This window comes from Lolium rigidum, chromosome 2 (assembly GCF_022539505.1).
Source record: "Lolium rigidum isolate FL_2022 chromosome 2, APGP_CSIRO_Lrig_0.1, whole genome shotgun sequence".
NCBI classification, from domain to species: Eukaryota; Viridiplantae; Streptophyta; class Magnoliopsida; order Poales; family Poaceae; genus Lolium; species Lolium rigidum.
Genome location: NC_061509.1, coordinates 61,332,883 through 61,404,971, shown reverse-complemented (window position 1 = coordinate 61,404,971; position 72,089 = coordinate 61,332,883). Strand labels below are relative to the sequence as shown.

The 72,089-nt window shown below is 45.1% G+C and overlaps 2 protein-coding genes across 6 annotated transcripts; both read right to left on the bottom strand.

The window, feature by feature from the left end:
- Window positions 1-26,939: 26,939 nt before the first annotated feature.
- Window positions 26,940-30,582, bottom strand: LOC124691829 (thiol protease SEN102-like). The gene is made up of 5 exons (XM_047225104.1): window positions 30,503-30,582; window positions 28,314-28,344; window positions 28,119-28,211; window positions 27,787-28,049; window positions 26,940-27,578 (listed from the first exon to the last, which is right to left on the bottom strand). The coding sequence occupies exons 3-5, from the start codon at window positions 28,153-28,155 to the stop codon at window positions 27,225-27,227; spliced, it is 654 nt and encodes a 217-aa protein (XP_047081060.1). The 5' UTR covers window positions 28,156-28,211; window positions 28,314-28,344; window positions 30,503-30,582; the 3' UTR covers window positions 26,940-27,224.
- A 1,148-nt stretch (window positions 30,583-31,730) lies between these two features.
- On the bottom strand, window positions 31,731-37,023 carry LOC124691828. 5 transcript variants are annotated; one of them, XR_006999178.1, is made up of 4 exons: window positions 35,748-35,936; window positions 35,301-35,673; window positions 32,173-32,446; window positions 31,731-31,795 (listed from the first exon to the last, which is right to left on the bottom strand). XR_006999178.1 is itself a non-coding variant. In XM_047225102.1 (4 exons), the coding sequence occupies exons 1-4, from the start codon at window positions 36,956-36,958 to the stop codon at window positions 31,792-31,794; spliced, it is 522 nt and encodes a 173-aa protein (XP_047081058.1). In that variant the 5' UTR covers window positions 36,959-37,023; the 3' UTR covers window positions 31,731-31,791. The 5 variants fall into 5 exon arrangements, 2 of the variants coding, with proteins under 2 accessions (XP_047081058.1, XP_047081059.1); XM_047225102.1 differs by lacking the exon at window positions 35,748-35,936 and adding an exon at window positions 36,790-37,023 and having other exon boundaries at window positions 35,301-35,375; XR_006999177.1 differs by lacking the exon at window positions 32,173-32,446.
- Window positions 37,024-72,089: the final 35,066 nt, after the last annotated feature.

Genomic DNA, 72,089 nt, shown 5'->3' with positions numbered 1-72,089 from the left:
AAAGAGATGTCGGGTCTAGTCGCGCTCGCTAAGTACATGAGTGAGCCAACGATCTGAGAATATCTCAATTGATCTATGGCAATCCTCCGGTTCTTGCGTAGTGTCACGCTGGGATCATAAGGTGTTGAAGAAGGCTTGCTATCAATATAGCCGAACCGGCTCAAGATCTTCTCAACATAATGGGATTGCGTTAAAGTAATCCCACTCTCGTTCTTAATCAGCTTGATGTTCAGAATCACATCAGCTTCTCCCAGATCTTTCATATCAAAGCTCTTTGACAAGAAAGACTTGACCTCGTGTATTACTTTCATGTTTGTACCAAAGATCAGAATATCATCCACATACAAACATAGTATAAAACCTTCGCCCCCACCATGGCGATAGTAAACGCACTTATCAGCCTCATTGACAACAAAGCCTACAGAAGTCAAAGTTCTGTCAAACTTCTCATGCCATTGCTTAGGTGCTTGTTTCAGGCCATATAAAGATTTCAGCAACTTGCACACCTTTCTCTCTCGCACCTTTTACTACAAACCCATCGAGCTGATCCATATAGATTTCCTCTTCCAACTCTCCATTAAGGAAAGCTGTCTTTACGTCCATTTGATGAACGATAAGACCATAGGAGGCAGCCATGGATAGTAGTACTCGAATGGTGGTAAGTCTAGCGACATGTGAATAGGTGTCGAAGTAATCTTCGCCTTCTCTCTGTGTGTAGCCTTTCGCTACAAGCCGCGCCTTGTACTTTTCAATAGTACCATCAGGTCTTAGCTTCTTCTTGAACACCCATTTGCAGCCTACAGGCTTGCATCCGTGGGGTCGTTCTGACAACTCCCAAGTTCCATTAGAAAGAATCGAGTCCATCTCATTATGGACAGCTTCTTTCCGGTCATCTGCATCTGGAGATGCATATGCCTCTGCAATGGACGTGGGAGTATCATCCACAAGGTACACAATGAAATCATCACCAAAGGATTTTTCAATCCTCCGTCTCTTGCTCCGTTTAGGAGCTTCATTGTCATCCTTCTCAATAACAATCTCATGTGATTGTTCAAAATACTCATTAGATGTACTAGATTCAGGGACTATCTCAGTAGAAATTCTAGCAATGCTATGCATATCTTTCATAGGAAACATATTCTCAAAGAATGTTGCATCACGAGATTCCATAATAGTATCAACATGCATATCAGGTACTTCAGATTGAACTACTAAAAATCTATAGCCTACACTCCAGCAGAGCATAACCTAGAAAGATACAATCCACTTGTCTTTGGTCCGAGTTTGCGCTTCTTAGTAATTGGAATATTGACTTTCGCCAAACATCCCCATGTGCGCAAATACGAAAGTGATGGTTTTCTCCCAGTCCACTCCTCGTAAGGGGTTTTATCTTTATTCTTGTTAGGAACTCTATTCGGGACATGACATGTAGTCAGCAAAGCCTCCCCCCACCATGCCTTTGATAAACCAGCGGTGGCTAACATGGAATTCACCAAGTCGGTCGGCGTGCGGTTTTTCCTCTCGGCAACCCCGTTTGATTGGGGTGAATAGGGAGGCGTCCTCTCATGAATAATGCCATGTTCCTCACAGAATTCATCAAAGACTTTAGGAAAATATTCGCCACCACGATCCGACCTAAGACGCTTGATCTTTCTCTCTAGTTGATTTTCAACTTCGGCTTTATAAATTTTAAAGTAGTCTAAAGCTTCATCTTTAGTACGCAACAAATAAACATAGCAGAATCTAGTCGCATCATCAATCAATGTCATGAAATATCTCTTTCCACCTTTTGTCAACACACCATTCATCTCGCATAGATCAGAATGTATGAGTTCTAGAGGTGCCAAGTTTCTCTCCTCGGCCGCCTTGTGAGGCTTCCGAGGTTGCTTTGATTGCACACAACTATGGCACTTAGAACCTTTGGCAATGGTGAAATTCGGAATTAAACTTAAACCTGGATAGCCGAGACATTAAACCAAAATTAATGTGACATAAACGAGAATGCCAAACACTGGTATCATCACTAACATTGCCACAAATATGGTTCACGGACTTATTGCTGAAATCGAGAAGCGAAAAGCGGAACAAGCCTCCGCACTCATAGCCTTTACCAATAAATTGTCCAAACTTGGAAACAACTACTTTATTCGACTCTAAAACAACCTTAAACCCATCTCTCGCATAGAAGGGAGCCGCTAACGAGATTCTTGTTCATAGTAGGGACATGCTGCACGTTCTCGGCTGCACGATCTTCCCCGAAGTGAACTTCAGATCTACCGTGCCAACACCACGAACGAAGCATGTGACCCATTCCCCATCAAGACGGAAGAATCCCGGGCGACCTGGTAAGAAGTGAACATGGATATGTCAGCACACACATGAACATTAGCACCCGTATCAATCCACCAACATGGAGATTGAAATACCGAAAGAACAGAAAGAGATTACCGTACCGATCAGCATTGCTAGCGGTCACCGTGTTGACTTGCCTCCCCTTTTTCTTGCGGTCCGCCCTCTCTGGACAGTCCTTAGAAAAGTGGCCAGCCTCTCCACAGGTAAAGCAGCTCAGATCTGCTTTGTTTATCATCTTCTTCTTCTTGAAGGTTGTAGTCTTCATAGGCTTATTGAAGAAGGGCTTGTTATTCCCTTTGTTCTTGCTGTAGAGTTTCTTCTGCACCATGTTGGCGCTAGACTGACCCTCTCCTTTCTCAGTATTATCCTTAGCCCGAGCTTTCTCCTCAACATCAAGAGACGCTATCGGATTTTCAAGCGATATCTCCCTGTCTCTTGTGTTTGAGAGTTGTGGCAAAGTTCCTCCATGAAGGGGGCAACTTAGCGATGATGCATCCAGCCACAAACTTGTCAGGTAAGACACACTTAAGGAGTTCAAGCTCTTTCGCAATGCACTGTATCTCATGAGCTTGTTCGACTACAGAACGGTTGTTGACCATCCTGATGTCATGGAAGCTCTCCATGATGTACAGTTCATCGCTCGCATCGGTTGCACCGAACTTAGCATTCGGTGCATCCCGGAGCTCTTTACCATCCGTTATGTGCATGTACACATCACACGGACGATCGACAAGAATACTTAGAACGCATCCGACGAAGAGATTATTGTTTTCCTTGAACTTGTTCGATCTTGGTCGAATATAGTTCCTTCGGGGTAAACCATCAGTAACTTCGAACACTTTCAGATGAGTAAGCCAGAGCATGGCCTTATACTGCCATCTCTTAAAGTGCACACCGGTAAACTTATCCGGCCTCAGTGCATCAGCAAAACCAGCCATTGTTAACTCAGGAAATTGCCTACAATTAGGTTTTTGGATTGTTGGATAATTAGGCACAATTTCCATGATTAATTCCAGAATATAAAACATGACGAAAGTAACTACTAACATGTGAAACTCGAACATACTAGATGCGAGTGATCAACATGAACAGTAGCGAGCAAACGGTACAACATCCATCGCTAAACGGATCGAGATATGTCGCACGTACCGATCCGGTGGAGGTGGCGGTGGAGGTGTAGCGAGACGATGTCGCAGCGAGTAACGTTGTTGATGACAACGTTGTTGACGACGGGGACAACGGGTCGAAGTAGATGGCGTTGTAGACGACGGTAGGCAGCACCGCCCCGACTTGGACGGAAGACGACCCGTGATGAAGAGCTTGAGCGATCGCGCGCGAGCGCTTCCCAAAAACCCACTTCGCCCTCTCCCGTACAGGATCGCAAGGACGAGCGGTTCCGGAGACTCTGCTCTCCCGTTCGCCGATGCACGTCGGCGCGCGGGATGGAGTAGGCTACGATGGCGGCGCAAGCAGAGAGAGGTGGAAACCCTAACTCGTGTATTAGATATATTTCTGCGGTAGCCGGGCAAGAGATTATATAGGCTCGGGAAACCCTAGGCAACGTGGGCCACGCCCACGTCGCACGAACGTTTCGAGTCGGTTACAGATAGCCCACGATCCGGGAGCGACCCGAACCGACTAACGCGTGACGCGTCCGTCTAGGACTCGTTCGTTTTCCTGAGCTGCAAAAAGTAAGGAAAGTCTCGGCTCGAGGCTCAATCCACTCACCACGAGCGCGGCGCGCGTCGTGACGTGACGTGTCGTGTCGAGTCGAGACGAGCGAGCGAGGAGGAGGAGGAGCGCGCGTGTAGCACTCCTATTCTCACTCACTTACTAGTGGTGGAACAACCCACCTTATAAGGTGGTCTAACTTCCTCCCAACTTTCCATGTGGGACTAAACTTCCCACCTCTTGCCACTCCCTAGTGAGCTGCCACCAACTTGGGCTCAAACTCACAAGGCTGCCACTATGTGGGCTTTGAGATTTATAGGAAAAACTGAAATCTAATTTGGGCCACTAAGTGTAGGCCCAATATTTCAACATGTCTGCTATAAGAGAAAATGCTTAAACCAAGTAGAGATGATTCATACTAATTTTTTTGAGGGAGCATAGCCCCTCTTTCAATTGAACAATTGAAATGTAGTAGGATGGATGCAATTAAATTTCTCCACGTAAATTATTGCTTTCAACATATGCTAATTTGCATACCCATTACCATCAAGTTATATACCCATTGGCTATAGTTAAATGTTGCATTTTAGTCACTTCCTCCAAAGATCACGCACTTGATGTCGTAACCCCTATCCATCTCACTCGATTTGCTCCTACCTCCGACTTATACCGATCTAGACGGTCCACATGTGCTAAGTTGTATTTTTACCGACACTATTATTGGTTCCATAAATGAGCTAAGTTGTTTTTTAAACACGATAAATTATTCTCTCACACATTTGCTAAGTCGTGCTTGTACACCGTAAATTGTTGCTTCACACATGTGCTGAGTTGCATATTGATACGTTGCAAACGTATCTATAACTTTTGATGCTCCATGCTTGTTTTACACCAATTTCTATATATTTTGTTTACACTTCGTGGCACTTCTATATCTCGCACGGCGGCGGAAGGGAGCTTGTATCCCGGTCAGTGCCGGAGGCGACTTGTGGGAGCTTGCGGCCCCTCCAGTTGAGTTGGAGACCTGGCGAGGAGAGCCATAGCGGTGGTGCGGAGTCGTACCGGTGGAGTCACGCCGGTGGCCAGGAGCCGCGCTATCGGTGATGAATTTTGGCTATACCGACGATTTTGGGTCAAGTGCGATGGTTTTGATCCACTCGATTTGCAGACGAGACATGAGAAAGTTGTATTTTGTCTGCAATATATTTGGTTTCACAAATAAGCTAAGTTGTATCTTGCACATAATAAATTGTTCACTTCCATATTTTCTAAGTCGTGTTTGTAAACGGTATATTGTTGCTTCACATGTGTGCTAAGTTGCATACCTACTATTTCTAAGTTGTATACCCACTATGGTTAAGTTGCATACCGACAGTTCTTAAGTGGCATTCCCACGATGATTAAGTTGGATCCATTGTCTAATGTAGTTTCACCATTTCTAAGTTGTATATCACCATTACTAAGTTGGCTAGAAATATTATTATAAAACCACGTACCACCATCGTGAACTTGCATGTCCCTGCGTTTAAGTTGCATACCGTTAATACTAAGCCAACAACCATGATTTGTTCTGAATTAGCGCACCATTGCCGTGAAGTTGGTTACTGGTGCATCTAAGTTGCGTATTGTTTAGTATATATGAAACTGTATATTGTTGGTACTAATTTGGCTACCTCGAAAACCAACTTGCCAACGATAATATTGGTATTGTGAAGTTTTGGACTATTATTGTTGAGTTGAGTATCTCGAAAATTAACTTGCCTATAAAATATAGAAATATAGTTAGCTTGCCTATCAACGTGCCTAAGTCGTATATTGGTAGTACTAAGTCGGCTGGCATCACTCTTGTATGGTTGCGTACTTTCTTTGTGGAGTTGCATATAGCCGCCCTAAGTTGTTTACTATTTTGCTATTAAGTTGTATTTTCATTCCTACTAAGTTGTTTGGTTACCAATGCTACTAGAAACTATGGTGGGCAAGTAGTAGTTTAATGTTGCAGGTCTCAATAATATGAAGTTGATGGATGTTAAGTTAGTTTTCTGGAAACTAAACTGGCTACAAAGTATACAAAAATTAATGTAAGCAACTTTGTACAAAGAGTTGCTTTGTCACAACACTAAGTTGCTTTCAAAATAAAAATTTGTTGAAATATATACAAATGTGATCTAGTTTTGAAGATCTCGTCGCGAGAACCCCAACGGTGAAAACGGATCGCAATTTTGATAAAGGGTGTGAAAGTTATGACTTTTTTTTAAAAAAAATCACATGACATTAAATGCACGTGGGGCTAAACTTTCAATTTTCAAGGTGAGTGCTTGAGTGGACTAACTAGCACCCGAGTGCTCCCTAGCAGTGTCCTTCTATTTATCTCCTAGTTGGTGAGATACGCACGTTAGTTCACTTGCTACATACACTGTGTTGTTATCATGTAGATCGACAATTCAGCAGCTGACATGAAGCGACCAAAAAAGAAACATAGGAAGAGCAAGTCCATTGGCTGACTAACCTAACCTGGGGAGGAGGCTCATTTCCTCGTCGCCAGAGGAGGCCAGCCCTGTTTAGCTTCATGCACTAGCCACTTGAACCAAAAGTCCGAACTGATGGAAAGGGCTAGGCAATCCACATATACACTTCACAACACCCCCACTCGCGTGTGACGAGAGAAGAGAAAGTCAACACGTGAAAGAAGAAGAGCACACCGCAACGAGTGCATCAGCGGTGGCTAAAGAGGGGGCAACAGCAATTTTTAGGCTTAATTGCGAAAACCGAGGGGCAACAACAATTTTTAGGCTTAACACCCGAGTGCTCCCTAGCGATGTCCTTCTATTTATCTCCTAGTTGGTGAGATACGCACGTTAGTTCACTTGCTACATACACTGTGTTGTTATCATGTAGATCGACAATTCAGCAGCTGACATGAAGCGACCAAAAAAGAAACATAGGAAGAGCAAGTCCATTGGCTGACTAACCTAACCTGGGGAGGAGGCTCATTTCCTCGTCGCCAGAGGAGGCCAGCCCTGTTTAGCTTCATGCACTAGCCACTTGAACCAAAAGTCCGAACTGATGGAAAGGGCTAGGCAATCCACATATACACTTCACAACACCCCCACTCGCGTGTGACGAGAGAAGAGAAAGTCAACACGTGAAAGAAGAAGAGCACACCGCAACAGTGCATCAGCGGTGGCTAAAGAGGGGGGCAACAGCAATTTTTAGGCTTAATTGCGAAAACCAGGGGGCAACAACAATTTTTAGGCTTAACACCCGAGTGCTCCCTAGCAGTGTCCTTCTATTTATCTCCTAGTTGGTGAGATACGCACGTTAGTTCACTTGCTACATACACTGTGTTGTTATCATGTAGATCGACAATTCAGCAGCTGACATGAAGCGACCAAAAAAGAAACATAGGAAGAGCAAGTCCATTGGCTGACTAACCTAACACCGGGAGGAGGCTCATTTCCTCGTCGCCGCAGGAGGCCAGCCCTGTTTAGCTTCATGCACTAGCCACTTGAACCAAAAGTCCGAACTGATGGAAAGGGCTAGGCAATCCACATATACACTTCACAACACCCCCACTCGCGTGTGACGAGAGAAGAGAAAGTCAACACGTGAAAGAAGAAGAGCACACCGTAACAGTGCATCAGCGGTGGCTAAAGAGGGGGGCAACAGTAATTTTTAGGCTTAATTGCGAAAACCAGGGGGCAACAACAATTTTTAGGCTTAATTGCGAAAACCATGTGAAAGCCAAGATTTGAACTAGAGACCTGGGGCTTTGATACCATGTTAAGCTTCATGCACTAGCCACTTGAACCAAAAGTCCAAACTGATGGAAAGGGCTAGGCAATCCACATATACACTTCACAACAAGCCCGAGGGCCTCGCTGCCCACCTCAGTGCTGCCTGTCCTCGGCTCCTTGCTGCTGTGATGCATAGCTCACTCCACGGCCCCCACCCCACCTCGAGGAGCCTCCAAGCCCCATCCTGACCCCGCGCCGCCTCGATGATAAATCTTTTTTTAGGTATAATTGTACAACGTACCTGAGCCGGTGTATCTTGTCAGTTCCATGAAGTACAAACTGATGCAGAATCTACTACACACGTGAATGTACATCTGGAAAATGGATTCGTGACACCACAAAAATGGCCAACCGTACCAATATGTGTAGTACATAGTAGCAACTTGTTTTTCGATTTATGTTGATTTCATTGTCATATGTTACCTATCAGAATGTGACGGTTGTTTCTGTCGATAACGAAGTGTTTGTGGAATTGTGGTGACTTCATCAATCTCAAAACCCATCAGATCAAGTGTCTTAGACTCAAGTCTCTCAGATATGCTTTAGAGACAAGATGTACCTGCGTTTATAAGAGTAAGTGTATGCATATGTGCATATTTATAAACATCGTACCGTGATTTATAAAAAAAGAAAATATAACACTTGTTTTGTTTGATCCATGGTGCATATTGTAGGACTCATTGCTACACACCATAATGGGACGCTTCGATAACACCCTCCACCGGGGTGCATTTTGCTGGCATATGCGCACCATGTGTGAGTTTTCGGTTCGTTTGGCCACACAAGTCGACCAATAGTGTGACAAGTCACACAAGCAGATCCATTACTTGGACTTTATCCTGCATGCAGTAAAAGTACAATTGATTTCTGAATTCCTGTGAAGATGGCTGCTACATGTGACAATCTAATCTTTAGCACTTCTCTTAGCCAAAAGATCTTAGTTACTAGGAACTCCTTAGCCATGTCAAATGTTGTTCTAATGTACTGCAATGTTGATTTAGTTGACTGGTTCGGTGACTGGGAATTCTGTTTGGCCAGTTTGTATTGCGGATCTACACTTGCCAGCCAACTCATTTGTATATGTCGTTTGCATCAACTCATTCCTGTTACACTCTGCTGTTTTGGTGCTATCGTTGATGTATCATTTTCTTTTGTCAAACAACAACCTTTGTATATGTTATTTGCATCAAGTCGTTCCTGTTACATCTCTTCTGTTTTGGTGCTATCATTGATGGGTTGTGCTACACAGCGGCGCCGCATATTTTCCGTGGTGTGCGGCGGCAGCTGGCAGGCCGCTAGCGTCTACTCCCTCCGTTCTTTTTTAATTGACTCGAATTTAGTACAACTTTGTACTAAATTTGAGTCAATTAAAAAGGACCAAAGGGAGTAGGATTTTGCTGCAAAGTCGTCCCATCCGTTGACTCGACAGCTCACACAAGTGGAGACGCGCGCAACTTGACCCACGTGTAAAAAATATTGCTATGTCGTTGTGCTACTGCTAGACCGGTGCTAAGCTTCTGACGAGCACGTACAGCACAAAAAGCTGCCTTTAACTTCGTTGAACATCATCAGTTCATCACATGCTTAGCAATCAGGTAAGATGCAGTTGTTGCAGCTTGCAGGGAACGAGGGGGTTGCTATGTAAAGACCCAGGAGAAACACGAGTAACCTTTTGACCAAAAATTTAGAACCGAGATTATCAGATTCTTAATGTAGCTATCAGATTAATTTAATGAGCTCTTTTACAGTGATTGGTACGGAACTTAGGTTCCGTGTTGGTTTCGTCTAATCAGATAAATTCGTGACCGTTGATTAAAACGAGAGATAACTTGTATCATACTTTGACCACGAAAATGCACACGCAGCGGTTGACTATAATTTTCTCCCAGTCAAAATAAATATCCTCTCACCTTATACGTAGTACTAAAAAAAGAGGGAAAACATCTTCTGCCTACCCTGACGAGAGGACAAGCGATCGGGCGCCGCCGCTGCATCAACCCTCCACCGCCGGCGTCCTTCACCCGCACCTCTGCCGCCGGCACCCTTCTCCCGCACGTCCACCGCCACATCATACCTCCAGCACCGGCCATCCTCCTCTGCCGCCCTTCTCCATCCACCCACCCGCCCAACCACCGCAGTCCTCCATCCACCCGCCGCAGCCTGGTCCGACGCCGCCCTCTCCTCATCTGCAGGATTCCGGCCGCCGCCTTTCTTTTCACCGGTGGGATCAGAGCCGCCAGCCAGAGGATAAGTGTCGGAGTCGTCGGCCGCCGCACTACTCACCGTCGGGATCGGTCGAGGCTGCTACAACTGTCAAGGTCAGGTTTTTATCTGAACTATGTTACAATCTACAGACTATACTAATCATATATACCATGAGCATAACCAGATTTTCTCATCATTTAATTATCATTACTGTTGTCATTGTGAACTGTGAATGTTTCTCCGAAAGCACTTGCATTCACATGAGAATTTGAGTAAATCAACTGCAGTTTGAACTTCATACAAAGAGAACCTAATCGAATTTGGAAGCCATAGAGCTTTTTATCTTTACTTCTTTGTAAATTATGAGAAGCCATAAAGCTATTTATTTTGTTTGCACCCTGCATGTAATCTCTTTACTTCTTTGTAAATGATGAGAAGATATTGGTTGTTGAGAAGGGTGTTTCATTGAATGATTCCATCTAGTTCCTTGAGGTGAATGAAAACTGCTAGCATAGAGATGCTTGGGGGGGTATCTTAATTTCTCTACACCAAAGTGTATCATAGAGTTGATTCAGGTATGGCCAACTTCGTTACAATAGCTTATTTGAACATTATTTTTAATAAAAGTAGTGTTAAGTAAATTTGAAACAAAAAGGTCCTGTGATTAGTTAAATTTGAAATGCAGGTTCATGCTGCTTGATCTAGCTTCTCTTTTTTCCATACGAGCCTCAGTTCATACAACAGTAAGCTTGTGGTTATCATATAAGTTGTATTGACTCTTGTTATAATGCTTTGGCTATCAATTATTTCAGTGAATAAAATAGGTTATTTTTTGTAGCTAAGATCTTCAACACAACTGTTTTACGCTCTGGTTTTCTGTAACTAGAGATTTTTTTTTACTTGACAGAGATTAAAAGGTGAACTGGACAAACTCCTCCAGAGAAAGATTAAGGAACCGGCAATAGACATCTTTTCAGAAGGGAAAGGGGTTGTGGCTGCTTCCATAGAACTGTTCTAGTAGTACTTTCAATACATTTTGCTTGCATTGAAGCTGGAGTAGCAATTTCGTCTTCACCCATCTGTCTTTCCCTTTCCTACTAGTTGAATGTATCATTTTGTTGTGTGAATCTTGTGGAGTACCTCGCAGTATAGCTGAGATTTCGTATTGCATTTTATTTTATTTGGAAATAAAATGTACAACCTCCGTTCCAAAAGGGAAAGCTGCATGTCTTTTTCTTTCCTGCTAGAATATACACCCACCGCTCTGTTCCTAAATATAACACATTTTGGGAGTTCATTCTGTTGTGTAATAGTATTGTGGAGCAACAAATAATATTGTCTAAATTCAGTGATGAAACAAAGCAATGGAATTGAGATTCCGCATTGCATTTCATTGTTTGAGAAACTGGGAAAGCTGCATTGGACAAATTATAAATGATAACATAAAAAGGCTTTAAATCGTTCAATATTTTTTTATAACTAAAAAGTGAAGTAAATGTCACTAAGAACACACTTCATCCCTCCGTTTGGACGGATCGTGGCGAAAAGCATAGAAAGGTATATACTCCCTCCGTTCCATGGAACATGAGCATGTGGTCATTGTATTTTTTTTACAGAAAACTCCCTAGAAACTCAATTCTTCTCTGTTTTGACCCTTCAGATCTGGAATCCAAATTATATTCTTCTCCTCCAAGCCATCCTCGCCGTTCGTCGCATCTGGCCCCATCTCCGACGCCGGCCTGTCCCTAGCGGAGGGCACGGGTACTCTGCCGTTGTGTAGTGACTGGAGCCACAACAAGAAGAACAGTTCTCACATGAGATACATTGGCACTGGAACTTTTTGAGGAAGCACTGGCCTTTGATGGTTTTGTGGAAGATGGTGTCTCCTGCTTGGTGCATGATTCTTCGGTGTCCTATGCAAAGAACAATCATTTTAATACTAATCTAAAGAAGATCATACATGTCCATGGAAATAAAGGTTTGGCATCAGCACCGGTGCTCATGTGCCAAACACACTTTTCGTTTTATACCTTGCAAATATAGGAGCACGGTCATGGGTAACAAGGAGAAGTACCTGCGTGGTATTTGTGTGCTCGTTAAAAGATCAGTGCCCATGTGGAGATGCATCAAGCAGAAAATCACAGGTACGAAGAACTTGCAAATATACTAGGGTTTGGACAGAATCAAATCAGAGATTGAGTTCAGTGCCCCTATGGTGGAGATGAATAATGCCACTAAGTCAAGAGAAATGGCATGATGTTCTGGTACCTAGCAAATCAAGCATCTACATGTCGAATTGGAAGCATTGCTAAGAAACAGATAACCAAATAGATGTTCTGCAAAACATTCAGAAGTTGACAGCTGAAAAATACTAGGTTGAATGTTAGGCTATACCGGTGTAAAACCAGAACACCGCCTCAGCCTAAGTAAGTACAGGCATTCTGTGTAATAAGCTCGGATTACTGCCAGATTATTGAAAAAAATTACTAAAAGGAACACTCCATAAAAAAATAGAACATTCAGAGAAAAACAGACCTGGGCATGTTACAGAACTCTATTTTTCGGGTAAAATTCCTACCAAGTGGAGATAAAAATACGATGCGGACAGCAACCTGGGCATCATTACAAGATCAAGAAGTGCTAAGAAAGGAAGCTCACATGCTGCAAACAAGAAGACTGCACCCCTTTTACAGACAACTCTTGATAAGGCTATCTAATCTTTGAACTCCCTATAAAATAATATGCTACTAATAAGGACAACTCTTGTTTTCTTAACAGTAAACAAAATAGATTCTCGGAATTCAGTGTGATGGATCTCACGCGCACAAAAGATGCTTGTTCATAATGCCAACACAATCCAAGTTTTAAAACAAACATGACGGCATTATGCCCTGTTTATCCTGCACTTCGTTAAACAAAATTCATGAACAAATCTCAACTTCAGAAAAGATTAACTTATAGTAACATCACGATCATGCCACACCAATCATATATACCTTTGGCCTGGACTCAAGAAAAGGGGAAAGAACTAATTGATCGATTGGGTGATAAATCTGACCCTGTGCACGGAATGTATAAACTCCAGATCTATTGTTGCAGAATCGTTGATCCAAGACAACCCCAAGAGAGGTAAAGGAGAAGTGAGAATTGAAGTAACCTATGTTATCCCGGAAGTACTTTGCATCTGGATCTTGGCTTGTGTACAGTCGACGTAATTCATCGGTATTGATGGAGTTACTATTTTAACTTTTCCACCCATGCAACAAAATGTTGGTCTCTCATACTGGAACCTTTTTGCATTGCAATGTCGACAATTAGGAACCTGATCTAAAAAATGATAATCGGTGGGTAAATTTTGATATATACGATCATATGGATCCATCTGTATGCAACTTGGGATAATATTTCTTTCTAGATATGATTGGAACTCAAAACCTGCAGAGTTTTATTTGAAAATATTAGAAATACAAGTCAGACCTGGAAGTATTATTGTAAAAATAAGTCAAGTAAATACATACCTTGTCCGCTAAACATATAACTTTCATCATGATGGTTATCATATTCAAGCACCTCTCTATTGTCCCCAATATTATCTGTCGTTTGTGAATCATAAAAATCAGGTGACATAATATTTTTTCTGAGCATAATAAGTAAAATCAGTGCAAGGTGGTACTGAAATTACCTCGAATGATGACAGGAAAAGAATCCCTTGGCACGTAGATAAGATCTTCATGTTCAAGGTTGGTATAATCTTGTAGCTGCACAGGAGTCGTCCAGTTGTACGTTCATTGCTAATAATTACTCCATCATGTGTATGGTGTGCACCATTCGAACTTACTTCTTGAGACTTTCTTCTTCGATCTCTTGTACTCACGGCTTGTTTGCAAGTATGTCTCTCCTTGTTCAGGTGTCAACTGGGAATGGCAGCTAGTGGTGCATCGGATCTTACGTCCACCATGGCCACTAATTCTGTTATATATTTGTGCATCGGCTGCAGCTTGATTTTCTGAAGAAATAGAAGATATATATATACTCCAGATGGACTGATTTTCATTCGAGTACCATTATTCGGGCGGCACATATTTGGCTGAAGAAGGATGTGTTGTTCAGATGCTGACACATCGAAACTACCAACTGCGGTAACTGTTTGTCACATGGCAAAAAAATTTAGATTGTAATGTTAGTAAATATACAATACATTAGAACTAAATTAATATATTTTTACCAACCTCGTTTCCTCTTTGCTGAACACCTTGGTTGATGGATCATTGAACTGTGTATATTAGAGCTTGAAGATGGAAAATCTTCTTCTTGTAACAGAGTGACTGCTATTTCTTTACCTGGCACACAAATACATATTAGTATCATCACATAATCAAGTACAGCGAAGATGATATTTTTCCTACCACAGGGTATGGTACCTTCTGTCATTCTAGAAGATTCAGTTGGCAAGTGGATGTTGCCATGGGTATTCATACTGGTGTCCCCTGTTACGCATTGTGCATTGCTACTACTTGCACTGGCAACTCGCTTCACTCGTTTGTGCTCCCGATTCCTCTGCAAATACATTTCTCTCTGATCCGATGCCATCTGCATGTACCTAACCCGGTCACGGTATCGTTTACGTTGAGAAGCATCCATTGATATTGCACCGCTTGGTTGAACCATATGATGATTTCGAGCTGGAGACATCTGAGACACAGGAAGAATAGGGACGGAACTAATTGCTTATGTGTAGTAGAAAAACATAACCAGATTGACGTACATAATACTTTCCTTTTAATAAAAAACAAAAAATGGAAACAATATGGAAACTGAAAAGGCAGTTGCAATCAGTTAATGTGGCAAAAATATTGAGCATAACTTAAAGTTTAACAACAACGTGAAATCTAATTCTTGCTGGGGCACTCCCTTGTCTTAGCCGGTGCTCCCTCATCTCATCCGTTCCTTTCTCATCGTATGGTCCCGAAAAGAGCCACCACTTCCCGACAAAATAGGTGTCGGTTCCTGTTCGAACTCCACCTCGTTGCTCTCGTTTCATCCCCAACCTCTCGCCCTCCCGTTCTCCTCCTCGCCTCCCTCCACCGCCGATTCGTGGTCTTCCGGCGATTTCCCTCCAGCGGGGAACCACGACCGAATCGTCGATCCGCAACGCGGCGCCGCGGCGCCGACGAGCGGAGCCACGCCGACGAGCGGAGCCACGCCGACGAGCGGAACCGCGCTGATTTTGCGGCGGGGGTTCTCGTTGCTCGGAGGTTTTATCAGCGCTGCGGTTCCCCGAATCGAAGATTCCGAGGCCGCCGAACGTCGTCGTCGAGTAGCCGACCGCGAATCGACGATTTCCGAGGCTGTGTGTGTTGTCGGCAGAGCATTCGGGGAAGGAGAGCACCGTCTTCGTAGCTGTGGTAAGCACTTCTACATCGATTTGTTCTTACTTTTGTGGTTGCGCCGCTTCTGCTCGGACCTCGGAATCGACGAACGAGAAGCAACCCATCGCGCTCCTCCCCATCTCCCGCCTGCAGGGTCCGCCGATTCGCTCCGTCACCTACTAGCCGACTCGAATCCTGCGGTGCTTTTGCTGCCTGTATGCGGCTGCCTCTCGGCGGCGCGGCGAGGCGTTGATTTGCGTAGGCCGCGTGCGATTGGTTGCTTCGATTTGCTTTTTTCGTATAGTCCGGTGCTTTTGATTTCCTGTTCATATGACTATTCTCGGCTAGTTAGACACGCGGATTTTACTTCTCTGTGCACCATTGCTCCTGTTCTCGTCTTCCTAGGTCATGGAAGTGTTCGTGGTTCGTATATGTGTGATTTTAGTAGTCATTTCTTCGTTATTTTGTGAAGCTACTACACCCCCGACCATAGTGTTCATGTGTTTGCTGTGTGTTCATCCTCGTATGGATGCAGTGATGATTACATGTATGAAAATGGTGATTTATACATCCTATTTGCATTTTTATACATTTGCAATACACAAACTAAGCATTGCTAGTAAGAATTTGTTCAAGGCTTGTAAGAAAATGGTGATTTATACATCCTACTGCATCTTTGTACATTCACTTGGATGTAATAAATTGTCAGTATATACATCCTTTGGGTATCAAAAATTGTCAGGACATACATTCTTTTGGTTTTGGGTGTCAAAAATTGTCAGTATATCCATCATGTCATCATCCCACTTATATGGGATGTAATTTTTGTTCCCATACTTTATAAAGGGATGTAAAAAATTATCATTACTTACATCCTATGGCTATTTTAACACTTCATATGGCTCTTTAAATTTTGATCATAGACAAGTGTGGATGATTTCGTGGAGGATGTATAATTTGCATAATTAATACATCATTTTTATATATAGCATGTAATTTTTGGATCACTTTTATTTTTACATGTGTTAAATTTTTATTGCTCAAGCACATGTGTTAACTCAGCCATGTTGATTGTGTTTGTTTTCAGGTCCTGTACTTTTGTACAAGCTTGCTTCTCTAACAGCATTTTCAAGTTCATGATGGTACTGCAGATGGTTTTCATTTTGCTTTTTTTTTCATGACTATATGTTCCTGTTCTTTTCAGCTAAAAGGAGTTTTTTATGTTGTGCTTGTTGTGCTGCAGGAATCCTCACGGAAAAAACTGACCAATGCGAGGCCAGTCTAAATTCACTAAGATGAAAGCAAAGTTGCAGCTCCGAAGCATAAAGTCGGTCGCTGGTGGAACCCACCAAGATCATCAAACTGCATCCGAGTTACCGGAAATCAAGGAAGTTCCGAGTTGTAGATGAGAAAGTTCCTGATGTAGATGAACATGTGGGGAGTGCGGTACTGACGATATTGGCGATGCCCGAGCAGTATCAAAAAGAAGAACCAGGTTTGTATATATTCTCATGTTTTTGTTGAGTTTCTTTTAATTTGGATTACATTTTTTTACATCGAACTATGCTTTTTTGATTTGTATGGCTGATAGTAGTTTCCTCTCATGCGTTTGGCAGAGCAATCTCTTTAATCGATCATCTCCCATGAAGATTGTACGGCTCTGTAAGGACTTGACTGAAGATCAACTAGCTTTGTTGGTTACTTCTGGTTTTGGAGAGATTGCCAAGATGAAGTGTTCGAAACTCAATCCTGCGCTTTGCCATTTCTTGATGGATCATTTTGATCCACATGGGTGCGCTCTGGATTTCGGTGAAAGGGGTAGAATTCCTGTTACTCCGGATTCTGTTGTTAAGGTTCTTGGTGTTCCCATGGGAAATACTGATGTCCCTTATACACTGGATGTCGACGCCACGAGCCTGATATTGGAGATGCTTGGGATTAAGGATGGTGTCCAACCTAATGTCACTTTCATTGAGAAGCAATTAGGACCATCATTTCTGCGACACACGCATATATTCGGAAGTTTGTGATTTATGTTATCAGCTCTGTTTTTGCGCCAACAACTGGAATAAAGGTCAGCCCAAAGTGCTATCCTCCCGTGATCAATACAGAGGCTATTAAAACATTGAATTGGGCCAAGTTCGTTATTGACATACTGGTTCAGACTGCAAATGCAAAGATCAGTAAGAATTGGTTCAAGGCTTGCATGCCATACATCATGGTTAGTTTCTAAAAGTAGCCAAATTTTTTGTTTATTCCTTTTTTACATGCAGAGAGAAGTTTGTGTACAAGTTGTAATGTGCATAATGTGTTGCTGCAGATATTGTATCTTGATTCACTGGAAATAACTTCAGTAGATGTGCCGGAGGATGGTACTAGATGTTGTGTCTGGACAACTCAGATGGTCAGGCTTGTTTCGATTTGGACACTGAGACAAGCAATGGTAACTTTGGTGCATTACGGGTTTGTCCTCTTTCATTTTACAAGTTTTTATGTTTTGTTTTTGGTAGTTTGTATTCTCAACGGGCTTTTGTATGTTTATTCCCCTTTCTCGCTGATTTTATTTTATGCCGCATATACAGACTCAAGCCTTGTTTCGGGGTTAAAAATTCCCTGTTCACAACAGAACCTACCCGAGTGGACAAGTTTATAAGACGTTTTTTGCCATCTAATAACTCCAATTTGGTATGTACTAACTTTCAACCCTGCAATATTATACATTGACATATACATGACTATATTCTGATCATACATCCTTCAATTTTTTGTTTTTATTTTAGGATGTCGAAAAGTACAGGCCGGCTGTTATTAATATGTGCACAATTTTCGAAGAAGGCCTGGCATCATTCATCAAATCTTTGGGTGCCACAGATGAGAAAGGCAACACAAGCAACAGTGGTCAACCGATTTTTGTCCAACCAATAGTGGTCCCAACCGAGGCTAACCCCAAGAGGAGAAGAATTACACGTCGGAAAAAAGATGATTGTCAAGGAAGTAAACAGAATCAAAAAGACGTGGAAGTGCCTGCGAAGTTGTCCCCGATCCTCGCTTACACATCGGTTGTCCACGATCCTGCGAAGTTGTCCCTACTCTGCTGAAGTTATCCCCGATCCTGCTGAAGTTGTCCCCGAAGAACAAATGGATGTAAATTCAAAGTTGCCACATGTTGTGTCCATTTGCAATTCAAAGAAGAGGAAAGCTGATGACGAGTTGCATGCCTGATGACAAAGCTGGCAGGAGTAAGCTGCAACATACCCAAGCAGAGTGTGTTGGTGATGTGCAAACTCACACACCTGATGATGCACTGAAGAAGCTGCAGATTTATGGTTCGGTGTCTAGTTCTAAAGCAGAAGGCCATTCATCAGATAAGGGGGAATCATTTCCACCTTCATCGTTGACAACAGTACCTACTGACATCATAGGAAATCAAGATGATGAGAAACACAAGCTTGATGGAGCTGCAGCTACTATTGTTGGTACACCTCCGGAAAAAGAATGCACTCCAACGGGGGTAGGAGGCCAGCGACTAGGTCAATGTCTCCGGTGATTGCGCATGTCAGTTCAGAATTTAGTCCCAAGAATAGGAGACAAAGAAATGCTGTTGCAAAGATGGTGGCCGATAGTCCAAGGAGATTAACAAGATTTGCTACAGCTCAAGCAAAGGCAAATGATGTACATGCGGGGATTCCTGGGAAGCTCATGTTGATCCGCACAATAGCATGAATAGGAATTTGGACCACCGGTTCGGCACCTCGGAAACAAACTCGGAGAGGAAACAACGAGAGCTAATTGAGGATTGCCCCTCTTTTGATCCGGGATTTGAAACCCAAGGAAATGAAGGTGCATCTCGCAGTTGAAACAGAGGGAGCACTCAAAGAATCTCAAGAAATGGTTATTATTTCAAGCAATGAGGACAAGTGGTGACTCTCTAGACAAGATTTACGCAAATGTTGAAATGCCGGTCGGGACACCAAATGCGATAGCCAAGTCTGCTGCCGAGCATGTGCTTGTTGAATCTGTTGGACCAAATAGCTCCACACCCATCCCTCAAGCACATAAGAAGAGGATTGTTAAGCCTGCCCAAAACCAGAAGTCACCATATGTGGAGTGTAGCAAGAAGGAGATTGCAACTAAGTATACAAATGAGGTCTACAACAGAGTTTGTGCTTATGGTGGTGATACCAAAGATGACCTTAACAAAAACCACATCATTGACAATGGTAGTTTCTACGTCCATCTGAGAGATCTTGCCGATTCTGTTAGGCCAGGAGCTTTGTTGAGCAACTCCACATGTGAAATGGCACTTCGAGTAATTGCTCCCGAGATGGCTGCCAAGAAGAAGCACGTGATGCCATTATGGGTAGCGGTAAGTTTCCAAACGAGCATTTTACATATCTGTTTTACATTTATTTTTCTCCGCATTATAGAACCATTTTTGGGTTTCTTACTTTCTGTTTGTTCTCGCTCATTATTGTTGTGCATGTAACACCGAATTACCGAAGACTAAGCTCAGGGGTGTCATGTGCATTCATGAAAGAAGTGTTAAGAAAATATTCAAATGTACGAGATGAAAATCGTTTGGATCATAAAGAGCGAGTTAGAATGTAACATTCTTCTCCATTTTAATTCTATTTCGTAACACAATTTTCCTTCTCCCCGCACTTACTATATGTACTTTCTACTTGATGTATGCAGGTCATGTTTCCGGCTTTGCAAGACCTCACCCCCGATATAAAACTGTTCAATGGTCACTACTACTCGATTGTGTTGAATCGAAGGCTGAAAGGTTTGAGGTGTTCGATTCAATTAGGGCTAAAGGTAACCGTGGATTACAGAAAGATTATCGGGCTATTATTGGTTCAATAAAGTACATGTGGGCTGAAAACTACATCGAGTCCAAGATTAAAATTGACAAATGGCCTACAGTGCACATCGATACTCCAATGCAGAAGACAACGTAAGTTCAACTCACTGGCCATCATTTTTTTGTTTTACCAATGTTTCAGTATCACAAGTACTTACATCCTAAATAAGTATGTGAAGAAACTACATCCCGACCATAGTGTTCATGTGTTTGCTGCATGTTCCATCCTCGTATGGATGTGGTAGTGATTACATGTATGAAAATGGTGATTTATACATCCTATTGCATTCTTGGACATTTGCAATACACAAACTAAGCAACGTTACTGCTGCATGTTGACTTTTTACTTGGATGTAAAAAATTGTCAGTATATACATCCTTTGGGTATCAAAATTTGTCACTATATACATCATGTTTAGCATATTCATCATCCCAGTTATACATCCTAAATTCACTTTTTGTATGATGTGTCTAGGTATGATTGCGGGTACTTCATGCTCAAGTTCATTGAGCTGTGGAATGGCAGGAAAATGCTTGCTGCAATCAACCCATTGGAGATGCCTATCATCAGGAAGCAAGTACACCCTAAAGTGGCTTGAATGGAGCGAAACAGCAGTACCATGGGCAGAACTTACGTTCTAAATTCACCTACAAGTAAGAAACTTCACAACATACATGCACAAACCTCATTGTGTATTACATTCTTGTTTCTCAAGAACATACGTGCTCAAATCTCTTTCTCTGCTAGGGGGTGTGAAACATTTTATAAGTCTGCATCTCATAGTTTCACCTGTGTAATAGTTTTATTTAAATGAAACCACTTAAATAGTAGGTCACATAATATATTTTCCAAGTAGAATGCAAACCATACATTTGCCACCAAGTCTCACATAAACAAAATTAAATGTACTAAATTACAAGACGCATTATTTTTATTACATAGGAATCTTGCACCAACTATATCATATCCTTGAAGAAGTTGATCTCTTTTTGTTCCGAACGATGCTCGATCTTTGATGGGCATTCAGCGGTGTTGTGTTGTGCGGAACTACAAGCTTTGCATTTGACAGGTTTTGAAGCCTTTAGATGCAGCCCTGACTTCTTCCGTTTTTCTTCAGGACGCCCTTTAGTGGTAGTCATAATAGGATCCCTTACATGTTGGTACTGGGTGTTGCTCCCTTGGCCATCATCACCTACATTTTCAGCACCCGACGGCTCCCCTTGCTTTTTAGCTTGTTTTTTCTTTTCATTTCTCTTGGAGGCTGCACTAATTTTCATTGCAGACAATTCTTTACCCAACTCACGCATGTACTTATCAGCCTAAAGCTGTAGCTTTTTCCGATTCAGCCGCTATTTTTGCATAATCTCGTCCGAGTTGTTACAAAGTGTTCCGTACGCTGCGAAGTTTGCGTTCTTTATTCGTCAACTTTTTGTCAAGCGGAACATGAGGCAACTCCACCTTCTCTGGCACAATATCATCTGGGGGCATTGTCCATCTAGGTATGATGTAGTGGTCTGGAATTTTTTGAACAGCACCTAATTGAGCCATTACTCTCAACACATGACAGCACAATATACCATCCCTTTTGATTTTTTCACATTCACAATTGTAAATGCCTTCACTCAAGTTTGCTTCCACTCTGTAGCTTCTTTTCCCATATCCATAAACATAGCCTGTAACTGGCACAACATTGAACTGTTGCCCATCTAAAAGGTTTACATTATAACATGTTACTTTGCGAATCTCAGCCCGGAACGCAAGTATATAGGCATCGTGTACACATTAAAGGCGTGCTCTTCTAGAGGCCATTCTCCCCACATCCTTAGGATCTTGTCCTCATCCTTGAATTCATTTGAATCTCTTGCCACATCAATGCTCTCCCGAAGCTTCATGTACTTGCTCAAAAAAGTGGAACGGATCGTTGTGCGGGCTGGCATACCTTTTTAGCACCGCATTAAAGCCCTCGCTACGCGCTGTAGTTTGTAGGAATGGGAAAAACCTGTTCTTGAAGTATGCAGGCACAAAAGATGCTCTGATGTCATAAAGATCTTGCAAATGTTTATTGTCACTCACATTGTACTTCAATACCATCTCTGCCCACCTATTTTCAAACTCATCAGGTGTCATGCTGTGATCAATGGTATCATTCAACTCTACTCGTAGAGGTTCATTTTTTGACATTTCATTACCTAACACTTGGCTGGGCATTTTGCATGATGTGCCATCTACAATTTCGATGACATGAATCCGGAAATATAGACGAATGGCACTTCTCATCGCAGCATCCTGATCGGTTATAATGTTAGCCGGTTGGATACCATCCATAGCTTCAAGAAAGGACTCAAATAGCCAAATATAATCTGCTTCTTGCTCATTACGTAGGAATCCACAACCAAGCTGAATAGATTGGCAATATCTATTGATTCCTATGAAAGGAGCGAAAGGCATTTTATAACAATTGGTCATATAAGTTGCATCAAACGAAAGGCAATCATTGTATGTCTTGTATGCTGCCCTCGCTGGTCCATCAGCCCAGAAAATCCTTCTAACCCGATCATCGTGATCAACATCTATCTTAACAAAGAAATCTGGATCTTCCTGTTTTATCTTAGCAAAGTGGGAAAGCAACTTTGACATATCATTTTGTGTTTGTGCGGCTGTATCTATTGTTGCCATGTAGTTACTTACATCCTTTCTTCCGTAAGGAACATTTGACAGACTTGCCGTATAGTTCTGCCATTATTGACATCACCCTTCCAGCAGAAAGATTAACCTGGTGTAGTAGCTTGACAAACTCCCTTTCTTCTTTCGGAATCCCTTTATGTGAACGCAAGAATCTTTTCAACGAGAACTTCTTTAGACATGGATGATTGTGCTCCTCAATGAACATTGTTACATGCCATTTCGACCCCTCCTCTTAACTCGAAGACGCGCTTTGCAGTCAGTCTTCTTTGTTATGGTGCGGTTCCGCTGGCGCACTGGTGGTACTTCCTGCTTGTTAATGTCTTTATTTTTGCCACTTTTGTTACATACAAACAGACACTTGTCCTTCGACAGGTCAACGAGTAGAGTTTACGGATGTGCTAGACTTTATCGAAAACCCTACATGCTTTGCATATCTGTTGTAACACATCTTTGCTTGTTCCCAACTATCGAACATCATATCTCGGATACGGCTTTTCAACGGGAGTTAGGCTAGGTGTCGGTCGAACTTCATCTTCTTCACCGAATCATCCGTTGAAATAGTGTCCCCTGTGTCGACCATCCACGAGTACGCAGATGCACTGCAGGTGTTCCCGAAGCATGGTCATTGCCTCTAACTTGCTCACCCCTATTTGCATGCTCCTCGGATTGTTGCTCGATCATGTTCTTCTTCTTGTACTTGGATTATTTAGGTCAATACCGACATTACCAAACCGAATGCCATCTAATTGCCCTCGCAAACATTACATGCCATGTCGGTTCAAGTTCGGTTTTTACTGCAGGTTTACTCTTTAGTTCGGTTCGGTTTACTACATATTACATGCCATGTCAGTTCAAGTTTTCATACATATTACTACAAGCAACAAAATCAACTAACAACTTTTTCTATTATTTCTATGTAGTTTTCAAGTTTCGAGCATGACAGCAGTTCTCGCTGCTCCGGGAGAAGTAATGGAAGAGGTTCTCTGGCAAAGTTATTATACATCCTGTTCTACTACTAGAGGTTCCAATGCAAGGAAAAGGTTCCATTTTTTTGCAATAGAATGTTTGATGTGGACATGGTCATACTTCTCTGAAGATTGCTGTCCTGGAAGGTTTGATGTGGACATGATCATACATGTAGTATATCTTAAGGGGAAGTTTCTAGACAACCTGGATTACATGCACTTTTGTCTGTTTTCCTTGGATTTCATGCATGCTATGAACAGATCTGGAGGTGTAAGAACCAAAAAACTTGCCTGTAACTTTTCTGACCTTATCAGGATGTTCTTGCACTGCCCCTGGTGGTGGATCTTCGTTGCCTTCTACCTTTTCTGTTTGTGTTTTGTTTCGAATTTCTTGCATGTAATTTTCCCTTTAAGCCTTCTTGCCGTCCATGGTGGTTTCTGGTAGCAATGGCGGCTGGGAGGAAGAAGGGGTAGGGGATGGAGAAAAGGATGTGCCGGGAGCAGGTAGGGTTTCTTCTCTCCTTTTCGTTACAGCATATCTGGACAAAACAGCTGTCAAATCTGGTGGACCCCGTACCAGGGAAGGGATCTTTCCTTTTCTGTTACATGTCGCTGTCAAGGGTGGGGCCCGCATTCTATTTTGGGAAAGTTCCGGGTTCCGACAGGGGGGGCACCCTGTAGGACTAAACAGTCACCGCGCACTGTGTAGCCACACCCTAACAACAATCACTTTTTTATTAACAGTGAAAAATACGATTTCATTGGTGTAGAAAAGAATCAAATCGCTTGCCTTACACTGGACTGAACAAAAACCAAACACTTGGTGTGCGAAAAAAATAAGAGTGATAACACACAAATAATAGCCAAATAATTTTAGTGTCATGACTATCAAGAAGCACCACATGTGCAGCAATCTGACGCAGATGAATTGTGAAAAATCATAACCATCATAAAAAAATTAACAAAGGAGAGCGACTCACATGTGGTTTCCTCCTGTAGTGTTGGCTTTCCACACCAGTAACGTGCCTTGTGCAGGGTGGGCTTGGGTGTATACGGATCGTATATGTACGTACGTACACGACAGCGCCGCCGGAAAGAGCCAAGTCAAGAGGAGCCAATCTGGATATGCAACCAAGCTGGTAATACTTCAGCAAGGCGATGGAAGTAGAGCTTTAGTCGGATGTGAGCGTCGAGATGCAGGCGACGGAAGGCCGGAAGCACCAGCAGAGTCAAAGAGTGGATGCGTTGGTGTGATGTGCGCGGGAAGAACGAATTGAGCATATCGCGGGCGCGGCCGGCAATCGTTTTGAGAATAAAATGTGATAAGCAAGGGTGTGGAGCTAACGGCATCTCCAACCGGGCGACCCATCCCGCGCCCGCGCGTCCGAATGAGTCGAGGCGGATAAAATCCCGGCCCAACGCGGGGACGCACCGTAAAAACGGACGGCCGCGGCGTCCGAAACGACGCAAACCTGACCCAAATCTGGGCTAGGTTTGCGTGGCCGCGGATGGCACGCGGCGTCCGCTCACGTCCGGGCGCTTGTCGTCTCGGCTCCCCTGGGACCGCCTGTCGGTGACCCGGAAGCCTATTAAATGGGGACTGGAGGGGATCTGGCCCTCCACTCCAGTCCCCACTCCACTCCCGTAGCGAAACCGCCGCCATGGCCCCGAAGCGAGTCTTCGCTCCCGGAGCCAACGACGACGAGGCGAGCAGCAGCCGGCGTCCGCCGCCGGCGCTGCGGGCCGGCGGGAACCACGGCGGCCTCCACATCGGAGAGGCCGCCCGCGGCGGCGCGGCATTGCCGCAACCGCCGCCGCTGCTGCTCGAGCCCAAGCCCGAGTCGTCGGAGGAGGACCCCGACTACCGCGCCGCGCTGCTCATCTCGGCGGCGAAGGAGGACGAGAAATGGCCGCACCTCCAGGCGGCCATTCGAACCTCCCAGCTGGAGGAAGCGGCCCGGCAGGCGGTGGAGGAAGCCGAGGCCTGGGAGCTGTACGCCCAGGCCCGCCAGGCGCGACGGGAGGAGGAGGAAGCGGCGCGGCGGGAGGAGGCCAGGCGCCGCGCGGAGGAGCAGCGGCGGCACGAGTCTAGGCGCCGCGCGGAGGAGGAGCGGCGCCAGAAGGCCGGGCGCCGCGCCGCGGCAGAGAGAGAGCGGCGCCTGAGGGAGGAGGCGGCTCGCTCCGTGCGCCGCCGCTACCTCGGGTGGCTCCGGACCCCCGCTCGGCTCGGGAGGAGGCCCCGTGGTCTCCGTGGCCGGAGTCCCCGACGCGGTCGAGCCACAACGAGTGCCTCGCCACCCGGGGACGTCGTCGACGCCGACGATGCCCACACGGCCTAGGCGGCGCACCGGCGGCCACCGCGGCGACCAAACCCTAGCTTAGGGTTTTTAAATTTAAAGCCCATATAGGGCTTCTTTTGTTAGTTATTTGCCCAAAATAGGGCATATGTTTAATCAAATATAGTTTAAATTTTCATTTTCATTTTGTTTTTATTTTTTTTCGATTTTGCGGTGCGTCCGCGCGTTGGACGCAGCGTGCGACCCAAACGGACACACGGACGCGGGCCGCTGTTCGGGTGTCCGTTCGGCCACCCAAACGGCCCAAAACGGACGGCCCAACGCATCCGTTTGGATCGCCCGGTTGGAGATGCCCTAAGGGCTGAGGGGCTTCCAGGTTCCAGCGCGGGAGGAGCGGGAGAACAGTAGGAGCGAATCCGGTGGATTACAGCCGTTCGGTTTTGCACAACACATGATGATGAGGTTGAATTGCATGATGATGTACGGTGGATAGCAACACATGCCTTGAAATCAATGGTCAAAAGTGGTTCTTCATTGCATGGCGGGAACATGAGACGGGATTGAAAATGCACACGCAGGAAGCAGGCGTTTCTTTGCAAAATGCATAAAACATATGGATAACTGATCTAGACCATACATTTGCAATCCAACAGCACATATTTCAATCTCCACTGAAAGTGAGAACTTGAGAACTTAAGTAGGTGCCAGTTCATCACATAATCGAGACCACATGAACTAGACAAAGGAATGCACATATAATTAAATGTGTGTCATATGTTATGCAAAAATTACACTGAACTGAGACAACTGCCAGTGTGTGTCAGATAATGATGATTCCTTAATCATTATTCCACTAACACATCTATTAGAGTTGTCAAAAAAGAACTGATGCAAGTTGCTGTCAACCAAAGAGGGGTATTACATAACAGAGTGATCCTTCTTAACAAGAAAGCGCCCACATGAACCATATCTCCATTGTTAAGGTGAGATCGATTTAGAACATGTTACAGTACCAGATATTCTATAAACTAGGGCAGTAAAGATGCTTGAGGCAATCACATGCTATTCTGCCAAACCCATCTTTTCCCCATAATGGACCATATGAATTTTGAAAGATATAATAGGAGAGGCCTTCAGGTGTCACGCCATAGCCTAGAATCACCACACAATGTGAACACACCTGTCCCATGATATTTGTTTCATAGACTGCATCTTTTGGAATATTATATATATCATCAGGACCAAGCCTGTAGTAGTCTGTGGTGATTCTGAAATTCCCGATCAGTGCTGTCCCTTGCGTGATTTTCTCCTTGACCTCTATAGTGTTAGCCTTACTAAGGTCCTCAAATCCTTTTATGCGGTATCGTTGGAAACTCTGAAACCAAAACAGCCATTAGAATGATTAATTATGCACCAACAACCAACAAATACTAATGTTACTCTCAGGTAGCATAGTAGCTTCCAATCTTTGGCAATGCATTTGGGTGTACGAATGACATGTATCAACAACTATTTCAGAGATTAACTCAAAATTAAAACTAGTTCAGAGGCATATTGAGTGCAAAAGGTAACATTAATCATACGTCAAAGTTCTCTTTTGCGCCATCATATGCTTCTTCGGTTACGATGCCCTGCGCCTGCATTCTTTCTAGACAGTAGTCAAGCGTATTGCAACCTTTCCTTGAATTTGTCTTGCGAAATGCCGTGACTAGATCTTCAAGATGATCAGGTGAGAGTTTTAGAGTAAACTCCTCTGCTTCATTACTTCCACTTCGAGCGAAAACCGCATATTCTCTCTTATATTGGGATTCAGTACAGGACACCGTTGATACATATGCACATTGCCCTGTAAATTGTCAAGTTTCAACACTAACAACCACAGAGTGGAAGACAGAGAACAAGTCTATACACTTACCTCTTCCCTGTGTCCTAATTGATGGTGAAATGTTCATATTATTAAATTCTCTAATTCTCCAACTGATGTCAGAGGGACCTGCTACTTTGAACACTGTCATATGAAACAAATTGATTAAAATTCATGAGAAGCTCGCACAAGTAAAAAGTCATTCCTAAACTATATTGGTGTATATGGTGAAAGAACGATACTGACCATAAAGTTCTTTGTCAGGTAGTAGCACATCCTGAAAATATGTCCAGTTTAATGATTAGTTCATTATATCTTAAGTCCTAGGTCCAATGTAAATCAGAAATACACTATAAAACTATAAAAGGCTATCTTAACTCCCATTTAAGCTAAATATTTAGCATTTATTCAGACTGTCATTCAATTAATACATTAAATAAACTACTCAATATAATTAGCTAGTAAAGAAATGTAGCGGAGGTGTCAAAAAAAAAATGTAGCGGGAAAAAACTGGGACATGGATACTGCAGAGGGAGTTATCTTATCTAGCATAAGGACATGATTGCGGTTCAGACCTGCTGCACTTGGCAGGCATCTATACAAAACATATAAATTCAATATACCTAAAGTCCTAGGTCCAATTTAAATCAGAAATACACTAATACTACAAAAGTATATCCTAATTCTCATTTAAGCTACTGCATTGAAGGAAAAATATTTTTTCATTATTCAGACTATCATTAATACATTATTAAATAAAAATACACAATATGATTAGCTAGTAAAGAGATGTGGCAGAAAAAACAGGGACATGGATACTGCAAGGGGAGGAAATCCCTCCGGTGACCAAGAAATGTGGTAAACTAGAATATGAGTGCCAGCTCAAACAATATAGCTACTCAATGAAAAGTTTCTTGCAGCAAAGTACAACTCAAGACATAAGGGAAGATAATGCAACAAAAAAGTACATTTGTATGATAACCAGACTCACATTAACCATTATGTCCCAAACCAAATAAAGTTAGTGTATTTGTCTGTCAGATAACATCAAACAATCAAGTTTAAGGTAGTCTAACTGAGTGAAATGGCTGGCATGTGTCACATTTCTTGCAGACATGTTCTTTAGAGAAATATTTTGCCAATAAACTACCATATCATTCCACTACAATAGTTTAAACCTATGGATGTGGTCAAATATGACAATCAGCAGATAGACAATATAATCTCGTGGGGGGCCATTTTGGCCAACAGACAACGGTAAATTCTTATATTCCGCGTATATCTATGACATTTTACACTCTTCAGATGTGGAATGGACTGAATCACTTTAAACTGAAAAATTTGCAATGAGATCTTATTAATTCATCATTGACCCGAAGGATGAACATTATCCACCATTTACATATGTTCACAGACATATTAATAAAACAAGATAAAAAATGGTACAATGAAACAAAACGAAATGCCACAAACATGGCAACAAGGAAAAAATGAGATCTTATTTATAATGAAGATGGCACAAATCTAAACACACAGGGCACAAGGTAAAATAGCAGAGCTCAGCAGAATCTAGGATCATTTGAATGTCAAGAGAGTTAGTAATGAGCTTTTCATGCTACATTATCTAAAAATAGCCTTAAAGGGGAATTTTCCACACTTATGAAAGTAGAAATGATGTGAAACCCTTATGATTTAAGTTAGGAGATTTTTCCGTAACACTACCAAACATCCATATGTTTGAAACACCCACCCCATAACCTAGTAAGACTGACCACAAAAATTATAACTAGGATAAGTCCTTTCAGTGACAAAAACACACTACTACTCAGTTGAATTTGCCAGAAGTATATTTAAGGAAATTTAAGAAGCAAGGGGGTTCAGACATAGTCTAGTTTTCTGACAAGGACTGTCAACACTAAAAAGGCAGTACATGATGCTGTAGCTGCTCTGAAACGATGCCTAGGGTATACCCTTTTTCATTGTAATTGTGATTCTAGTCTACTGGAGTATATGGACCAGTCTGCAACATCGGGATAGCCCTTACCATCATCTCCCTAACCCGTCAGCAAATATGTTTTTAATGGATAGTCAAGCAAGCGCCAGCAATAGGTCCTCGACTCATAAACTTTGCCAAGAGCATTTCAGGCCTATGAAAATAGAGATAATGCTCCAGTTTACTGTCATTTATTCTCTGTAACACAATTAAATTTGGCACATCTATCACACAAAGTTTAAAGGTAACAGGATCTTCTTCTTAAATACTTGGATCATATAGACTTCTAACAATTCTGGACATTTTTCTCTACAGAGACTACAAAATTCTTGGTTGAAATAACAGGGGTGAGGCTACGTATACAATCATGTTTTGAGGCAACAAAACCCATGCATTACTGATAACTACAGAAACCAGAAAACAATCAGAAATTGGAACATACCTTTGTAAGGCGGCTGAACTTTTCATCATACAATTCCCTAGCCTTGTTGACTTCTAGATGAAGTTCATTCAAAGATTTCTCCAGCTGAAAATAGTAGATGTTAGTGCTGAAAGATTCTAAATAAATTTCAGTAACAATAGGAAATTCTACGAAATTCCAGCACGCACACCTTCGGGATTTTCTGCTTCACAAGTTTCTCACATCCAATAAATCCCACAGAAATAATTTGTTTTTCCTGATAAATACTTGAGACATTCTTACAATGGGAAGAAAGTTCAGCCACAGCTTGCATGACGGCAATAGAACTCCTTGACATCAATTCAGTGGCCTCCAAAGTCCTCAATAAATTGTGCAGATTGCAGAACTGTGACCTGAAATCCTGAGAAGTATCTTTGCAACATACAAGATCATCCATAACTTGACTCTTCTGGAACAGAGACTCTTGCAGATCAAGTATTGTTTGCAAACTGATAGTCAATTGTTCAGAACACATTTCAAGAGTTTTTGGAAACTCAGATATCCATAATAACTCAGCATTGATACGGCTGTTATAACGGGAGAACTGATTAGAAATCTCTAATGCATTCTTAGAGACTTCCTTACTTCTCTTGTTAAGAGTTTGCACCGCTGACAATAGTGGGTCACTGTGATCAAAATAAAGATGCAATCCGGTCTCAAGATCTTTCAGGATTTTATGATTTGTTCGACACATCTGTTCTAGTGATGTAATTGTAGGGCCTGTAAAACAGATGACATACTGTCAAAGAGCATTGTACGCAGTTTTCAGTAAAAGGCATGCGTTTTGTGTTCTTACCAAATTCCTCAACAAACCAAATAGGCTGACATCCAAAGAAATCAGCTGGGTTTTGTTTCCCCACTAGTTCAGCAATAGTAGGCTTGTCTGCATTATCAATGAAAATTTCAGTTAAGTTCTTCAATTGCACTAAATGTCAACTATAACAATTCATTCTAATGTACCTTTCAAAACAATATATGCTGAACCTTCCAAGTCCTGAATCACTGACTCAATGCGTCGTTTGAGATCTTGTAAAACTTGAAAATTAAGTACATTGTTATGTATCTTGTTGACCTTTCGTGTAAGTTTCTAATAACAAGGACAAGGTAAAATTAGTTAGAACGTACATGGTTAAGCATGGCAGTGTTCCTTTATAAAATAAATATATCACAACATTCACTATTAACAAATCATTGGCTTACATCTTGTTCTGTCAAGCGGGTAGTATACTTAAGAAACTTCCTTAACTGTGAGTCTACATAATGTGTCGTCGTCACCTACAAACCACCACTGAATGTTAGCTCATACGTGTAGCAGCTTCAAATAGATGTAAAGGGCTGAGCTGATGTTTAATAGCTAGTTCTCTGATGTAAAACCTAGGCTCCCAGCAATTGTATTGTACTAAATCATATGGCTTCATCCTATATATCCCTCCACCCACCCCCTTTCTACACAACTTGCATTTGACTCTGTAAATTTAAGGATGAATCAAGACTACAAAACCCCACCCCATGTCATGTGAAATTTTCAGAACTTGCTGTGCTAGGAAAAAGAAAAGGCTTAGATCTCTACGAAATACGTATATATATTGCATAAATACAAGTATCAGCACGCAGAGAAGTGAGGAGGAGCAGAGCATGCATAAGAAAAGCACCTTGTGGCTAGGGGAGGCCATGGAAGAGCAACGGTAGAGGCAACGTCTGGGTCCAGCAGCGTGGAAGGGGGGAGACGCACCACGACTTGGGGAGGTGGCAGAGACAGGAGCGCGCCTGGGAGCGCGAGCGGCAGATCGGGTGGGGGCGCAGCCGGGAAGGACGGCAGACAGAGCAGCAGGTGGGCTATCTTGCCCGCCGCCGGCAGGATCGAGCGGGGTATGGGAGCAGGATGAACGGGATCACGCCCAAATTTCAACCCTAACACCGTCGGCCCTGTCCATTCGAGGGCTTCCTTAGTTGTGTTGTTTCCTAGATCTGCCTCTTTGGTAGGGTTTTTTATATGAATTTTAGACCTTAAGAATTTTTCCCCCAAAGTCAATGATTCGGTGAATTGATTCCTACAGATTTTTTTTCCGAACGATTCAGGTGTACTGCATTTTATAAGAAATTATTATAAGCCGTCACTAAAATCTCTTACTCCCTCCATCCTGAAAAGGAAGTCGCAGATTTATCGAAATTCAAATGTACTTAGTATTCTTTTCAGAAAGGATCAAATGTACTGCATTTTTAGTATTTTTCTTTTCTTGTGATGCAATAAAGCAAACCGTAGTTATGAGTATATTCAAGTTTGACTCCACATTTGACACCATAGTGTGTTAAAAAAAAACATTTGACACTATAGTTTTTTTTTTACCTGGTTTGACACTATAGTGATGCAAACCATAGCATGGCTTTGTTCCTAAATATAACACGTTTAGGAACGAAGGGAGTAAGTATTTATGGTCGGTTGGCCGGTGATCCGTGATTAATTAGTTAATTGGCTTATCCGTCACCCACCAAGTTTGGCTCGCTGAATTGATGGTTTTTTTTATAACACCATTATGTTTATTTCTAATGCATACAACTCAACAATGTTCAGCCATAAATTTAAGGGCAACAATTCAAATTCAAAGTTTTGAACATTGAAAAGACTAGCACGTAGTTGCAGAAGTTGAATGCTGGTAGCAATAAAGTTCCTTTTTATTGCATAAGTTGTTCTCTTATGCCATCCTAATGCCCATATAAATAAACTGTATCAACATACATATCAAACAAATAAACTACTGAAAATATCAACACATATGTCTATGTATGATAATTGCTGCAACAAGTGGTGGAGCCAACGGGAAGGAAGGGTGGGGCTAAGATTTGTCACAACCCATGTGTCTTCCATAGAAAATAAGAAGAAAAAAATGAAAAAGACCTAGCCCAAGTCAGGTATGCCCCACCCTATCAAAGTGGCCTGGATTCACGGCAATCGATTTCTTGGAAACTTAAGAGGTGATTTTTGAGCGTGAGCAAACCGTAAACAATAGTTTTTATAAGAGTAAGATACTAGCAAATGTTCATCAAACCACATAGATCAGACAAAAACACGACATGGTTGGAACTAAATGCAACAAATAAGATGTCCCAACATACTCGACACAGTTCACACTAAATGCAAGATCAGACTCCACCACTTCAACTACCACTTCCGGCGCCTCATCAAAAACCTTTGCTTACCGAAGCAGGGGGTGACGTGAGCCACGCAGCAGTGGTAGGGGGTCATCAGCGGAGGAGGATGTGACCGAGCCAGGTAAGGAGAAAGGGGCACACCATCGAGCTCAGGGGCCAAGCAAAGGCGGGCTGTGGCTTCGTGCCGAGGCAGGCAGCAGCTCCCCCCCAAGAGGAGAGAGGGGGTGGAAATGCGACGACGAGCGGCAGAAGGCAACTGATGATGCGGGTGATAATGGTAAATGGTCTAGCGCTGACTAGGTAAGGCGTTGCTTATCTAATTCAGGGCTCCTTTGATTCATAGGATTTGTAAAGGAATTGTGTAGGATTTTAATCCTATGAGAAATTTTCCTACACAAGTAGTTTGATTCATAGGAACACATCCTATAGAAACTAATCCTATAGGAATCTTACATTGTAAATCCTATAGGAAAACAAACATTAAGTCATACCTCATGAAAAAATTTCTTTGCTACAATCAAACACACTCCATCTTCACATAGAATTCACATAGGCATGACATCTCAATCCTATGCTTTTCCTATTTATATGCTTTTTCTATCCCATGAATCAAAGGAGCCCTAATTTGTGATTCGGGATGCAATCTCAACTCGACCACCAAAAAGGTAGAGTTCCAATGTTTGGGAAGTGAATTCTCTAAGTGGAGCTATCCTGAACACCCTCTAAGTAATGTTACATATTTCTTACAGGTGGAGTACAAACCGAGTAGGATAACTAATGAATAAAATATTAAAAAACGTTGACCAACGGGGGAATGATCCCTCCCTTGGCTATACGTTGTTAGGTAGAAATGAGACTCTCCCCGCGGATGGACGCTAGGATGATAACCCGATTAAAGTTCGCCCCTCCCGCGAAATTACCGCGTGATGGGGATTCGAACCCGGGTGGGCTGGCTGCGCACTCGCCTTGTCTTGCCACTGAGCTGGAACTCAGTTCTCAAAAAAAACGTTGACCAACGGGGGAATGATCCCTCCCTTGGCTATACGTTGTTAGGTAGGATGAGACTCTCCCCGCGGATGGACGCGGATGGATGATAACCCGGTTTATTTGCCCCTCCTGCGAAATTACCGCGGATGGGGATTCGAACCCGGGTGGGCTGGCTGCGCACTCGCTTCTTGCCACTGAGCTAGAACCCAGTTCTCAATGAATAAAATATTGGATAAGAGTAGACATATCATCAACCTGATCGTCTAATTTGTTTCCCCTATAAGTTTACACTCGAAGCATTATGGGAATGACCGAATGGGGCCGAATGAACTACAATTATCTGTAGTACTTCCTAAAGAAGTGTAGTGGTTTCACGTGGACACTTTTGAACTAAAACCATTACTTCCTGCGAGTAAAAGAGTCATGTTTGACGAATCATTATGAGTATGTTCGTCTATATTTAAAAGGAAGAAATAGTGCAACTAAAAATATATAGTTGAAAGGTGTATAAACAAATAATAGCCCGGGTCTACATGTGTGCGTATATGTGCCATATATTATAGGAATTTTCAAGTCACGCTGATGACGGGCATGGCATGGTATTGCAATTTCTTATAGGAAGATCAAGCGTGCAGTTTTGTACCTGAAACATTAGAAGTGCGATCACCTGTTTCACCTACAGCGATCCAGCCCGTCCTGATGTACTGACTTGCACTTTCTGTAAGAAACGAAGGGGAAATTAAGGAGTCTTTGTCAGTAGAACATCTGATCAATGGAGACAGCACGTAAGAACAGAAGATCCATCGAAGGACATATGGAATTAATCATGAAGTGCCATCTATCCACCGATCCACCGATGCCTAACTTCACAATATGCAGATCGATTCAAGATTTGCTTCTTCTTGTGCCGTTGCGCTGGGCCCTCGATCGGGCCAGAAGATGCGATGGCCGATACCCACCGCGATGTATCTGCACGCGTTAGGTCGCCCGCCGGCGGCCACCGGCTCGGCGCCCATCTGTGAAAGGAGGACATATTTAGGGTTTCGAGGTACGAAAACTGTTTTTTTTAGATAATGAAGGCGAGCCTTACTCGTTAGAGTTTCGGCTTGTTTTCCTCGGGTCCACCTAAAGCCCTTGTTGTAATTGGGCAAGGCAGGCAAAGGCGAAAAACAAGCGGGGCACGGGGAAATAATAGGCAGGCCAGCCCGTGATTAGGCATAGTACTGCCAGTCGATTGGCCATTGACTAGTATTTCTGCTTAACACTTTGCACATAGATAATTCTTTTTTTTAGGAAATTAAAGTTGCATATATATCTTCTGGAGACGAAAGTGGTGATGAACAAATTTGGTTTGAGGCAAAATAATGTCTCGTCGGTGTAGGAGTTGGTACGAACAGAACAAGTGCATCACGACTGTTTTTGGATGATGTGTTTCTTCATATGCAATGGCAAGACCCTTAGGTGGAGCTGAACTCCTACATGTACATAAACGTCAGGGTCCGTAAACTTAACACATACTACTACACACAAGGTCATTAGTTCATCGATATGCATGGTACTTGGGGACTGGGAAAGTGTCTGCATCTGAATTTGTGCTGTCGCACTCGCACGGAGGAACTCAGTGGGCTGGTACAGCCCCTTCCTTCTGAAAAAATAAGAAAAAACTCCAATTCCCCCTCCTCTCTCTCTCTCTCTCTCTCTCTCTCTCTCTCTCTCTCTCTCTCTCTCTCTGGGTCTGTCGCCCTCAGTTCGATTCCTCTAGCTAGCTAGGGTAAACAGGAACAAGCATGGCAAACAGTCAATGACTGATCTGGCTCTCATATCCATCTCTCTATCTTTTCTGTGAACGTTGTAGATCGAGCTGCTCATGCTAGAGATCGATTTGGGGATGTGCTCTCGAACAAGTCAATCCATCAGCAAGCACCTGCATGGTAGAATTAGGATCCAGTCCACTGATTCCCACTCGAAGGAGCTGAGCCGAGCTAGATTCACGCGAGAGATGTGGACTCGCAACCTCGATCCGCAGCTCCCATGTCGATACATGAACCATGTGCTGGATCCACGCGCGCGAGCACAGCACAGTCAGCCAAAAAAATCAAAGGCAAAGCAGTCTCATGGAGGAGCATACGTACCCGGCCGCCGGTCGTGCCTCCTCTTCCTCTCCTTACCATCTGCTGGCCGGCCAGCGGCGCATCTTGAATTGTCTGAGCTGATTATGCGGCCGGACACACGGGACGAGAGTTTCATCCGTAGACTCTCTCGCGCGTGGAGCCCGTCCCTCTCTCCCGATTTCTCCCCCATCGCCGACGAAGGGAGCGGGCGACCGGGGAAGAAGCATTTGGGAAGAAGAGGGACAAGAAGATACCGTGCCCATCTAGTCGCCAGGTCCCGGTTTACTCTACTCCACACTGGTCTACCCTACCGGTGCAGTATAATGGGCCCACATGCAGACTCACGTACAGGCAGAGTATGTTTGCCTCGTCCATCCACAATAATTTCCGTGCAGGACGTGACAGGTTTCCTTGCAGCCGTGGGGAACAGCCCCCAACTCTGTTTCACCATTTGAGAAGGTGAGCTGATTAAATTGATTTCCTCCATTGGATGAAAATGCCCTATTTTTTGTGGTTTACTTAGGTCATCTCCAGCGGCGCGACGCATTTCGGACGCCCAAAAGTGGCCGCGAGCGTCCGTTTGCGTCGCCCCGCGGACATATTTTGTCCGCTCGTCCGTTTGCGTCTGGGTGTGCTCCCACCGGGGCGATCCATTTTTTGAATTGCAACATAGTAAAAACATTGAAAGTAGTACATAAAAATGCATAAAAACTATACAAAGTAGATCTATAGGCCTAGACTACTTGCTTCCTGACGGGCCGGCACCGTCGTTGCGTCGCTTCGTCGCTTGCTTCTCCGCCGCCTCCCGCGCGGCCGCTATGGCTCGGTGCGCCGCCGCGTCCTCTTGCAGGCACTGCTCCAGCCTCGCGTTGGCGGCTTCGTCTTTGAGCGTCTCGAAAGACTCGACGAGGGCCCGCTGCTCCGCCGCCTTCTCCTCCGGCGTCGGCGCATCAGGGTCATCGGAGGACCAAGATATCTCCAAGTCGGAGTCCTCGGCTGCAGCGGCGGCCGCCGCCCGCGGCCGTTCCAGCCTCGGCGTCCAACGCCGCGTGGCCCGCCGGCTCCTCCTCTCGCTTCTCGCGCCGCGAGTGCCGTGGCCGCGGCGTCCCCGACCGGGTGGAGGAGGTCGGTGTCGTCTTCGCAGTCGAACTCGTCGTCGGAGCTCGAGGCCGGGGAGGTGGAGTGGGAGGTGAAGGTGGAGGTGGAGGCGCGGCAGCCTGGCCGCGTCCGGCGCTGCTCATGGCGGATCTGCTAGGGCTGAGCGGAAGCGGCGCTACGGCACCGGCGGCTAGGGTTTAGTGGGGAGGAGATGAGATGCTCGCGCCCCTATTTATATAGGTCGGAGACAGGGCGACGGCCGCGCCACGCGGGGCGTCGCCATTACTACGCGCGGCACGCGAGGCTTCGCCATTAACGCGGCCGCAGACTGCCAACGCGACGCATCGGTGCCAGTACTGGCGGAGAAGACGCATCGACACTACGCACGCTCGCGGAAGCCGAGGCACGCCATTAACGCGGCCCTGCAAAGGCTGCAGCGCGCCGCCCGGAAGTAATGCCGCGGAAGACGAGCAGCTGTGCCGCCGCCGAGCGGGCCCGTGCGAAGACCGAGCGGACATTTTCCGCGACCGCCGAGCGTCCGCCGAGACGCAAACCTGGCGCATATTTGGGCCAGGTTTGCGTCTCCGCGGACGGCCCGGTCACTTTGCGTAGCGCCGCTGGAGGTGGTACACGACGCATTTTCGGTCATGGCGGACACAAACGGTCGGTCAGCGTCCGTTTGCGTCGCGCCGCTGGAGATGCCCTTATGCAAGGTTTGTGCATACTGCTCTTCAGCTCTAGATTGTTGTTTGATAGAGCTCTGAATTTGTTTAGGCATATAATTCTGTGTGCACCTTTTTCTGTCAGTTGAGTTCTTGAAATGAATGGGGAGGTCGGTTTAGAGTTGCATCCTTCATGTTTTTTGTCAACAGGAGAACCCTAGGATTATAAGCTAATTTATGATGTTTGCATTTTCGTTCAGGTATGTAATCATCAGTTAATATGATTAGTTGGTACTACGACGACAACCAAGGAAAATTAAGGAAGTTTGAGATATGCGATATGGGTCTTGAATTTGGGAATAATCTTACTGGTTCGTTCCTATGCCACTCTCTTTTGTTTCAGGTATGTCATCATCAAATAATTTCTGTGAGCTGACATTTAAGAAAAAAGATATGTTGTCATCACGTAAGAGTTTCTATTGAAGAATTCTAAAAACTTCTTTTTGCTTAAGGCAGTGAAGGGAATGATGTGCTTTCACCCTCACATTTGCTATAAAATTTTGTTCAAGGAACTAAGCGTTTAGAGAAGGTGTGTTCTGTGCCAATTAACAATTTTAAATAATTGTTGTTTCAACAGTTTCGAGGAATGGGAGTTCTGTGGACATCTCACCAATTGGTAAAATTATTAATCCGTGATTTCACTTACTTGGTAAACTTGCAGGGCCAAAGTTTGGACTCTTTAGTCAAAGATTACTTGTTTATCCCTCATTGGAAAGTTTCATGGCTTAATATATCTGCTTTTAATAGCTGTTATCCTTACCATCACTCAATTTTTCGTTTGTTTTTTCAGTTGAGCTCCTGTAGTTAGTATTTCCTAAATGCTGCCATTTTCTTAATATGACAGGCAAAGATGAAGCAGACATGTATTTGCCCAAGGTAAGAAATACTTTTTCTCAATTGCTACATATAAATCCATAGTGTTCTAGATTATAGTAAATCCAACTATAGTATGAATTACTATTAACGAGTTACTAAATCATTAGCATTTAGCAACATAGTTAGTTTTTCTGTTGTTATTAGTGAGTACGCTAATTCTCTTCGTTTGGCTTTATATTGTTTTACCTGCATCACCATTTCTAGCTTTCTACATGTAGAGTGGAGCTTATGTGATGCATGTTTTAAACATGCAACTCATTGTGTTGTTGCTCTGTAATAGTTCAGTTATTAAGCATTGCTAATATTTTTACTTCTTCATTCCCATGGTTCAGACTTCAGATATGGAAGAGTGATGCTGGTCGTCACTTATTAAGTCATCTTTGGGAAATTAATATGGACATGAAAAGTAAGTTCAACAATATGACACACTAAGCTGTAATTAGGTCGTCACTTATTAAGACGTCTTTGTTCTCTACTCCTTGGTTATACAAATAGGATTTATGATTTATTTTTTGTCAATGTTTAAAGTTGCTTCGTCTGCACTTGCTTATTCATCTATGCACTGAGATTACCTTGCAGAAACTGTATTATCACTTTTTTAGAGACGGAGGCCACAAAAACTGTTAGGCAGGTTGCTGTTTTTGTCGATAGATTCAACAAGAGAAAACTTGGGTAAATAGTAGTGTCTGAAAACTGGTAGGTTGTTGTGTGTTGACAGTTCTGAATCGCTTAATGTAATACGTTTTACTGAATATTTGTAGTACCTGATAGGTGCTAGGCTGATGTACTGAATATTTGTAGCACCTGACAAGTGCTGGGCTGTAGTCTGTTGACAGTTCTGAATCATTTGATGCAATATCGTTTCCTGACTATTTGTTACTACAAACAAATCGGCAAAGCACAAGTAAGTTGTAATACTAGCATACCTCCCATTTGTAAAGCATAATTTTGTGGTACTACTAGCATACCTAAAATTCATACAATCTTTTTAAGCCGATGAATGTAACAATCACAAATGCCGTTGAGACAAATGAATTGGTGCATTTTTAAACTTCGTTTCATGATTTTTGGCCAAATGTGGCTGACACAGCTTACCCTACTCAAAATACCCTTGCAAGCTAGATATGTCATATATTCTCATAGGCCCTTCATCCAGACACCTCTATCCCTACTGTGCACAGTGTGGCCTTTGGCTATTATGTTCAAATCAATTATCAAAACAAGTGTAAACTATCAGTAGTTTGGATTGTTCATTCTTTCTGGACATAAGTAGGTGGATATTTTGGTTCTAGGTTCAACCACTAGTGCCAGTGGGAAAACACCACACAATTTCTATTTGTTGATTTATTTCAAAACTTCTCTATGCTAGAAATCCATACACCTCTATACAATGTTGAATGGCTTGCAAAGTGTTTCCGTGTAGCACTAGATGAATGTTTCAACATTCTTTTCTTGAAAGTGTAAACTTCTGTATGATTTCTTGCTGTGATGGTATTTGTCGTAGCAAGCGGAAAATAAATTTGGTCTTCACTCGCCGATATGTCGGTGAATTTGTTTTTCTACGCCCGTAAATTTGATTTCTTTCTTTGAGGGTGGCATGCAACCGGTAGCCAAGTCTTTGTTCGGTAAAGTTGGTCTCCACAGCAAGAACCAGTCGCAATAAATTTAACTGGTAACCAAGTTTTTTTTCCTTTATGCCATATATTCGAAGGTAGTAATCCCAACTTCCTGCTTAAACTGTTACAGCTTCATTCCCCTATAACAAATGAAATTGTTGAAGGAGAGATCTGTCCATGGTTGCAACTGCTACACCAGCAAAGGCCGTCAGCTCCTATTAATAGAAGACATCCTATTTCAACGAACTACTATCCTGTATGTAGTCTTTAGTTCTTATAAGGAGTTAAGGTCTGCCACCAACACTTCTTATGGCCTACTTTAATCCTGGAGCTCCAATCCTCCATACTGTCTTGATTAAAGGTCGATATAGTTATTACATATTTATATCTACGAGTCACCGGTCAGGTAGTGCATCCAACTGAATTGCTACATTTCACCCCAATTTCTTGACATGGCAGCATTGACAAGTATTCTTCAGCAGTAATCTTGCACTCTTAAGTCTCGATACCTACTTTGCATCCCTCCCACAGGCATGTGTGTTTATTGAAGAAAATATGCATGTTCTGTCCATGTATGGTTCAAGCTGTTAAATAGCAGAGCCTTCGTTGTGTACATCACCAAGAACTATCCATATATGTTCCTTTACAAACTATTATCTATTTCCTTTAAATGGTGAATTTGCAGTGAGGGAGTAGGAACTGTTACAGTGGACACCCACTGGTTCCTTTTGCTTTGCTCAAGACACACATTACAACAACCGCTCTGTATGGTGTGTTACTCTAGAGTTATTAATTTCAACCTTTTTCCTTTAACCCTAATCTGTTTGATCAGTCGTTTAGTGATCAGTTTTGTAATCTGAAAAAAAGGATTGAATGACCGCTTCTATCATGATTACCATAGATATTCTGTTTTCAGCTATCCTAATAATTCTATTAATTGCAGCAATTCCGAGTGAAGTGACATGTACTCACCTGAAAAGTTTGACCAAGTAGTATGACCATGCAGCGTGTAGTTTTCTTGATCGGATTTGTTTTTTTAATATTGTTAACTATCTCTCTTGAATATATGAACCTTCCAGATGATACTACCAACAAGTATTTTTTAGATTATATCAACAAAAGAAGGCAATCCATTATTTTTCTCTTTTTTCTCACTGATTGCAGATTTGCAGTACAAGAAACTAGAGTTTGAAGTACATGTGCCATGGTGATCCGATTGGTAAAATAGAATAATCTGTATTTACTTTGCTATGCTTTCCCTGAAATTAGTCGGTTGTTTTTGGTTACTAATGCATAGGCTCATGGCTTGATATGCTAAAACATGGATGAAAACTAGACCAGCTTACATGAGGCAATAGTACAACGTAGGCTCACGGCCTCAACTCGCAGCTACCACATGGGCGCGGCGTGCCGCCGCGCCATTACATGCTAGTTGACATAATGTTCTTAGATGCCAAGCTACATTAGCTTTTTATTTTAAAATTTTAAAAATTATTTTTTAAAGTTTTAAAAGAATTTGAAAAAAAATTCTTGATGTAGCCAATGATGGAATGTACAAACATGCAAAAACTCAATGTGAAATTCTTAGTACTTTATGCTACATAAAAATGACAAATATGTAGATCAGAGAATAGTGAATGGTGCACATTTGAAAAACTATAAAACCTGTTAAATTTTGTTATTTTTGTGTAGCCTACAATATGAAGAATTTCACACTGAGATTTTGCATGTTTGTAGATTTTATCATTGTCTAATCCAGGATTTTTTTAGATTTTTTAAAACTTAAAGCTATGATTTTCGATTTTTCGAAAATAAAGGACTACATGTAGCTCGGCCTCCGTTTGCAGTTTTCATCTCTTGTACCCCCTACATACGCATGTGATGTATGTTATAAAACCCCTACATACGCATGTTTTTTTCAAGCGACTCCTCTCTGGGTCGATTTTCATTATCAGAAGATAACGAAAAACATACAGCAGTTGTTTAGATGGACAAAAACAGAAAGAAAAATGAGCAGGGGGGTCGCAGCCTACTGCTAGTGCTTAAAGGGAGATTAAAGGAAAATTGTTTTAAACCAACGTTAACAATGACAGCAAAAGCTACCAGCCATATCAACAAACAACCGACAAACAACCGACATCACCAGGGCACCAGAAAAGGTAAATCCTAATATCGAAAGAGGGGAAGGACCTAGCATCAACATCAGCATGTCGAGAACTATGCACTATCCTCGTCATGATCTGTCATTGTTGCATCTATCAAGCGAAGAATCCCTCTGGCAGATTGCCTTTCTGACGACGGCGGCGTAGCAGCGGCACCAGCAGCAAGCCGAAGGAGATTGTCAGCACCAGCCCTGATATTTTCTGCATCAGAAGGATTATGCAGACCTGCCCAGTAATTCATAAAAACAACGGAAAAACTGATTAGTTCATTAGGAGATTTAATGAGTTTGCTCTCAAAACAAGCTCTATTTCTCATCTTCCAAATAGTTTCTACTGGCTGGAACTAAACGAGGAAACCACCAGAAAAATTGGGTAAAGCTCCGAGGTCTGTCAGATGCACCAATTGCCATGGCAACCATGCCCAAACATATTTTGCTGCTGCACAATCAAAGAAAAGATGTGATATGGTTTCGTCTTTGTGACAAAACTGATAAGAAGCACTTCCACCCAATTTCTCTTCGGTAAATTGTCCTTTGTTGCAATTGCATTGTGCCATATCAGACATAGCCATATATTTATTTTCAAAGGTATATTGCTTTTCCACAGACGTCTGAAGGATCTGTTAGCCCCATTCTTGCAGAGATGGTTGTACATGGATTTAACAGAAAAAATACCATTCTTTGTCCATTTTCATAAAGGCTTGTCTTTTTCTTGTGATAGCACAGTTTGCCTCACTATATCCAGCAGCCCATGCACTTGAACAGTCAAATCAGGAGATAAATATCTTCTAAAGGAGAAATTTCAACCAAGACCAGTAGCACCAGCCACAGTAACATTTTTTGCTCACTGCAAATATCAAAGATATCAGGGAAAGTTTCTTTTAAAGGATTAAGACCACACCAGGCATCACACCAGAAACTTGTCATCTTTCCATCCCCTACCTGCATCCTCCTGCCACTTAGATAAAGATTTTTTACCTTCTGCATATCTGTCCACAAGGAGGAGGCACCAGGTTTCTTCCTTGAATAAAAAATACCAGCATCTTTCAGGTATTTTATATCCATGAAATGCTGCCAAGGGCCAGTACCAGATTCAATTTTCCACCACCGTTTACACATGAGACTCACATTAAATTTGTTAAGATCTTTCAGGCCCAAACCAACCTTTTTCTTTGGTTTACAAATCCATCTCCATTTAATAAAGTGGTATTTCTTTTTATCAGCACTATCAACCCAAAAGAAGGATCTGGTAGGTTTATCCATTTCTTCAATTGTAGTCTTATGCAGGAGTCTCATGGACATCTGGTATACCCCAGTACTGGACAAAGAGGCACCAATCTTGATCATTATACTACCAATGGACATATTATTCCCCACCCAGGCACTCATCTTTTTCTTTGTTTTTTCACCCAGGAAGCTCATTTCAGCAACAGTAGGTCTCCTTGCACAAATTGGTGTGCCTAAATATTTTATGGCCAAGCTCCTCCCTGACAGTTGAAGAGGTCAGAGTAGCATTGTATTTTGTTGTCAAAATCATCATAACCTCACTTTTCTCGAAATGTATCTTTAATCAGACATAGCTTCAAGTATATACAACATGAGCTTAAGGTTCCTGGCTAGTTCCAAATTATCTTGGATCAACAGGATTGTATCACCAACATACTAAAGCATTGCAATCCATTTTGGAACAATATTATCTGCTAGGCCCACAAAGAAATCATTCTGCTGTGCAACAGAGATTATCTTAGCAAGACTGTTGGCTGCCATCTTGAAAAGAAAAGGGACAAAGGGCCCCCCTGCCTGACACCTTTGTGACTGCCAAAATATGCCCCTATCTTATCATTAACTTTGACACTAAGAGTTCCATCAGCAACAGCTTTTTGGATCCAGATCATCCAATTTTCACTGCTTCTGTCTACAGTAATCAAATAGGAAGTTCCAGTTGATCTTATCATATGCTTTCTCGAAATCAATTTTTAGAACAACCCCCTGCTGTTTTTTGAATTTTGCCTCTCTCAAGACTTCTTGGAGCAAAGCAACTCCATTAGTAATGTATCTGCCTTTAATCAAAGCAGTCTGGCATGGGTGAATGATTTTGTTCATAATAGGAACAACCCTAATGGTTAGAGCTTTAATGAAAATCTTGAACAACACTTGCAGGAGATAGATTGGTCTGTATTTCTGAATCTTGTCAGCCTCAGGCCCTTTTGGTACTAAGGTAATAATTCCATAATTGATCTTTTTCAAATCAATTGTATGTCTGTGAAAATCATTAAAAGCTGCTACAATATCTGTTTTGATGATATCCCAACATTCCTTGTAAAATTCAGCAGGAATACCATCAGGACCAGCTGCTTTGTTGTTTTCCATCTGATCTATGGTGTTTTTTTATTTCTTCTTCACTGAACTCCCTATCCATCACTTCCCTCTCTAGATCATCTATCTTTTCCTCGGTTTACCAAATGTCATTGTCTAATCTGATCCCAGAATCAGTAAGAGGACCAAAGAGATTTTTATAGAATGCAGTAGCATGGTTCAGTATATCTGGCGTCCCTTGGATAACATTTCCTCCATCTTTCAGAGAGTGTTCGCACACGAACACGTCACCGTGTACCTCTGGCGTCGAGCGCGATACGCAGGACACGTCGCCGGAGGAGGCTCGCCGGAAGCGCGATACGCAGGACAATCCGGCGGGCTCTTTTGAGAACCCGAAACCCCACACGCCCGGGAGAGACCCCGTCTGGACGCACGGCGGTGATGGGCTGCCCTAGGTCGGTTCACCCACCCTTAGGACTTCGTGGATCGAAGCTCTCCAATACGAAGAACACCGATGAACGAGAGCAGAAACTAGAACGAGATATGTTTGTAGATTGGTTTTGCGATTGTGTGTTGTTTTTCAATCGGCCGTCACCCTTTATGTATATAAAGAGCGGCTGGACTTTCCGTGCAAGATAGACGGTTGGATTCACGTCACAAACCCTAATTAGAGTCCAACTCGAACAAGTAAACCCGAGATTTCCGTAACTGTTCGGTCAGAAACCTTCCTGCACCTTCCGTACCATTTTTGAGGAAGTAAACGATCTTGGATCAAAATATCGTAAACATCAAAGTTGTTAGTCTCGAAAAAGGAAGAACTTTCATGTTGACAACTTTTTCATCTGAGCTAATCTTGATCGTTCAATTAAGGTCACAACAAAAAAGATCAATTCCGACTTTCTTCCTCAGCCCCAGCTCGGTTCGCGCCTAACCTTAGAGACCTCTATGGTCGAGCGCCCCAGACTCGGTAATTCAGGTTTCTGTTGTATTTTGGCTCCACAAGTTGCATACTAGCTCGGATCGCGATGACTCAAAAAGCAAAATTTCTTGTCTCGACGAGACGCACAACTTTGGTATCTATCATTTTTCATTTTGAGGTTATCTTCAAATTTTCACTTTTTAAGGCAAAAACGCCTGTCAACACATGCCCCCTGTTTTTCGGCATAACTTATATGCCGAAAAATAACTTGCACTATATTTTGTCTAAGGACGATGTCAACACTCCATCGGCCATTGATTTTTAGGGCGATAATTCTGTATCGGCCATGTATGCTAAGGACGATAATTATATATCGGCCATATGCGTGTTCATGCTTCTTGCCACACACTCGGGTAGAACGTTTTCAGATATCTTCCATTGAGAGCTCGAGGTAGTAAATTCCTCTCCGTAGATTCTACCAAGTATGAGTTTCAGTAACTACCCTCACGATCTTAAAAGGACCTTCCCAGCTAGGAGACCATTTGCCAAATTTCCTGTCCTTCGAACCGACTGGTAGGATTACTTTCCAGACTAAATCGCCAACCTGGAAGCTCTTCAACTTAACCTTTTTGTTATAAGCTCTCGCTACCCGCAATTTATCCTTCTCTATGTCTCTCAGAGAAGTTAAACGTTTATCGGCAACCTCATCAATGTTGTCCATCATCGAGTTGTGAAAATCCACTGCCGATAAATCATTCTGCTTGGCGAACCTTAAAGCAGCCATATTCACCTCCACCGGTAAAACGGCTTCCTGTCCATACACAAGTTCATATGGAGTTACCTTTGTAGCGCCATGCCTAGAGATCCTATGTTCCCACAAAGCTTCAGACAACACTTCATGCCATCTCCTCAGATAATCTTCAATCTTCTTCTTAATGAGTTTGATCAAAATCTTATTACTTGATTCAGCTTGTCCATTAGCTTGTGCATAATATGGAGATGAATTGAGCATCTTTATCTTATAAGATTCGGCAAACTCTTTAACTTCTTTTGCCATAAATGATGAACCTTGATCTGTAGTTAATGTTTGAGGAATGCCAAATCTATGTATAATATGCTCAGTTATGAATTTAATCACCTCCTTATGGGTCATGTTTCTGAGAGGTATCGCTTCAGACCACTTGGTAAAATAATCAGTAGCTACCAGCACGAACCGATGCCCTTTTGAAGAAGAAGGATGAATCATACCAATGAAATCCAATCCCCAACCTCTAAATGGCCACGGCTTGATAATAGGATTCAGCATAGCAGCAGGAGCCAACTGAATGTCACCAAACTTTTGACAAGCCTCACATCCTTTATAATACCTGAAGCAATCATTGATCATCGTCGGCCAATAAAAACCTGCATGTCGTAATAACCACTTCATCTTCTGTGCCGATTGATAAGTACCACATATGCCTTCATGTACCTCTCCCATAGCAACCCTTGCTTGATCTTCGTCCAAGCACTTCAAAATAATACCGTCAACTGTTCGGCGATAGAGATCATCATTTATCAATGCATACTTAAAAGCCATCCGCCGAATAGCTCTATCCGTCCTCTTGCTAGGATCCTGCAAATATTCAAGAATAGGTCTTCTCCAATCTTCTTGTTCACCTGCACTAGATCCTTCATTAGTGACCGAATTAATGGGCTTTAATTAGGTCTTACCTATGTCAGCGAGAGCAAACATCGGCTTATGAGATATATGAAAAACACCATGATCAACATGGTAGCCAGATGCTTGTTGCGCTAACTCATTTGCGTTCCAATTGTCTTGCCTAGATATATGACCAATGCTAAAGTAATCCAAGGTAGAAATTATATCTAGACATTTATCAAGATACATATTAAGTGATTCGTCGAAACATTTGAAAACCTTAGATATTTGCTGTACTACTAGCAACGAATCACCAAAAGCCTCAATATGTGTAGCACCTACATCAACTAAAAGTTCCAGCCCGAATAATAAAGCTTCATATTCGGCTTGATTGTTTGTGCAAAATTATTCTAAGCGGCATGAGGCTTCAAAAACAGCACCATGAGGAGATATATAAACAACGCCAACACCCCGGCCATTGCTACAAACTCGAACCATCAAAGTATAACCTCCATGGTACTAAAGTTACAAGGTTAGTATCAATATCATGCTCATTATCAATGCGATGTTCAACAATAAAGTTAGCAACGATTTGGCCTTTCATAGATTTCAAGGATTCGTAAGCCAAATCATACTCAATTAAAGCATAAGCCCATTTACCAATCCTACCGCTAAGAATTGGTCTATGTAACATATATCTAATGACATCGGTTTGACAACAATATGCTAGACAATAAATAATGCCTCAGCTTAGTTCAAGCATAATATAAGCATAAGCATAATTTCTCAATAAAAGTATACCTTGTCTTAGCATCCAGTAAACGCCGGCTTAAATAAGTGATAACATGCTCCTTTTCTTCGGTCTCTTGAGTCAAAACAGCACCAATAACACCTTCCTCCGCTGCAATATAGAGCCTAAAAAGCTCTCCATGCTTAGGCGCCCTTAATACGGGAGGAGTAAACAAACAAAGCTTAATTTTCTCAAATGCTTCTTGCTGTTTTGCCCCCCAGGTAAAATCATCATCATTCTTTAACCGAAGAATAGGAGTGAATGCATCAACCTTCCCTGACAAGTTCACTATGAAACGCCTCAAATAATTAACCTTGCCAAGGAATTTCTGCATATCCTTTTTGCATGTCGGGGCTTGTACTTTCTGGATGGCTTGTATCTTCCCGGGATCAATCTCTATGCCATGCTGATGTATAATAAAACCCAAGAATTTTCCAGCCGATACACCGAAAGCACACTTCAAAGGATTCATCTTGAGCCCATATTTTCTCATTCTCTCAAAAGCTAAGCGCAAATCGGCTAAATGAGATTCATTAGCATCCGACTTAACAACAATATCATCAATATAGACTTCAAGTATGACCCCAAGCAAATCATGAAATATTAAATTCATAGCCCTCTCGATATGTCGCACCAGACATTCTTTTAAACCGAAAGTCATTACTGTCCACTCAAATAAACCAACAAATCCGGGACACCGGAAGGCTGTTTTGAATGCATCCTCTTCGGCCATGAAAATTTGGTTGTACCCCGCATTGCCATCAAGAAAACTGATAACTTTATGACCAGATGCATCATTAATAAGCATATCGGCTATTGGCATGGGATACTCATCTTTGGGTGTAGCTCTATTCAAATCTCTGAAATCAATGCACAACATCAACTTGTTGGACCCCTTCTTACCTACAGGCACAATATTAGAAATCCAATCCGCGTACCTGCAAGGCTTAATAAAATTAGCTTTAAGCAAACGACCGATCTCTTCCTTGATCCGGTCATACATCTTGGGATTGAATTACGAGCCGGTTGTTTATAAGGCCTAAAACCAGCTTTGATAGGTAGCCAATGCTCAACTAGTTCCCTGCTCAACCAGGTGTCGAGGGTACTCCTCGGCAATGCCCTCCGATTGGGGCTTAGGGTTGATGGAATCCTACAAGCTGACACGAGACATCGATTCACAGACAAGCGGGGAGAGCGATTTACCCAGGTTCGGGGCCCTCGATGAGGTAAAACACTTACGTCCTGCCTGTCTAATCTTGATTATGATAATAATGGGTTACAATGGGGTGCCGAAAAGGTTCGGCTGAGATCTCGTCGAGAGGCTAAGCGCTGCGGCGACCTAGCTTTAGACTTCTGGTGGCTATGATTGCTAAGATTGATCGTGTCCCTCGGCTGCCCCTCTCCTGGCCTTTATATAGGTGGCCAGGTCTCAAGAGGTCTAACCGAGTACGACTAGGTTTACAATAGTTCTAGCTCTAAACTTTCCTTGTTCGGCTCCTTCCTTGTCTTATCCGTCAAGGAATCTTCTGCTGCGACATCCAAGTGGCCCATCTTGCCATCGAATACCTTCATGGGCCTCCAGTTAGATCGTATAGGGTAGGGCAATGTCGGTTACCCGAAGGGTAATGCCCACGTCAGTAGCCCCCGAGTGTCTAGCCGAAAATAGTTCGGGTAGAGACTGAAGCATGCCTCCTCTTAATGTTCTTCTCCTTGATTGTTCTTTTTCATCTTGAATCAGCATCATCTTCTTTTGTCGGGTGCACGTCAGCGCTCCCGATGGGAGTAGCCCCCGAGTCTAGGTACGGATGCTTGCAATCCGTGCGTAGACTCAAGTTGTACCACTCGAACGTTTTGCTCTGCCGAAGTTTTTCCGCAAGTCTTCATAGGTCATCCGATATACTTGCCGCACGCAAGGGATAACGAGTAATGTGCCCAACTTTTGCTGGTTAACTACTGATGGCAAAACAACGTTACCCTACACAGAATCAAGTCCCCAGGCATGATCCTGGAGTGCAAAAAAGTTCTGCCGGGTGCGCGTCCAGCGCTCCCGATGGGAGTAGCCCCCGAGTCTGGGCACGGGTGCTTGCAACCGGGTGCAGACTCGAGCTGAGCAATCATCTTTTCCTTCAGTCTTTTTCTTCGAGTCCTCATTCTGTCGGGTGCGCGTCCAGCGCTCCCGATGGGAGTAGCCCCCGAGTCTAGGTACGGATGGTTGCAATCTGTGCATAGACTCAAGTTCACCATCCGATATTGATGGCGTGTAACTCACACGTTCGTTGGGAACCCCAAGAGGAAGGTATGATGCGCACAGCAGCAAGTTTTTCCTCAGAAAGAAACCAAGGTTTATCGAACCAGGAGGAGCCAAGAAGCACGTTGAAGGTTGATGGCGGCGGGATGTAGTGCGGCACAACACCGGGGATTCGGCGCCAACGTGGAACCCGCACAACACAACCAAAGTACTTTGCCCCAACGAAACAGGTGAGGTTGTCAATCTCACCGGCTTGCCGTAACAAAGGATTAACCGTATTGTGTGGAAGATGATTGTTTGCGAGAAAACGATAAAACAAGTATTGCGATGAGATTGTATGCGATGTAAAGAATAGGACCGGGGTCCACAGTTCACTAGAGGTGTCTCTCGCATAAGATAAAAGCATGTTGGGTGAACAAATTACAGTCGGGCAATTGACAAATAGAGAGGGCATAACAATGCCCATACATGATATGATAAATATAGTGAGATTTAATTGGGCATTACGACAAAGTACATAGACCGCTATCCAGACATGCATCTATGCCTAAAAAGTCCACCTTCGAGGTTATCATCCGAACCCCTTCCGGTATTAAGTTGCAAAACAACGAGACAATTGCATTAAGTATGGTGCGTAATGTAATCAATAACTACATCCTTAGACATAGCATCAATGTTTTATCCCTAGTGGCAACAGCACATCCACAACCTTAGAACTTTCACGTCACCGTCCCGCATTTAATGGAGGCATGAACCCACTATCGAGCATAAATACTCCCTCTTGGAGTTAAGAGCAAAAACTTGGCCGAGCCTCTACTAATAACGGAGAGCATGCAAGATCATAAACAACACATAGGTAATAACTTGATAATCACCATAACATAGTATTCTCTATCCATCGGATCCCGACAAACACAACATATAGAATTACGAGATAGATGATCTTGATCATGTTAGGCAGCTCACAAGATCCAACAATGAAGCACATGAGGAGAAGACAACCATCTAGCTACCGCTATGGACCCATAGTCCAGGGGTGAACTACTCACTCATCACTCCGGAGGCGACCATGGCGGTGAAGAGTCCTCCGGGAGATGATTCCCCTCTCCGGCGGGGTGCCGGAGGCGATCTCCAGAATCCCCGAGATGGGATTGGCGGCGGCGGCGTCTCAGTAAGGTTTTCCGTATCGTGGCTCTCGGTACTGGGGTTTCGCGACGAAGGCTTTAAGTAGGCGGAAGGGCAACGCGGGGGGCCACACGAGGGCCCCACACACCAGGCCGGCGCGGCCAGGGGCCGAGCCGCGCCGCCCTATGGTGTCGGTGCCTCGTGGCCCCACTTCCTTTCCCCTCGGTCTTCCGGAAGCTTCGTGCAAAAATAGGACCCCGGGCGTTGATTTCGTCCAATTCCGAGAATATTTCTTTACTAGGATTTCGAAACCAAAAACAGCAGAAAACAACAATCGGCTCTTCGGCATCTCGTTAATAGGTTAGTGCCGGAAAATGCATAAATACGACATATAATGTGTATAAAACATGTAGATATCATCAATAATGTAGCATGGAACATAAGAAATTATCGATACGTCGGAGACGTATCAGATATCTTTTTTATTCCTTCGAATGCTTCGAGCATTCCTCACGACGTCATTGATGACGTTTACTGACACCTTGATTTTGACTGACAAGACACGACCCGCTGGGCCCATTCTTTCTCTGTCTGGCCCTATTTTTAAGCAACATCCGTCCTTCTTGTACAGTTACCAAGGTGCTTCCTCGATTTCCGCAATCATCAATGGAAGAAGGCCCCCTTAACGAACTGGCAACAACGACGCGTGCCCACGCAATCCTAAAGTTCTCCCTTTCTTAAAACCTTTATAAAGGACAAAATCTTTTTGGTTTCCTTTCATATTCACCATAGCATCTTCCTGTCCTTCTTCTTCCTCTCTCTTTCGCAACCGCTGCGCCGCCACCACCGCTTTTCAGATCTTCCCCAGATCTCGCAATGGTGAAGAAGAAGAACCTTGCTGCCGCCGCCAGTTCCACGAGCGGTGGCGCCGCCGCCAAAGCCTCCTCAAATCTTCCGAAGAGGAGCACTTCAGATACTCCTCCCCCAGCTCCGGCGCCGCCAGCGCCACCAAGCTCGATAGCCAAACCTGGAGATTGGTTAGCGTCCTCCATCACGAAGCGTGATGAGAAGAGGGCCCGAAGCCTCGGGTTAATCTCCTCCGACGAGGGGAATGTGATTCTTCCAGGTGCGATTTCTCGGCCCAATCCCCCTGCTGGGTTTTACCGTGATGTTCCTGTCATTCTTGTATCGGGGTCTCTCGCTTCTGCCCCAGAATTCCTTCATCGTCTTCTCGCGGACTTACGAAATCCAACTGTGGCAACTCACCCCTAACTCAATCCTTCACGTTGCTGTGTTCATCACCCTCTGCGAGGCGTTCTTGGGCATTGAGCCTCACTTTGGGTTGTGGAAAAAGATCTTCTTCGTAAAAAGATACAGCAGTAGTAATGGATCTTTTGTCATCGGAGGAGTGGGGTTTGTCGTCCGTTCAAAGGTTAACTATTTCAGTTTCCCAATGAGAGAATCCGTGCAAGGATGGAGACTGAAATGGTTTTATGTCAAGGATTCCTCAACAACCGAGTCCCAGCTTCCTTGCTTTGCCGACGTCCTTGAAGCCAAGCCTAGGCATTCTTGGAAGAACATTCTCTCTCCCGATGAAAGGACAAAGAACCGACGAGTTATTTGCCAAATTCCTTCGGATCAAAGAAGCCGATGGTCAAACTATGATCGGCACAGAGGTGGCAGTGGTGTTCTTGAAACGTCGAGTCCAACCAGTCATGTCCAGTCCGATGTGGTTGTATTCGGGTCCAAAGGATGAAACCAGGATAAATATTGCTGAACTATCGGAAAAGGAGCTCCTTGATGAAGTTCGTCGCCTTACTCTCTTTAGTCAAGAAGACTCGATCCCATTGATATCTTCTTATTCTCCTCTTGATGTTGATCATCCACCGTCAGAGGTAATTTTCCTTCTCATACTTTCATTACTCTGTTCCACTTAGTTGACATAATTACTATTGTTCTTATTTGTTCCTTTCTTCGACAGATCCCCATAGTTTCCGGAAACCTGCATGATTCACCAAACGATACTTCTGAGGGAAGAGGCTCCTCAGTCCCTGTTGATTTTCATACTGCCGAGTATACAGGCACAGAGAGCGAACACGATGATCCGATAGATTCTAAAGCTGCCCACACCGATCTTCCTTCCTCAGCCAAAGATGCTTGCGACACAGAGGGATCAGTGCGTGATGATGACGCTGATCGTGATACCTTTGTTAATGCAGCTGTGGAGGAGACCAGAGCTTCACCCGTGAAGAGATCGACCGGCGGCTTTGCCGATGAAGACGATCTCTTCGATATGTAAGCACCTTTTTCCCTGAATTCATATTTTGCCTTTTATTACTTTGCATTTCTTTCATAATTCTTGTCAGCCATTTCCTTTCGCAGTGACGAAGGTTTCATTGAACCTCCGTCTAAGAAAGCCAAATCTGGCGCTCGCTCCGTCGAACGTCGCGGCTTCGAAGCTTCGGCTCCTAAGGCAGCCCCCGCGGCCCGAGTATCGGCTCGCTTCCTCCCTCTCTAGGGGGAAAGATGTTCCTTCAACTTCTGCCGCCACGATCCCTCCTTCAGAAAAACCTGTAAGTCTTTTTTGATTACAACGCGAGTTTCCTGGAGCGTGCCTTGTTTAATGATTCTTTGTCAACCATCTACTTTCCTTTTTCCTTAAGGATCTGCGGGGTGTTATATCTTCTTTGGAGGCCTTCGCCTCCCAATTTATTTCCCTGGAAGCAGACAAAGTTCGGCTGCAGAAAGAAGTTAAATCTTCTTACTCAAAGTTGGACGGCGCAGTCAAAATAGCCGCCGCAGCTCGCCAAGAGGTCGACTCCCTGAAGGAGGAACTGGGCAAGCTAAAGGAGAAGCTGAAAGAAGAGGAAGCGTCTAGGCTGGCCGCCGAGGCTCGGGAGACTGAAAAAGATGAACTCCTTCGCCAGTCTTCGTTGGCTTTGCTTGGTAATCTCTTTTATGCTTCTCTATCGATTATTGCACTTATGATTTCGATTCTTTGTCAGTAATTCATTTTGTTTCATTTTCTTGCAGAGGCCGCTGACATCCCTGCCAATGCTTTGGACAAAATTCCAAACAACTCTCCGACAAACGGTGTGTCGATGACTCTCGCCTCCCACCAGCTTACACGGGAGCTTCTTGAAAAGGGGAAATGTGCCATGGCGCGGATGCACTCGATGATCTTCCCCAAGATCAGTCAAGACAAGACTCTGGGGCAGCTGATCGACGCCTTCGCAGTCGACACCAAGGAGGTTATCGAGGTATTCAAACGCACTTCATGTACCTATGGTGCCCTCCTAGCCTTCCAACTTATGATGGGTCATGGCTTCAAGGCCGATATTGAAGAGATGTCTAAGGAGCTGCCGAAAGAGCAAGATGGGCGGTTCATTGATTTAAGCGTCTTCAAAACGTCAGCCCTTAAGTGTGCACGCCAGCTCCTTGAGCTGGTTTCATCAAGGAAGACATCGGCTGGCCCCAGTTTATCGACTCAGACCCAAGCCCTTTGACTTTTGTAACAAACTTTTCTTTGAGCTGATGTGAAACATTGTTCTATCGCAAAACTTATGTTTGTAATAAAATCCATGCTAGCAATGTTGCTAGTACACCCTTGTTATGATATTTTCACTTGCACTTCTCCCGATGGGAGTACCTTCTGATGCTGATGCGAAGCGATCCGTCATGCTTTTGACGCTTTTCCTTGCAGGTGTTCCCAGTGCCCTCATTTGTTGACGATTCTTCGGGTGCTCTTTCTGAAGATGATCGAATCCAACGTATGAAGGATCAGATCGCGCAGTTGGAAAAGGATCTACGCAGCACCTATGCCTTGGCTGCTATTATCAAGAAGAAGGGCGAGATTGCGGCCGAAGTAGAGCGGTACGCTCTTACTGAACTGCAAAAAGCCACCGAAAGTTTGAACTGTAAGTTCCCTGGTCCTTGCACTCATTTCTCTTTTGTCAACAACGCATTGTCTGATCATCTATTGATTCCTTTGCCGATCATAGCTACGAACCGTGCTGAAGAGAACAAGCGGATTCACGAACGCGTGAACGCATTAACCCAGCTGTCATCAGCCGATGAAATTTTCTGGAGGGAGCACTCGAAAGCTTTCGGCTGTTGCTCAGTTCCAAGATCGGGTCCAGCAAGTCCACCTGACGTGGGCATTAACCTTCGGCTAACCAATGTTGTCATATCCTGTCTTTCCTAGTTGGAGGCCCATGAAGGCACTCGATGGCAAGGTGGGCCACTAGGACGGTGCGGCGGAAGATTCCTTGGAGTACAAGACGCGGAAGGAGCCGAGCAAGGAAAGTCTAGAGATAGATTTACTGTAAACCTAGTCGTACTCGATTAGGCCTCTTGAGACCTGGCCTCCTATATAAAGGCCAGGAGAGGGGCGGTCGAGGAACAACAATCAATCTTAGCAATCTTAGCCAACAGAAGCTTAAAGCTAGGTCACCTTAGCGCTTAGCCATCTCGACGAGATCTCAGCCGAACTATTCGGCACCCCATTGTAACCCATTATCATTATAATCAAGAATAGACAGGCAGGACGTAAGCGTTTTACCTCATCGAGGGCCCCGAACCTGGGTAAATCGCTCTCCCCGCTTGTCTGTGAACCGATGTCCCGTGTCAGCTTGCAGGATTCCATCAACCCTAAGCCCCTATCGGAGGGCATTGCCGAGGAGCACCCTCGACAATTGGCGCCATCTGTGGGATACCTGTCGGCACAAGATCGGTCATCGGCAGATCCAATCATGACACCGGCGACTTCATCGACACCGTCATCGCCAAACCTGGGAAGCCCGATTCGGTTTGGCTCCTATGAGTTCACCCCGCACAGCGATTCCTCCCGCTCAAACTTCTCAGATCTACAAGGAAACACGGAGATGACCTTCGGCAGCATCCACTACAACGTCAACGCGGAAGGAATCCTTCGACTGCTGGAGTCGCCCACTTCCAGATCGACGAGTCCAAGCGCGTCATCATCACTCGACCTTTCGGCTGGTCTGACAGGCTCGACGAGTTCACCCGCGCCCTCGACTCCCCGTTCCATGTCTTCATGTCGGTAGGATCCGACGATCCCACATCTTCGGAGTTAACTTCGTACTCATCGCTTGAAGCTGCGACACCAGGCACGGGCTGGGATCGAGCGACACGCCGTTCATCTGCAATGCCCAGTATTCATCGGGAGAGGACAGTATCGACAGCATCGTCCAAGGAACCACCCGAAGAACGGCACGCCATCAGGTTTATGTCGCCAATAACACAGGAAACACAAGACACAGAGGAGACGGAGACCATACTCCTCGTTCCAGTAGACGGGCAAGTTTCAAAAACAGCGCCAGCAACCACGACAGCGACTGCACCATCGCGAACGAGGAGTGGGCAGCCGCCAGGGCAGCAGTACTCAACGACACACCGCTCCCCGCAGGAACCTCGGTTGGAACCCTCAATGCTTATCGCTCTATACTAGAGAAAAATCGGGAGCACCTGTTGAAGGAACAAGCCACCCTCGAGAGACGCCTATCTGCGGCAGATCGATCCAGTGAACGGCGAAGAGGCTCGCAGGCGAGCGCCTCTCGAAATACTCAAGGGGTAGGCAAGCACCGGTCGAGGCTATCCAGGCTTTCGGAAGATGACGCCGGAGAAATCACGTCGAACCCGACCAAGTCCTTTATGATTACGGACACCGCGAGCATGCCACGGCCGAAAACCGTTGCGGGAGCAACCGCCAACCTTGCCGCATACCTCATCAACCAGCACCACGAAGGATCCATGGCTCAAGCTCATCGAGGTGCCCTGGAAAGTCTCGCGATACTGGGAAACAATCTAGTTCCACAAAAGGAAAAGACCACGCTGCAGGGTAGTGGCTCAAAGCATCATGCGAGAGACGCACGGGATGAAATCACCCAGAGCAGGATCGACAAAGCAAGGCGACGACGTGCCGCTAGGAAGGAGAATGACGGTTATTCTTCGGACGAGGATCGGGAGTACGACGGCGAGCTCGGGGAGCCGACCTGTCTAAGTCACAAAATCCGCGAGGCAATGCCGCCCAAAAAGTTCAAGCCTACTCCTACCGATGTCGCCAAATACGATGGGCAGCGGGAGCCAAGATCTTGGATAGACGACTACTCGCGGATCGTGATTCTGCATAAGGGGAACCAGATAGCAGCAATGTAGTGCTTGCAGCTCTACCTCAAAGATTCAGCGCGAGCCTGGCTAAGGGGGCTGCCGAAGGGTTCCATCAAATCATGGGACGACCTAGTAGACGCCTTCGTTTCCAATTTCTAAGCAACGTACAAGAGACCCGTCGGGATTGAAGAGTTACGGAATTGTCAGCAGAAGCAGAAGGAGTCGATGCGCTCATACATCGGGAGATTCACCAAACTCCTAAATGCTGCCGAAGATGTATCAATCGACAGAGCAATCGACGCTTTCAGCGATGGCGTCCGGCGTGAGAGCTACATAGAAGAACTCGGACGCAAAAAGCCAAAAACCATAACCAAGTTAATGGAAATCGCCAACAGCTGGGCTGATGGTGAGGACAACGTGCGAAGGCCACGACAACGCAGTGACGACAAAGACGATGACCAGCCGAAGCACGACTCAGGTGGCCGAAGGGATCGTCACAAGAGAAGGAAGAACCGCAACTATGATGACAACAACCTGGTAGCCGCAGGGTACTCTGATCGGCAGGACGATCAATATGACGATAGAAGAGACGATCGATAGGACGGCAATCGGAACAACTCTGGGAACCGTGGCAATTATAAACGACGGCAGCAGAGGACTCCCGAACTTCCCTACGCTGAGCAGATCAACGCTCCCTATTACTTGCACTCGTACACCGATTCTAAGGACGGCAAAGTAAAGTCAAGCCACTTACTCAGGGACTGTCGGCAGTTCATTGACATGCACAAACTCATCCGAGCGAGCGAGGCCAGCAACCGCTACCACCACCACCTCCACCTCCACCGCAGCATCAAGTCCAGCAGGCTCAACCTCATCAACCCAACGAGCCGTTTCCACCACCACGGGGGCAGATGAGCATGATCCATAAGGACAAGTGTCTCAAGAAGAGAGATGAAGAAGCTCACCCGAGAGATTAACCTGGCTGAAAGCATCATGACGAACATCCCCGAGTATGTCGAGTGGTCCTCTCAGAACATTACGTTCAGTCGAACAGATCACCCGATGACCATACCAAAACCAGGACACGCTGCCTTAGTAGTCGAGGCACAAATCGGGGGATTCAAGATGAGCAAAGTTTTCATGGATGGTGGAAGCGGGTTAAACCTGATATTCGTCGACACAATCAAAAGTATGGGGATCACCATGAAGATGCTAGAAGAAACAGACACCTGCTTCCATGGGATCCTTCCAACTGCACCGGGCTACTCTCTTGGCAAAGTTTACCTGAACGTCGTCTTTGGAAAAACCGACAATTTCAGGAAGGAGAAGATCGAGTTTGAAGTAGTGAACTGGGAGTCACAGTATCACGCTATACTCGGGAGACCAGCTTATGCCAAGTTCATGGTTGTGCCGCACTATGCATACCTCAAGCTGAAAATGCCTGCGAACAACGGGACAAACATCAAAGTCTATGGAAGTTTTTCACGCTCGGACAATTGTGATCGTGACTTTCAGAGGATTGTTGCGAAGTTTGGGTCACAACAAGAAATCGTCGACCCTCCGCCCAAATTGACGTTACGAGAAATCAAGGAGGAAAAACATGTCAGGGAAACCAAGAAGAAGCCAGCCGACCTTGCTCTTGAAGCTTCGGCAGCAGAAGCTTCGGCAGCGAAAGCTTCGGCACCAAAAGTTTCGGCAGCTTATGGCATAGAAGGCATAGGAGACAGCAAAACGCTGGCAACCATTGCCCAGACCCCTGGTGAAGTCAACAATGCCGCAGCAACCACCAACGTGGTGAAAAAACCAGAAGATAAGAAGAACCCCTTCCTTGCTTAAGCAATTTTTTAGCGTTTAATTTTTTCCTTTATCTTAAACAGGGCCTTCCTTTTTTCGCCCTCTAGTCTCGTGCTTACATTATTAATGAGAACTTAAGCTTCGATCCTTTGTTAAGCATTGCATTAATTCAAAACGCCTAAGCCGCATCACTATGCAAACATAGTACGAGGCAGAAGATCGTGCTCCAAAAGAAAAGCCTCCACGAGTGCTAAAAGATACAAAGCAAACAAGGATGTTAACCTTTCCCTCTGCTATAGATGCCTCTACGAGCACCGTAAATAGCAGGGGTTCGGAAATACATGTAAATACAACCCACGTTCAATATTTTACTTATGGAAATATCAAAGGACAACGGGCTCATCGGCAGAATCACTGCACCCGAAATATTCGGGAGTGACTGTTGAAACATACATCGGTTGAAAGAAAAGTTGCGCATACAACGAGGTTTAGCAAAACCCGCAACACGAGCCGATCACTCAAATGATTTGCTAACCAACCAGTACACATACATTTAAACGAGCAATTCAGATTTGCTCAGTCAAAATTTGCCAACGGCACTAGCACGGTAAAGGTACATATACATGTATCTACTGAATAAAAAGGCTCCATTACATGATCCAAAAACTTGGATGAAGTAGCCAAAATACCTATTTACAAAACAACTTCAATCCATGAAATCACCCTTGCGGAGTTTCTTTTTCCTCGGGTACCTTCGAATACTCCTCAAGCTTGTCGACAATTATATTGGCAGGAAGCAACACCTTCGGATATAAACTCTGGAAGTCACCAACCGCGTTGGCAATAGCAAGCAGATTCGCTGAGGGGTAACGTGCAAGCACAAGGGAAAGTGTAAACCTGGCCCCTGCGAAAACCTGAGCTCGCACCAAGTCTCGAATCTTCTTTGCATTACCAAACTCAGACATCAAAGTCAGAAGCGTAGGGGGAATCGCGTTTAAGGGAAACATCGTCTTCCAAACTACCCTCATGGCTTTGTAGCATTTGTCGAAGAAATGGTGGACTTGCTGAACCCGATCCTGAAATTGTGCGACAGCCGAAGCCTTCGAGTGTTCCCGCCAGAAAATCTCTTCGGCCGATGAAAGCTGGGTTAAAGCGTGCACACGCTCGTGAATTCGTTTGTTCTCTTCCGCACGGTTCAGGGCTATGACTGGCAAACGAATCAAACAGAGGATCAGACAAGGCATTGTTGACAAAAAGCGCAAGGCTCGAGAAACTTACAGTTCAAACTCTCGGTAGCTTTATGCAGTTCAGTAAGAGCGTACCGCTCCACTTCGGCTGCAATCTCGCTCTTCTTATTTACAATAGCAGCTAAGGCATAAGTGCCGCGTAGATATTTTTCCATATGAGTGATCCTATCCTTCATACGCTGGATTCGATCACCTTCAGGAAGAGCACCCGAAGAGTCGTCGACAAATGAAGGCACTGGGAAAACCTGCAGGAAACAGCGTCAAAAAGGATGACAGATCGGGTCAATTCGAGCATCCGAAGTAACTCCCATCGGGAGAAGTGCAAGTAAAAATATCATAACAAAGGTGTACTAGCAACATTGCTAGCACGGAGTTTATTACAAACACAAGTTTTGCAACGGGATAATGTTTCACATCAACTCAAAGATAAGTTTGTTACAAAAATCAAGGGGCTTGGGTCTGAGTCGATAAACTGGGACCAGCCGACGTCTTCCTCGATGACACTAGTTCAAGGAGCTGACGAGCACAATTAAGGGCAGGCGTTTTGAAGGCGCTTAAATCAAAAAACTGCCCATCTTGATCTTTCGGCAGCTCCTTAGTCATTTCTTCGATGTTAGCCTTAAAACCGTGACCCATCATAAGTTGGAAGGCAAGGAGGGCGCCATAGGTACGCGAGGTGTGTTTGAATACCTCGATAACCTCCTTGGTGTCAACCGTGAAGGCATCGATCAATTGCCCCGGAGTTTTGTCCTACTTGATCTTGGGGAAAATCATCAAGTGCATCCGCGCCAGGGCACCTTTTCCCTTTTCAAGAATCTCCCGCGTAAGCTAGTGGGAGGCGAGAGCCATCGACACACCATTTGCCGGAGAGTTGTTTGGAACTTTCTCCAAGGCAGCAGCAGGAATGTTGGCGGCTTCTACAAGAAAATGAATTGGAAAAGATCATTGGTAAAGGAATGAATCCATAAGAGTAATAATCGACAGAGGTGTACAAAAGGGCTTACCAAGTAGAGCCAAAGAAGACTGACGAAGGAGCTCATCCTTTTCAGCTGCCCGAGCTTCCTCCTCTCTTAGCCTCTCCTTCAGTTTGCCCAGCTCCTCTTTCAGGGAGTCGACCTCCTGGCGAGCCGTGGCAGCCTTTTTAATGGCGCCGTCCAACTTTGAAGAGGAAGATTTAACTTCCTCGTGCAGTCGAACTTTGTCCGCTTCCAGAGAGGTAAATTGAGAGGCAAAGGCCTCTAAAGAAGATATAACATCTCGCAGATCCTTAAGGAAAAAAGGATGTTTTACAAAGAATCGTTAGACAAGGCACCTTTCAAGAAATTCACGTTGTATTCAAAAAGGACTTACAGAAGGAGGAGTCGTGATGGCGGCAGGAACATCTTTCCCCTTGGAAAGGGAAGAAGCAGTCGATGCCTGGGCCGTGGGAGCTGCCTTAGGAGCCGAAGCTTCAGAAGCAGCAATGGCCGGGGGAACAGCATCAGATCTGGCTTTCTTAAACGGAGGCTCAGCGAAACCTTCGTCACTACAAAAAGGAAATGGTCGACAGAAGTTATGAAAAGAATGCGAGAAACAAGGGGACAAAACATAGCAGAAAGGAAGAAGGTACTTACATATCGAAGAGATCGTCTTCGTCGGCAAAGCCCTGGTCTCCTCCATAGCTGCATTAACAAAGGCATCACGATCAGCATTATCATCACGCACTGATCCCTCCGTGTCGCAAGCGTCATCGGCTGAGGGAGGAAGATCGGTGTGAACAGTTTCGGAATCTATCGGATCATCGTGATCGTTCTCTGGGTCTGTATGCTCGACAGTGTGAATATCAACGGGTATTGAGGAGCCTCTTCCCTCAGAAGTATCGTTTGGCGAATCGTTCAAATCTCCAGGGACTATGGGGGTCTGTCGAAGAGAAAAACGAATAAGAATAGTGGTAATTATGATGACTAAGTAAAAATAACGTGATAAGAATTTGAAAGGGAAAGTTACCTCTGGAGGTGGATGATCAGCATCAAAAGGAGTGTAAGAAGAAATCAATGGGATCAAGTCTTCTTGACTAAAGAAAGTAAGGCGACGGACTTCATCGAGCAATTCCTTTTCCGACAGTTCGGTAGCATTAACCCTGGTCTCATCCTTTGGACCTGAATACAACCACATCGGGCGAACTCGGCCATGGCCGGTTGGACCCGACGTTTCGGGAACACTCGCTGCCACCTCTGTGTCGACCATGGTTTGGCCATCGGCCTCTTTGATTCGAAGAAATTTGGCAAATAATTCATCGGCTGCTACTCTTTCGTCGGGAGAGAGAATGTTCTTCCAGGAATTCTTAGGCTTGGCTTCAAGGACGTCGGTAAAGCAAGGAAGGTCGGGATTCGGGTGACAAGGAATCCCTGACGTAAAACCATTTCAGTCTCCACCCTTGCACAGATTCTCTCATTGGGAAATTGAAGTAATTAACCTCCGAACGAGCTACGGACCCCACCCCTCCGGTGACAAAGGATCCATTACTACTGCTGTATCTCTTCACATAGAAGATCTTTTTCCACAGCCCAAAATGAGGTTTGATGCCCAGAAATGCCTCGCAAAGGGTGATGAACACAGCAACGTGGAGGATTGAGTTGGGAGTGAGTTGCCATAATTGGATCTCGTAAGTTCGCAAGAGATGGAGGAAGAATTCATGAGCGGGGAGCGAAAGACCCCGATATAGGAACGACAAGAACATCACGGTAAAGCCAGCAGGGGGATTAGGCCGAGAAATCGCACCAGGAAAGATCACATTCCCCTCGTCGGAGGAGATTAATCCCAGGCTTCGGGACCTTTTCTCGTCACGCTTGGTGACGGTTGACGCTGTCCAATCTCCGGGCTTGGCTACCGACCTTGGCGGCGCTGGCGGCGCCGGGAGTTGGGGAGGAGCGTTCGGGGCGCTCCCCTTCGGAAGATTCGAGGAAGATTTGGCGGCGGCGCCTCCGCTAGTAGAACCGGCGGCGGCAGTGAGGCCCTTCTTCTTCACCATTGCGAGATTTGGGGAGGAACGGAAAAGCAGTGTTGGCGGCGCAGCAGTGGCAAAGGGAGGAAGAAGGAGAAGAACGAGAAGATGCTACAGAAAATATGGGAGAAGATTAGGGATTTTTCACCCTTTGGAGATTTTAAGGAGAACTTGAGAGCTGTGTGGGCACGTGTCGTTGCTACTAGTTCATTCAGTGGATCTTTTCTATTAAAGATTGCAGAAATCGAGGAGACGCCTTGGTGATTGTGCGAAAAGGGCCAGACAAAGAAGGAATAGGCCCAGCAGGTTACGTCCTGTCAGTCAAAATCAAGATATTAGTAAAGCGTCATCAATGACGTCATGAGAAATGCTCAAAGCATTCGAAGGAATGAAACGATATCGGATGGTCAACTTGAGTCTATGCACGGACTGTAAGCATCCGCACCTAGACTCGGGGGCTACTCCCATCGGCAGCGCTGGACGCGCACCCGACAGAATGAAGATTCGAAGGAAGAAGGCCTTGAAGGAAGAGATAATTGTTCGACTCGAGTCCGCACCCGGTTGCAAGCACCCGTGCCCAGACTTGGGGGCTACTCCCATCGGGAGCGTTGGACACGCACCTGACAGAAGTTTTTCGCACTCCGGGATCATGCCCGGGGACTTGATTCTGTGTAGGGTAACGTTGTTTTGCCATCGGCAGTTAACAAGCAAAAGTTGGGCACGTTACTCATTATCCCTTGCATGAGGAAAGTATATCGGATGACCTGCGAAGACTCGCGGAAAAACTTCGGCAGAGCAAAATGTTCGAGTGGTACAACTTGAGTCTACGCACTTATTGCAAGCATCCGTACCTAGACTCGGGGGCTACTCCCATCGGGAGCGCTGACGCGCACCCGACAGAAGAAGATGATGCAGATTCAAGAAGAACAAGAACAATCAAGGAGAAGAACATTGGGTGGAGGCATGCTTTAGTCTCTACCCGAACTACCTTCGGCTAGACACTCGGGGGCTACTGACGTGGGCATTACCCTTCGGCTAACCAATGTTGCCCTATCCTGTCTTTCCTAGTTGGAGGCCCATGAAGGCACTCGATGGCAAGGTGGGCCACTAGGACGGTGCGGCGGAAGATTCCTTGAAGTACAAGACGCGGAAGGAGCCGAGCAAGGAAAGTCTAGAGATAGATTTACTGTAAACCTAGTCGTACTCGATTAGGCCTCTTGAGACCTGGCCTCCTATATAAAGGCTAGGAGAGGGGCGGTCGAGGAACAACAATCAATCTTAGCAATCTTAGCCAACAGAAGCTTAAAGCTAGGTCACCTTAGCGCTTAGCCATCTCGACGAGATCTCAGCCGAACTATTCGGCACCCCATGTAACCCATTATCATCATAATCAAGAACAGACAGGCAGGACGTAAGGGTTTTACCTCATCGAGGGCCCCGAACCTGGGTAAATCGCTCTCCCCGCTTGTCTGTGAACCGATGTCCCGTGTCAGCTTGCAGGATTCCATCAACCCTAAGCCCCTATCGGAGGGCATTGCCGAGGAGCACCCTCGACACCACCACTTCTTCGATAAGTGTTACAAGGGGCTGAGAGTAATATGGAAGACAATGTTTCCGTTGAACGCAGTTCCTCCCACGCTGTTGACTTTAATGTCAGAATTCAGCAATGCCAAGAAGGTCAAGAACCTGGTACGTGCCCAAGTGTTTGCGGGAGCTAGGTTTACGCTTTCCCTTGTCCTTGCACGGTATCCTTCGGCAGACTTGCTATCCATTGCCAATGCAACAGGTGATTTGGAGTTTCTGTATCCGAAGGTTGTACTGCCGTCAAATGTAATTGTCGATAGGCTAGAAAGAGACTCAAAGGTACCTCAAGAAAAAGACACTCTGCAAGGGTAATTCAGGGTTAAGTTTGTTTTGTAAATAGGTATTTTGGCTACTTCATCCAAGTGTTTGGATTGCGTAATCGAGACCTTTTGTTCGGTAGATACATGTATATGTATTTTTACCGTGTCAATGCCATTGGCAAATTTTGAAGGAGCAAATCTTAATTGCCCGTATGTGTATTCATTGGTCAGCAAATTATTTGAGTGATCAGCTCGTGTTGCGGGTCTTGCTAAACCCGTTGTATGTGCAACTTTGCTTTCAACCGATGTGTGTTTTGACAGCGGCTCCCGAATATATCGGGTGCGATAACTTCTGCCAATGAGCCCGTTGTTCTTTGATATTTCCATAAGTAAAATATCGAACGTGAGTTGTGTTTATATGTATTTCCGAACTCTTGCTATTTACGGCGCTCGTAGAGGCATCTATAGCAGAGGGAAGGGTTAGTATCCTTGTTTATTTTGCATCCTTTAGCACTCGTAGAGGCTTTTTGGAGCACGATCTTTTGCCGCATACTACGTTACACCGTTGCTCGCCAAGGGGCGTAGGCAAGGTTTACGATGGTGCGGTTTAGATGCTCCGAATTACTGCAATGCTTATCAAGGGATTAAAACTTAAATTCTCATTAATAAAGTAAGCACGGGACTAAAGGGCGAAAAAGGAGGGCCCTGTTGAAGGTAAAGGGAAAACTAAACGCTAGTAAATTGCTTAGGCAAGGAAGGGGTTCTTCTCATCTTCTGGCTTGTTCACCACGTTAATGGTTACCGAAGCGTCGTTGATTTCACCAGGGGCCTGAACAATGGTTGCCAGTGTCTTGTTGTCTCCTATGTCTTCTGTGCCATCAACTGTCGAAGCTTTTGCTGCCGAAGCTTTAGCTGCAGAAGTTTGTGCTGCCGAAGCTTCTAGAGCAAGGTCGGCTGGCATCTTCTTCGCTCCTCTGACGCGTTCTTCTTCCTTATTATCGCGTGACGATGACTTGGAAGGAAGGTCAGTAATTTCCTGCTTCAGCCCAAACTTTGCAGCAATCCTCTGAAAGTCGCGATCACAATTGTCCGAGCGTGAGAAACTTCCATAGACTGTGATGTTTGTCCCGTTGCTCCCGGGCATTTTCAGCTTGAGGTATGCATAGTGTGGTACGGCCATGAACTTGGCATAAGCTGGTCTTCCGAGTATAGCGTGGTACTGTGATTCCCAGTTCACGACTTCAAACTCGATCTTCTCCTTCCTGAAGTTGTCGGGTTTGCCGAAGACGACGTTCAGGTAAACTTTGCCAAGAGAGTACGCCGGCGAAGTAGGGAGAATTCCATGGAAACAGGTGTCAGAATCCTGCGCCGTGCAGGAGGTCATGGCTACCGGTGACGAGAACGTCACCAAGACCACGCGCCTCTGCGGCCCTCACCTGGAGCGCAACGTGGACAGCGGCGCTTCCGCCCCCAGCACAAAGGTACCACCACCACCATCCCGGCTGGAGGAAGCCAGGGCCAGGCTGAGCACCCCGCTCACAGCCGGCATAGACCCCACCACCATTGAGGCGGACCTGGAGGCGCACCGCCAACTCCTGCTAAAGCAGGCGGACGAGGTGGCTGCTGCCAAGCGCCAGCTGGAGATCACCCGACGCGAGTAGACCGCGCCCACGGCTGCACACCAGCCGGCAATGACCCCAGCCGAGCCGGCATTATCCGCCGCAGAGGAGGAGGCCAAGGCGCCGAGATCGAGCGCGACGGCGCGGAATCGCCGGCTCCTTCCATGGAGCTGCCGGTCTACAACACCCCCGAGAAGAACATGTGCGCGACCGAAGCCGCCGCAGAAGAGCTGCGCCGCCAAACGAGGCGGGTGACCGAGTTGCTCCGCGTCGCCAACGAGCAGCAGAAAAACCCAAGGTACGCCGGTAATGCCCCTAGTGCTTCTCACGCCCATGGTGCAGCCGGCAACAACCGAGCCGGCCCCTGAGACACGGCGGAGTCGTCTTCTCCTGCGCCAAGCCGGCGCAGGGACTCCCAGGCCACCCACAACAGCCCAAGTCGGCCGAGCGCCGCAGCCGGCCACCACCAAGCCGGCGCCACGAAGACGACTCCGAGCAGCCGGAGCATGGGCGTCCATACCGGCCGGCGCCCGAAGCCAGCGGTCGTCGCCAGCCGGCCCAGTCCAGGCTGGGCCCGTGCGTCGAGCCCTTTGATGCTCGAGACCGCCTCGACCGGCTCGTGGAATCCCGCACGCGAAGGAAGAGGGGCCAGCCGGCCCAAAGTGTTTTGGCCCACGCATCCTGGAGGAGCCGGTTATGGACGACTTCCTGCTCCCAGGGACACCCAGAAGTACGACGGTACCGCCAAGCCGGAGGATTGGTTGCTGGACTACACCAACGCAGTCGGCATCGCCCGCGGCAACAAGTGTTGGGCTGTGCGCTACTCGCCCCTGATGCTGGTCGGCTCCGCCCGCACCTGGCTCAACAACCTCCCAGCCGGCAGCATCAACGGCTGGCTGGATTTCGAAGACGCCTTCATCAGCAACTTCACCGGCACCTACCACCGGCCGGGTCGCCCCCAACAACTCGAAATGTGCAAGCAGGGCCCGGACGAGATGGATCGCGCGTACCTGATGCGCTGGTGCGAAATGCGCAACTCCTGCGAGGGCGTGCACGAGATCTAGGCCATCAGCTTCTTCATAGCCGGCTGCCGGCCCAACACGATGATGTGGCAAAAGCTGCGTCGCAGCGACCCCAAGACCATGGCGGCCCTGATGGCCATCGCGGACAAGTACGCGCTGGCCGAGGAAGCCGGCCAGACCCTGGACAACAATCTGCCCGCCGCGCCCCGGCGCGATCATACCAAGCTGGCCGAGCACAAGCCGGCCGAAGGAGCTTCACATGGCAGCCGTCGCGAAAATTACCGCGACAAGAGGCACAACGACCAGCCGGATCGCCGGTACGGCTGCGCCCACGTGGCAGCCGTGTAGGATCATGCGGCGGCTAAAGGAAGCCAGCGCCAGAAGCAAGACCGGCCTTGAAATCCGAAGTTCACATTTGAGGAGATGCCCGACACGCCGTGCAAGTACCACAACGGCAAGAACCCGGCCAACCAAACTACCCGCGATTGCCACTTCACCAAGCGGCTGACCAGCGGCGAGCCGCTGCCGCCTCCACCGGCCGGCGGGCCGGGTGCCCAAGCCGGCGCCCAAGACGCCAACCCCGAGCAGCAGCAGCACGAGGCCAACGTGGTCCAACACGGGCGGTACCTGGCTGAGGACGCCGCCTACATCATCTTCATCACCGAGCTGGAGGACAAAACGAGCCAGTAGCGCCGTTCCCTCGAGGTGGACGCGGTCATACCGCCGGTCCCCCAGTACCTAAGCCGAGTCGGAAGCGAGGCCATCACTTTCGATCGGCGTGACACACCGGCTGTCCTGCCCAAGCCGGGAAGCTACGCCATGGTCCTGGACCCAACCATTGGCACAAGCCAGCGTCGCGTACGTTTTACGCGCGTTCTCGTCGACGGCGGAAGCAACATCAACATCCTCTACCGCGACACTGCCCGCGAGCTAGGCATCCAGGAGAGCGAGCTGCGCCCCACCCCCACTGTCTTCCATGGCATTGTGCCGGGACATTCCTGCCAGCCGATTGGCCGGATCAAGCTGGACGTCATGTTCGGCAAGCCGGACCACTTCCGCACTGAGGCAATCGAGTTCGAGGTGGTGGACTTGGTCAGTCCCTACCACGCTCTCCTGGGCAGGCCAGCCCTGACCCGATTCATGGCGGTGCCCCATTATAGGTACCTGAAGATGAAGCTACCCGGCCCCAAGGGGGTCATCACCATCGCCGGCGACTATCGCCGCTCCATGGAGTGTGCCACGCAGAGCTCCAAGATGGCTCAGACGCTGGTCATCGCTGCCGAGAAGCAGCAGATCCAAGACACGGTGACCATGGCCAAAGGCGCGTAAACCGGCATGTCGGCCGTGGGCAAACCGGCTGGGACGACTCACTTCCAGCCGGCCAATGACACCAAGAAGATCCTGCTGGACCCAGCGCAGCCGGACAGGTTCGTCACCATCGGTGCCGGCCTGGACAACAAATAGGAAAGCGAGCTCACCAGCTTCCTCCGTGAGAATCGGGACATCTTTGCATGGTCTCCACGAGACATGCCGGGTGTGCCGAGGGAGTTGGCTGAGCACCACCTCCACGTCAGGCCAGAGGCCAAGCCGGTGAAGCAAACCCTTCACCGCTTCGCCGAAGAAAGAAGGAAGGCCATCGGTGAAGAAATCGCCCGGCTCCTCGTAGCCGACTTCATCATGGAAGTGCTGCATCCGGACTGGTTGGCGAACCCAGTCCTGGTTTTGAAGAAGAACGGCTCCTGGCGCATGTGTATCGACTACACCAGCCTGAACAAGGCGTGCCCGAAGGACCCCTTCCCCCTGCCGCACATAGATCAAATCATAGATTCGACTCCCGGCTGTGAAGTGTTATCTTTCCTAGATGCCTATTCAGGCTACCACCAGATTCCTTTGAATCCGGATGATCAAATAAAGACTTCTTTCATTACCCCGTATGGGGCTTATCGCTACACGACTATGCTATTCGGCTTGAAAAATGCAGGCGCCACCTATCAAAGGAGGATGGAAAAGTTCTTACAAGAGCAAATCGGCAGAAATGTTCACGCATATGTGGATGTTGTCGTTGTAAAAACCAAGGAGAAGCATACCCTCCTTGACGATCTGAGAGAGACCTTCACCAATCTGCGAAGATACCGGATGAAGCTCAACCTGGCCAAGTGCACTTTCGGCGTGCCAGCATGCCAACTCCTTGGCTACCTCGTCTCTTAGCGAGGGATTGAAGCCAACCCGGAGATGATTGTAACATCCCAAATTTTAAAACAAAGAAGAAAATGAATTTCCTTTTTTCCAAAATTTGGAACCAACAAAAACTTTATTTTAATAAACCAAGATGCATAGTGCTAATGCATATGTGTGATGATATTTGCCATGATTGTTTAATTATTGATTGAAACATGAACTAAAACCCTAAACCTTGCTCTTTGAAGTACAAATGAAATAAAGCCAAATAAAAATAAAAGAAAAGAGAAAACATATGTAAGCCTAAAACCCTGATTTGCAAATCTTGACCTTTGCCCTTGCCACTTTTCCAAATGGTTGTGAACCATGGTTAAACCCCACTAAACCCTAATCCATGATCATTTGGATCAAAGTGAGACATATAAGAAAAAGAGAAAATGCAAATAGCTTCACATATGAGGCTATGGCTATTTTTGTAAAACTTTACCCTAAGCCCTTCTACCTTGTTTAGATGATTTTAAAACACTAATAAACACTATCTAGTACTTAACAAATCAAATCTAATGTGAAACAAAAAAAAATGTCCATAGAGGCATATGAGAGGAAATGGCCAAAAATAGGAATTTAGAGATTTGACCCTAGGACTTGGTGTGAATGGTTGGATCACTCCTCTATACCATTTCAACCCTAAGTAACATCATTTGGGTCAAGAAAAAAGCAAATCAAAAATCAAAGAAATGAAATTTACATGTTGCATGTGGTGATGGTCACATGTGACAATTTTAACAACATACCCACTTTGAGCCCTTGTATTAAGAATTTCTTAAACCAAACCCTGCCAACTCTTTGCACCTCATCCAAGACCTCATCAAGCTGAACAACTTTGGTGTTGAACACTTTGACCAGATCTTTGACCATTGCTCAAAATAGTCAAGCCAAGATGCCATTTTGAAACAGATTCTAGATTCCCCCAATTTTTAGAAATTTCACCA

Excerpts from the sequence above, each read along its gene's own strand:
- LOC124691829 (XM_047225104.1), bottom strand. The coding sequence starts at position 28,155 with ATGAACATTTCACCATCAATTAGGACACAGGGAAGAG. Across the intron at positions 28,050-28,118 it reads AATTAGGACACAGGGAAGAG|GGCAATGTGCATATGTATCA; the intron begins GTAAGTGTATAG and ends GACAATTTACAG. Across the intron at positions 27,579-27,786 it reads GCGCAAAAGAGAACTTTGAC|AGTTTCCAACGATACCGCAT; the intron begins GTATGATTAATG and ends TTTTGGTTTCAG.
- LOC124691828 (XM_047225102.1), bottom strand. The coding sequence starts at position 36,958 with ATGGGGGAGAAATCGGGAGAGAGGGACGGGCTCCACGCGCGAGAGAGT. Across the intron at positions 35,376-36,789 it reads GAGGCACGACCGGCGGCCGG|AAAGTGCAAGTCAGTACATC; the intron begins GTACGTATGCTC and ends CGTTTCTTACAG. Across the intron at positions 32,447-35,300 it reads TCGCACTTCTAATGTTTCAG|GGCCGACGGTGTTAGGGTTG; the intron begins GTACAAAACTGC and ends TCGAATGGACAG.